Genomic DNA, 72,089 nt, shown 5'->3' with positions numbered 1-72,089 from the left:
TACATTTCTGAAAACTAGACACCCAGGGTAAAACAGGATGGGGTGACTTAACTGCCTCCCACCAGGTTCTGTTACCCAGAATCCCTTGCACACATAAAAAATTGGCAAAAAAAACACATTTTCCCCACATTTCTGTGGTGGAAAGTTCTAGAATCTGCGTGGATCCATAAATTTCCACTCACCCCGCGTCCCCCAAAGTCTTCCCAGAAAAATGGTACCTCACTTGTGTGGGTCGGCCTAGTGCCCGCGACAGGAAATGGCGCAAAACGCAACGTGGTCACACCTTAATTTCACTGTGAAAAATGACCCTTTTTTGTCAAGGTGCCTAGCTGTAGTTTTTTAACCCTAGCTCTTCTGACACCTAGGGAAACCTAGCAAACCTATACATTTTTAATAAACTAGACACCCAGGGGAATCCAGGATGGGGTGACTTGACTGCCTCCCACCAGGTTCTGTTACCCAGAATCCCTTGCAAACCTAAAAAATTGGCAAAAAAAACACATTTTCCCCACATTTCTGTGGTGGAAAGTTCTGGAATCTGCGTGGATCCACAAATTTCCACCCACCCCGCGTTCCCCAAAGTCTTTCGAGAAAAATGGTACCTCACTTGTGTGGGTCGGCCTAGTGCCCGCGACAGGAAACGGCACAAAATGCAACGTGGACACACCTCAATTTCGCAGTGAAAAATGACCCTTTTTTGGCAAAGTGCCTAGCTGTAGTTTTTGAACCCTAGCTCTGCTGGCACCATAGGAAACCTACCAAACCCACACATTTCTGAAAACTAGACACCCAGGGAATTCTAGGGAGGTATGGCTTGCATGGATCCCCCAACGTTTCTTTACCTAGAATCCCCTGCAAACCTCAATTTTAGCTGAAAAATGCACTTTTTTCACACATTTTTGTGTGGGAAAGTTGTGGCATCCCCGGGCTGACACAAATTTACTACCACCCCGCGTTCCCCTGGGTCTCCCAATAAAAACGGTGCCTCACACGTGTGGGAGGCACAAGTACCCGCGACAGGCAAAGGCCCAAAACATAGTGAGGCGACATCAAAATTGCCTATCACCAAACGACCTGGTTTTACACGGGGGTCACCTGGGTTTTGGCCCCGTACTCTGCGGCCAGCTTGGGAAACCTACCAAACCCACACATTTATGAAAACTAGACACCCGTGGGATTCCAGGGAGGTGTGGCTTGCGTGGATTCCCCAATGTTTTCTTACCCAGAATTTCCTGCAAAACTCAATTTTAGCTGAAAAAAATCACTATTTTCACAAATTTTTGTGTGGGAAAGTTGTGGCATCACCAGGCTGACACAAATTTCCTACCACCCAGCATTCCCCCGGGTCTCCCAATAAAAATGGTGCCTCACACGTGTGGAAGGCACAAGTACCCGCGACAGGCAAGGGCCCAAAACATAGTGAGGCGACATCAAAATTGCCTATCACAAAACGACCTGGTTTTGCAAAGGGCTACCCTGGGTTTTTGGCCCGGTGCTCGGCGGCCACCTAGGGAAACCTACCAAACCCACACATTTTTGAAAACTAGACACCCGGGGAATTCCAGTGAGGTATGGCTTGCGTGGATCCCCCAACTTTTCCTTACCCAGAATCCCCTGCAAACCTCAATTTTAGCTGAAAAAAACACTTTTTTTCACAAATTTTTGTGTGGGAAAGTTGTGGCTTCACTGGGCTGACACAAATTTCCTAACACCCAGCGTTCCCACGGGTCTCCCGATAAAAACGGTGCCTCACACGTGTGGGAGGCACAAGTACCCGCGACAGGCAAGGGCCCAAAACGTAGTGAGGCAACATAAAAATTGCCTATCACAAAACGACATGGTTTTGCAAAGGGGGTACCCTGGGTTTTTGGCCCGGTGCTCGGGGGCCACCTAGGGAAACCTACTAAACCCACCCATTTCTGAAAACTAGACACACGGGGGATTCCAGGAGGTATGGCTTCCGTGGATCCCCCAATGTTTCCTTACCCAAAATCCCTTGCAAACCTCAATTTTAACTGAAAAAATCATTCTTTTTCATATATTTTTGTGTGGGAAAGTTGTGGTATCACCGGGCTGACACAAATTTCCTACCACCCAGCATTCCCACAGGTCTCCCGATAAAAACGGTGCCTCACACGTGTGGGAGGCACAAGTACCCGCGACAGACAAGGGCCCAAAACGTGGTGAGGCAACATCAAAATTGCCTATCACAAAACGACCTGGTTTTGCAAAGGGGGTACCCTGGGTTTTTGGCCCGGTGCTCGGTGGCCTCCTAGGGAAACCTCCCAAACCCACACATTTCTGAAAACTAGAAACCCGGGTGATTCAAGGGAGGTATGGCTTACGTGGATCCCCCAACGTTTCATAATGTTTTCATAAGGGATTCTGGGTAACAGAACCTGGTGAGAGCCCGTCAAGTCACCCTATCCTGGATTCCCCTGGGTGTCTAGTTTTCAAAAATGTGTACGTTTTACTAGGTTTCCCTAGGTGCCGGCAGAGCTAGGGTTAAAAATCTACAGGTAGGCACATTGCTAAAAAAAAAGTCAGAGCCTAGTGGGCTTTCTGCCGCTCTGGGGGGAATCGGGGAGGGGGTTTCATCCTGATATGACCCCAAAGGGGGCAGAAAGATTGTGGCTATTTTTTGTGGGGGTGGGGGCATTGGTATGACCATTTTGGGCAGCCCCCACCCCCACGCATAAAGAATCCTGCGTACTCGCCGGCGCCTAGTGGGATTTCTGCCCCCCCAGGGGCAGATCTGGGGCCACCTCCACCATCTGCCCTCCCGGAGGGCAGAAAGACTGGAATTTCTTTGGGGGTGGGGTGGGGGTATTGTCATGCCCATTTTGGGCAGCCCCTACCCCTACACTAATAAAACAAAAAAATCCATGGTTTCTAGTGGGCTTTCTGTGCCTCCCGGGGGGGCCAGATTGGGGGCTACAGCTCCCATCTGCCTCCTGGGGGCAGAAAGACTGTCATTTTTGTGGGGGGGTGGGGGGGCATTGGCGTGCCCGTTTCGGGCAGCCCACACCCTAAAAACAGTTGCGCAAAAGGAAATCCCTGGTGTATAGTGGACTTTCTGCCCCTCTTTGGGGGGCAGAAAGGCTGTAATGGTGGCGGGGGTGGGGGCATTGGGGTGCCCATTTCAGGCAGCCCCAACCCTAAAAACAAATGCGCAAAAAAAATCCCTGGTGTCAAGTGGGCTTTCTCCCCTCCCCCGGGAGCAGATTTGGGGCTACTGTCCTCATCTAAGGCTGAAATGTGGCGGAAGGTGGGGGGCATAGGCATGCCCATTTTGGGCAGCCCCCACCCTAAAACAAATTATGCAAAATAAAATCCCTGGCATTGTGTGGGTTTTCTGCTCCCTCGGGGGGGGCAGATTGGGGGCTACTGTCCCATCTGCCCCCCAGGGGGGCAGAAAGGCTGTAATGGTGGTGGGGGTGGGGGAATTGGTGTGCCCATTTTGGGCAGCCACCACCCTAAATAAAATTGCATGAAACAAATCCCCGTCGTCAAGTGGGCTTTCCGCCCCCCTGAAGGGGCAGATTAGGGGCCAATGCCCCATCTGCCCCCGGGGGGGCAGAAAGACTGTAATAATTGCGAGGGGTGGGGGCATGGGCATGCCTGTTTTGGGCTGCCCCCACCCTTATTTTTAGCTTCTAAAAAAATCCCTGGTGTCTAGTGTGCTTTTTGCCCCCCTGGGGGGGCAGATGGGGGCTACTCCTCCCATCTGCCCCCCAGGGGGGGCAAAAAGACTAAATTGTGCCAAAATAAATTGGTGGGAGCAAAGGCCCTTGCCCAAGGGGCCACTCCCCCCTCCCTGGTGTCTAGTGGGTGGATCCCTGCTTGGGGATCGCCACAGGAGGACCATGGGGTACCATTGAAAAGGGGAGATTCTCCCGTTTCCAACGATATCTCTCCCGTCTTTCTACATGCTCAGGGGGCTGAGATAGCCCCCTGAGCACGTAGAAAGGGAACCTGAAATGAGCCTCTTGGCTCATTTCAGTTTTGGTTCCCCTGAATTACGTCAGCGCGACGTGCGCGCCGATCGTCATTTCAGGGAAACCTGGGGGGGGGGGGGGGCTCGGGAGCTGGGGAAGCTCTTCCCCAGCTCCCGAGGCTCTTTTGGCATAATGGGAATTTCAAGGGCGATGTTTCATGACGAGCTGGACTCTAGCTCATCATGAGCATGCAAGGGGTTAAACCAGGCTACCCTCCTAGGTGATAGTGAGCTCTACAAATCTGCATAACAGACCACTAAACCCAAATTAGGCAAACACCTTAAAAATCACGTCCCTGCTCTGCACACAACAGGCAGAGTTGGCCCATGTGCACTGGAAGCAGAACGCACTTCAGACTGCCACTGGAGAGAGCTACCGCTTCCAGACAAAGCCCCGGCCGACTCTGTGAAGAGGTGCCCCCGCCCCACCTGCTCCCACCGCTGCTTCCACAATAGGTGGCATCAGAATCCACACAAGGCTGATGCCCATTTGAAAGGGAACTTTCCATCTCTTGCCCTTGCATTGAATTGCTTGTCACCAAAAGAAATATGTCTCACCAGGGAAGCAAGAGTGTCCCACACCTCACGGTAAGAAGCAGGCTTGTGCAGCTGGGATAGATAGGATTGGCACCTGCCGCTGGGCACAAGGGTTGATAACGAAACTGACACGATGGCAGATAAAACCAGTGACACACGTTTAAACGGATCTGTTAACCACTACTACATATAAAGTATAGAATCCGCTCCCCACTCATCTGTCCCAAAAAACGCAACTCACAACTGAAGGCTTCAAAGACCTATCCAGGTAATACCAAATACATGCTTAGAGTATAAACCGTGTCAAAGTCTAGAGATGAAATCCAGATGGCAAATCTTACCCCCATACCAAACTTAGCAAAATTGGAGGCCTCACACCATGTACCACATCAGGGTATGCTAGGTATGTATGTGCTCTCTTACTCATGATGGCAGGCTCTAGATCTGCTAAGAAACAGGTGGTTGCTTCAGAACCTTTCAATTTTTCCCCTTTTAAAATCATCCATAAATTACACGAAAACAAATAACCAATCGATCAGCCAAGCAGTAAACATGAACACCACCATAATAATTTTGGATTTATTTTTATTTTCAGATCCATGCCGCCTTGGACATAAGTCTCTAAACTACCTTAACAGTTTAGGAGCGAGCCTTTGGTGTGGTGTAACACTTTTGGAGGTTTGGAGGGGGGAGCTGGGAGGTCTCTATTTACAAAGTAAATTTATTTCCACACAGCTGCTCTGATGCCTTGGTACTGTATGGGCCCGATTCACAGAACTAACTTAAGACAAAATCCTAAACTTACTACCATTTTCGTATTCACAGAAGGCACTTACTCATTTTGGTATTCACAGAAGACACTTACTCACTTCGGTATTCACAGAAGTTAGGAGTCCTAACTTTAGGACTCCTAAATGCCTTCTGTGAATACCGAAAGTCTTAAAATTAGGATTTTTCTCAGTTTAGGAGTCCTAAAGTTAGGACTCCTAACTTTACTACTACTAAACTGAGAAACATCCTAATTTTAAGGCTTTTGGTATTCACAGAAGGCATTTGGGAGTCCTAAAGTTAGGAGTCCTAACTTTACTACTACTAAATTGAGAAAAATCCTAATTTTAAAACTTTCGGTATTCACAGAAGGCATTTAGGAGTCCTAAAGTTAGGACTCCTAACTTCTGTGAATACCGAAATGACTAAGTGCCTTCTGTGAATACCAAAATGAGTAAGTGCCTTCTGTGAATATCAAAATGGTAGTAAGTTTAGGATTTTGTCTTAAGTTAGTTCTGTGAATCGGGCCCTATGTGTTTATGCTCCTGTTTAAGTGCAGTCAGCTGGAGCTCTGACCACGTCACATCAGCCCAAAGAGTCTTGACCATCTCTCTAAAACGGAAGGTGCTTTGTGAACAACTGCATTTTGCTTTCTGCCAACTCGACTATTTCGAACAAACGACAATTTATGTTCTTCAGTGACAGGCTTGTAGTAGAAACACTTTACAAAGGGACACGTTTCAACATGTTGACAGATATGCTTAACATTTTTATTTCCCTTCCATCTGTGCTGTAATTTTGTAGTTGGTAGCAATCCTTTACATTTTATGATCTTTGATAATGCTGATAGGATGTTGTACTCACTTTTTTCCGATTCTTTTTACTACAAAAACAAAAACAGTAATCATTTAAGTTTTTTATTTATCCGTGAAGGCAGCCCTTAGCAAGGCCCAAGCTTCTTCTATTTTTCTGGTGCTGCTATGTGTGCCAGAAGTGGAAAGTCCAATCTCATCTTTTTTTTTGTAGTTTTATGTGATGATATTGCTATATAAACAATGCAAATATACCCACCTATTCCCAATCCTAAAATGGCAGGCTTCCAAATAATACAATTCGTGGCTTTAACTGGTAGTAAAAAATGGGTCTGTGATTCAAGGATACCCTCTACGATGCGTTTTCAAAATTATGTGTGCGAATGCAAGCAGCTCGAAGATTAAAGGCAAAAAAAAGAACAGCACCTTTAAACACTGAATGGCTACAAATGATTACCTTTAAAAATAATGGGGGTGGGCGTGGCTGGAAAGATGGCAAGATGGCCGAGCGGACGTAACCCATCTCGGCTCCCGGTCCGCACGCTGTTCCAGAGCTTTTATCAGCGGTGTCCCGGGTCCCCAAGGGCTGAGATCTGCTCCTAAACGAGGCAGAAGTTGTAGCGCGCAGATGAGGTGCCCTTACCTGCTTTGAGACCCACGGGGTCGGTCCTGGTTCATTTCTGCAGATGCCGAGCAGACGGGCGCCAAAATGGTGGACTCCAGGCGGGCCTGACTGAAGAACTCTGGTACCCATGGGGGGTGCTGCTTGGGGGCCCTGGCTTCCAAGCTTCCTATCATTGCCAGAGGCAAGGCTCGGTTCCATCGCGATTGCCAGAGCGCTCCCGCTGGCACCTCCTGAGACCCACTCCACGCCGCTATACACCGCAACCCACCTGCCTGACTTCAAAATGGCAGCTCCTTAGCAATTTCGGCGCCGCAGTTCGCCTGCCTTGATTCACTGCCCCCCGTCTACCTCCTGCTAAGCGCCGCTCAGAGGGGTCATTATTTTGCGTCTCCCTGCCGACCCGGAGGCAGATTTACCAACACCCCACGATCCTCCATGCCGCCAGCTGGACGGCCTCTGTGCACACTGATGGCCACGCAATGGCACCCTTTCCTTACCTCTCGGCTGGTCTCTGCCTGATACTGCCTACATCCGTGGGGGCCCACGATGGCTGGAAGTGAGGTGGCTTTTACCTGGCTGGTTCCTTTTGCTTCCTGAACAAGGCTCCTAGACCCCTGCCTCTCTACGCCACATTCATCACGGGACATCACCTTTGACACGTCCCTCCTCTCTACCCTTTCTGGGGACGCTATCCACCAACCGCCAGCACCAACCTCACAATTACCCAGCTTGCTCAGTAATCGGGAACTCTAGTCCAGACAGTGGGAGTGCCCGCATTTCTAGATCCACAACGGCTTGCACCCCCGCTACACCTGGGCTCCTATGGCCCCCCACGCTGGGGCTCGGAATCCTAGGCAGCCTTCACTGTTGCAACAGGGGTCCCCTAGGGCCAGTCCGCGTGCCGCCAAAGAGGGGGACGAACAGGACTACCGCTAAGGTCTCAGACTTCTTCACCGCAACGGATAAGCGCCTGGTGCTGCACACAGACGACGAGACACCCACCATGGCCCTCATGAAGGCCGATCTCCTGGCCATGCTTAAAGACTTCAAGACAGAGCTGCGCAAAGATCTTGGTCAGGACATCCAGTCCTCCATGGAACAACTAAGGGCAGACCTGACCGAAAGGTTGACCTCCCTTCAACAAGACGTGGATTCTGTGGGCACTAGGGTGTTAGATCTGGAAGCTCATCACCAAGACCAAGAAAAACTCACCGCGGACCTTCGAGACGATGTTCGATCTCTCCGTGACCAGCTACTCCAGACGCAGCTCAAGTCAGAAGACCTTGAGAATAGGGCCTGGAGGGAGAACATACGCATTAAGGACCTGGAGGAGGGCGCGGAGGGGCCTGACCTGGGACCTTCATGGAGGGGCTATTTGCCAAAATCATGAGTCCCCAATCCATCAAAATTAAACTTGAAAGGGTAGACCGAGTGGGAAGCTTGCAGACTGGTGAGAAAAGGAGACCCTGAGACATCCTTGCAAAATTTCATTCTTTCAAAGTCAAAGAGGCAGTCCTCATGGCGGCCCCTGTCGAAAGGCACCATTTAATTTCAAAACCACACATGCGCAATCTACCAGGACCTCGCACCTGCCACTCTGGCATGGAGGCAACTGTTTAGGCCAATCACTGCCAAACTACAAACTAAAATCAGATATAGATGGACCTTTCCATTTGGTCTCAGCTTTGAATTCCACAATAAACGGCGCCATATCACTGACCTACAAGAAGGTATGGATCTTTTGGGTCTACCCACAGAGGAGAATAACTCCACGCAGGACAGGGCTGGCGAACTTTGTAAAAGGGCGTGGAATACGTCTGCATGGTCTGAGGGCTCGCGCAGGGGCCGTAGATGAACTGTTGGTGAGCGCCTCATAGACACTGTTCTGTTTCTGCTCCCCAACTGAACTGAGTCCGGCAATATCACAGTCACCTGTTGCTGATTTGGGCGATTCTTGGGGTCACTGGGGATACTGGCAGTCACTCGCTCCTAACGGCTGCCCCATCTTCCCCGGCCGTACAACACTCTCGGATTCTCAGGGTGCGCGGCACCCTGCATCACCCTTACGATCGAGAGCTGCGATTTTCTCCTCTACTAATGTCAGGTCTGCGGTGTTATCTGCTCCATATCTGTATGTTGACTATTTCCTCTTACTCAGGGAAAAACTTTTTATTGCCAGTTCCGGCGCAGGAGAGCAACCACTCCTACTACATGGGAAGTGTCTCAGCGGCACTTCCTCAGCTGCGCAAAGATGTTTCTCCCTAATTCCTCTGAGCATTGCTCCGGCATGGGCACGGACGGGGTCTTCGGACCCGTCGTCCACCCGTATCCCTGAGGGGTTTCATGGCCTCTAGCGGGGATCTGGTAGCGATTCCTGTTTTGTATTTCTTGTTTAGATTTAGTTCCTTTTTCCTTCCGGGGTTTGAAGGGAGGGAGTGGGTGAGACATGGTGGCGGCTTTTTAACATTTTGTTCAGATAGGTGTACTGCTCGAACTGTACTTCTGGTTTGTGATAGTCAGTGGTGTACTAACACTTGGGGACACGCGTTGACACAGGTCATGCCAGGCTGGGTGGGCTCATCAACGAGATGTTTTTTTTTCCTGACACAATGCCACTCACCTTCGGAACTTGGAACGTCAAGGGCCTTAACTCCCCTCAAAAATGCCAAAAGGTATGGAAGTATATCATTGACCACCATCTTGACGTAGTAGCCCTACAGGAAACACATCTAGCTAGGATTGAGGATACATGTCTCCGACACAAGCACTACCCACTAATTTATAGGTCCTCTGCAAAAACGAAACATAGAGGAGTGGCACTTCTATTCCATTCATCCATAAAATTTCAACCCCTGGAGGTACAACGCGACAAAGATGGCCGCTGGCTTATGGTTAAGGGACGTTTAATGGGGAAACTTTGCACTTTTGTAGCGGTATATGCCCCCAAAACTGGACATACAGTTTTCTTGAAAACTCTTTTGGGGAAACTATTAGACTTTGTGGAAGGGCCGATGGTCCTCACGGGTGATTTCAACTTACCTTGGCAAAAAAGACTTAGATAGCACTCACCCGCAGCGCTCAGAAATGGGCTCCTTCTCCCCTGACACACGACAGCAACTTCAGGACATGTGTCTCTTAGACACCTGGCGCACCCCCTATCTCCACTCCCGAGATTACACCTTTTACTTGCATGTCCACCATACCTATTCCCGTCTTGATTATGTTTTTATCAGCCAATCCCTAATGGGCGGCCTACAAGAGGCCAAAATATTCCCCCTTTCAGTCTCAGATCACAATCTCCTAGCAATCTATATGTGCTGGAGCAGAAATGCCTCTGCTTCTCCCAGGTGGTACTTCCCGGTAGCGCTCACACGGGATAAGGACTCCTGCACTAAATTAAGAGAAACCATCACTGAATTTTTTTACATTAATAAGCCAGAAGACACATCGGAGTTTACCACCTGGGACACGTTTAAGGCGGTGTTCTGACGGAAATGCATCTCCCTAAACTCTGCATTGAATTTGCAGCGCACCAAAGGAAGAGATATGCTGGAGAAGGAACTTGCCTCCACTGAACAAACCCATAAGCTGAATCCCACAAGGCAAACCCTTCGCAATCTGGCAGCGCTTAGGGGGAAACTCCGAGCTTCATATAATAACAGGGTGGAATTCACGCTCCTCAAACTTCGTCAATTTTACTACTCCCAGGGCAACAAGATTGGCAAACACCTCGCTAGACAGCTCAAGGACAAGCGAGAAAGGGAATACATAGGCGGTATTCAGGGGCCCCAAGGGGACCTCACCCACAGAGATGAGGAAAAAGCTGAGATCTTCGGCTCCTTTTATAAAACACTCTACTCCAGAGACCAATTAGACCCCGATGCCCAACGGGATTATCTCCACTCCCTCCAACTCCTGCAGGTTTCCCCAGACTGGAACGATCTACTTTCCGCCCCCATCACCGCCGAATATGTCACTATTGCTATTAAGGCTCTTAAGCCCCATAAAGTCCCAGGACCGGACGGATATACCGCCCTATTTTATAAAACTTTTGCTCCCGATATCACCCCTCACCTTACGCGGCTCTTTAACAAGATGGCTAAAGAGGGAGTGACCTCTGCTTCTATGTCGGAGGCAGTGATTACTGTCATACCCAAACCAGGGAAAGACCCCCAGGTTTGCGCCTCATACCGGCCCATCGCTTTGCTCAATCTCGATACGAAACTATACTCCTCCATTATTGCTAAGCGACTGAATGACCTCATGCCTGAACTCATACACCCAGACCAGTCAGAATTTATTAAGGGTCGGCAAACACACGATAACATCCACCGAATTATACACTTAATCGAGAAGGCCAACAGACGTCAAATCCCCGCAGTCTTGGTGGGGTTGGACGTTGAAAAGGCCCTCGACAGGCTAGACTGGCCATTCCTCTTCCATACCCTCACAGCCTTCAGTTATGCGCCCAAATTCCTCACTATGAGCCGGACTAACTACCTTCTGCCCCATTCTAAAGTAGTGGTCAATGGTGTGCACTCGTCCTCCTTCTTCGACTCCTGAGGCACCAGACAGGGGTGCCCCCTTTCACCTCTGCTCTTCGCACTCAGTATCTGTAACAACCCCCCCCAATTCCCTTACTGTCACCCTGTCTCACTTTGTACTCCCCAAGACGTGACACTGAACGCGCTTTCATTCGCGTTCTAACACAGGGGAAATATGGGAAAAAACTACAGCTCCCATGTGTGACTCATGGGAACAGTCCAGCCCGAACTGCCAAGCCAGGTCCTCCCTGGACTGGAAACAAGCATCCTAGGACCGGTTTCGGGTTTTCACCCCTCTTCAGCCAGGATAGCTTTATTCCAGTGGCATGGAGAGCACGGGACCCACGTCTGGGCATACCCTTCCCACTCAGGGTGACAAATGCAAAAACAACAGTTGATGGACAAAATGCAGAACAATGTTATACATTCACCCCAGTACAGAGATCTAGGCCTAAATCCATCGTTTTTTTGCTCACCATGCCTTTCCAGTTTGAACCCAGGCGTATGCAAATCAGTCTTGACCCTGTGCCTCATGGGAACAGTCAAGCCCAAACTGCCAAGCCAGGCCCTCCCTGGACTGGAAACAAGCATCCCAGGACCGGTTTCGGGGTTTCACCCCTCTTCAGCCAGGATAGCTTGATTCCAGTGGCATAAAGAGCACGGGACCCACGTCTGTGACTGGGGGTGAATGTTTTGCCAATGTGCAACATTCCGTCCATCATCTTGTGTTATTTGCTGTTCGCCCAATGTGGGAAGGGTATGCCCAGACGTGGGTCCCGTGCTCACTACGCCACTGGAGTCAAGCTATCCTGGCTGAAGAGGGGTGAAACCCCGAAACCGGTCCTTGGATGCTTGATTCTGGTCCAGGGAAGACATGGCTTGGCAGTTCAGGCTGGACTGTTCCCATGAGGCACAGGGTCAAGACTAATTTGCATATGGCCATGTCTGAACTGGGGTGGCGTGGTGAGCAAAATAACAATAGATTAAACCCAGATCTGTGACTGGGGGTGAATGTTTTGCCAATGTGCAACATTCCGTCCATCATCTTGTGTGTTTTGCTTTAAATAAATCTAGGCAAGTATTACATCCTCAACCTTACGCTCAAGTGGAACTCCGTAGGCTCCAATCTCTAACGCCCCTCCAATGGACCGCTTCCTCTATACAATACTTGGGAGTTCAGCTTACACCAAGATTAGAAGGTATTCTATTCTGCTAACTTCCCCCCTATTCTTAATCGTATCTAAGCAGAGCTCACCAAATGGAAGCCCCTCTTTTTGACTTGGCTAGGTAGCATACACGCTCTAAAGATGATGCTTCTCCCTAAGCTCCTTTACTTATTTCAAGGTTTACTCATTGAATTGGAGAGATACTTCTTTCGGCGTTTCAAGGCCATGATCTTGCATTTCATCTGGGAAGGGGGACGTGCTCGCTTCTCTTTTTCCCTACTTCGTCGCTCTCGAACGGAGGGTGGGGTTGGACTCCCAGATATTCAACTATACGAGTCCTGAAGGAGTGGTCGAGGCGGGATTCCGATAAACACTGTTTACATATGGACCGCAGTGTGACAGGAAGAACTATAAGGGATCTGATCTGGCGCCCTAAACAAGACAGACCTAGGAATACTTACATCAGCACCCCTACACGCACCACCTTCAAGGCATGGGACTCAGTGGCAGGTGACGATAGGTGGACCTCTTTTCCCTCTCCATTCACACCAATCAATTTTAATCGCGCATCCCCCCCAGGTTTACAGACGGGTCCTTTCGATGCTTGAAGGGAGGGAGGAAGCTTAGCCCTGACACACCTTTTTCACAATTTTGACCCCCTCTCTTTCGACAACTGCAAAAGGGACTATGACTTAGAGAACACAGAAAGATACCGTTAGCACGTAAGCAGGTCACTGCTTTAATAACCAGTGGTTCCCTCCAGGCGGAGGAAGCATGAAAGAAACCCTATGATGATGCTGTCACATTCTTGACCCAGGCGGAGAACCAAGATATATGGCCATTGACCTGCTTACGTGAATGAGGGGTTTTTAAGCAAATGACGGAAAGAACCACATGAACCCTGGTAGCAGGTACAAGTGATCCATTCCCCTTAGATTGTACAAAATAAATAGACCATATTGTAGTTTTACATAGCAAAAACTTCCTATCCAGACCCGTGGTGAGTTGACTTAAAAACACAGTCACTAAATTCCAATCACCTATACAAATCCTCTGCACACGTTTAAAAGTAAATACATAAAGTTTCATAAAATATCACAATGATGCTTGTCTTTGTATTTTCAGATGTCTTTAATTCAAAATCTCAAGCCTTCTTAGCCAACATGTGTTTTGTCGCTGTTACAGGGGATTTCCCCACAACTTCTTCAGGGCTTAGTTCCAGTGATAATTCCAACACATAAGGGGTTCCTATAATTTCTGTGTCTGGAGAGGTAGACTATTTAGTCACGTGTCCGAATATCTTAATGTGCTTCCTGGTATTGGACGCCTTATATTTAAGTGTCTCTGTTCATCTGAGATGTCCCTTTTCAGATTGGACTTAGTAAACCTTTTTGAACTTCACTACTTCCAGGCATTAGTGAGGCCAACCTATTTGCAGTGCGATTGACCTCAAATCATGCCGATGTCCCAGTCTACAGCAACCATTGACTATTACAATTGGTGCTTTGCTTTTTTTGGTGCAACTTTCATTTAAATAAGTAAAACCTCATATCTTTGATCACCTTTTTTTGTGTATTTCCTATAAATCTATATAGGATCTGCGCAATTAGACAACATAAACTATGAGACTGGTGTCTAGAATTTTTCCAGACACCCCCACCAGATATGTTTGACTTTATACCAGTTAGCTCACAGTGCCACTATGAACTCCTCTTACCAAGGAGAACATAGTTTCGGGCAACTCTTGAACATGACAGCCCTGTCCGGAGTAGTTCCTTCCCCCTTGGGGACTACTAAGCTACCCCTTCCTTAGTAGGGAGTAGGGGGCCTTTGCCAAGGTTACCCCAAATTGTCAAGACCCTCAACAAGGCCTCTGCCCCTAAAGTAGGGCTGTGGGGCCAAGAGTCACTCTGGCAGCTGCCCACTACTACTCGGGGCAGCTGCTGCCCTGGCCACGTATGGTGAAGCTGATTCTGCTCCACACCTGCTGTTCCTCCCTTACGGGCGAGGGGGAGCGATGCTTCCCCCAGTGCAGAGCAACCAAAAAGCTCCTGCCCCAAAGTTGCGGCGCGTCCAGGATCCTTCAGGATCTCCCAGTCCGCCGTTGGCCAGACTCCCGAAGTGGAGAAGCCCGGGCCTCTTTAGCCGCATTGAAAGTGCGCTGAACACCTCGCTGTTCTGCTCGATTTTCCCGGCCTTCGTGTGAGGAAAAGTGATGGAATGTGACTTCAGTCTCTTACCATTCAAGTCTAAGGGTTAGAGTAGTGAATGGAGCCTATTTACTAGACACTTCGACATGATCCTGTGCTCTTCCCCATAGATCAGGGCTTGCACACATAGCCTAGGGGATGGATTTGTTAGTATTAGGGATAACCTGTCCTGTAGTGAGGGTATTTCATGGAGCCGTGCTGAATTCAGGCCTGGTAGGCCTCAAACGGGAGAGACTCCATCTTTCTTTCTGCTCCGGCAGCTTGGGATGCTTCTAGGTCAAATGTAATGTTTTAGTTATGAGGTGTTATTCGCTTGGAGAGAACCGGTTCAGGCCGGCCCTTATCGAAGGATTGTATTTTTTCTTCATGCCGAAGACACTACATCAGGCCGGCCGGCTGGGAACGTGTCCTTGGTACGGGGAGGTACAAGAATTTGGTGGGCGGCAGGTTACGGGCCGGAATTTTCCATGAGGAAACGCACCTCTATATTAGTGAAAGTCTGAGGCAGTTACATGTTCAGTCCGTAGGCGGCATCTAGCCGTTAGCAGTAAAGCTACTACTTATTCCAGGGAGGACAGACGCCATCTTGAAGGCGGAGAAGAACCGAGAGACAGATACTCTCCTAGCAGAATAGCCAGAGAGGAGAGAGTAGCCGATAAGGAAGAGGTCCCAGTGACTCGTAGAAGGGTGAAGAGAGCAGCACATAGTGGTGCAGACATGTATCCGTGACTGCGGAGGTGTGACTTCCAGGCGAGCCGAGGCACAGACGAGAAGGGAACCTAGATGACCACTGAGTGCAGGCTACACACTACTAAGGTGATGTCGACCCTTTCTTATTAGAGTGTACAACTTAATCTTTCACTTTTCTTTGCAGGTTATGTGTTATATTGCAATGTTATGTGATTGCGTATGTAATGAGTAATAAAGTACCCAGTTTGTAGTGAACCAACATGTGCTGCGTGTTCTTGTATGAGAGGGTAGCCTATTCTTCTAGTCAGCTGCGGCTACATGAACAGATGTTAACCCTGTTCAGGTAAGTGGTAACTGGATAAGGGAAAGAGGAGCCCCTCGAACCAGAGAACAGGCTATGCTTGAACTGGCAGTCCTTGTGTGATCTGATGAATAGTGAGACTGATTCCCTTTTTGTATGTTATGGTGATCATAGGATGAACTGTTGTATGAGACTGCCGTCGGGGTAGAGAGGTCTGGATTCGTATGGGATCGCGAGGCCGCCACTTGTGATACTGTCGTATGGGCAGAGAGGTCTGGATTCGTATGGGATCGCGAGGCCGCCGATTGTGCTGAGACTGCCGTCTGGGTAGAGAGGTCTGGATTCGTATGGGATCGCGAGGCCGCCACTTGTGATACTGTCGTATGGGCAGAGAGGTCTGGATTCGTATGGGATCGCGAGGCCGCCACTTGTGATACTGTCGTATGGGCAGAGAGGTCTGGATCCGTATGGGATCGCGAGGCCGCCGATTATAAGAGGTCTTGGTATGTATAGTAGGAATTCCCTGTCCTTAGGTGGTAGATATATGTGGTTGCACTATTGTAAACAGGCCCTAGGGAGGGGGTAACGTTCTGGCTGGGTTAGTGAGGCTCTGATGAGCGGGTTCTATCTGATCCGAAAACCCAAGCAGAACACTCGCCCACAGCCAGACAACTGCCTCCTGAGTACCTGTTACAGGCACGTCCTAACCCTCAATGTCCACTTCTTCTGCAACGGGCCCCTCCCACAGTCAGGCTGAGCCTCTGCCTGACTTCTGGCCCTCTGGTAACTATTTATTTATTTTTATTTATTTAATGCATTTTTATATAGCGCGGACTTTACCCAAAGGTGTCAGAGCGTTGTACAACCGAACCAGTTAATTTACATGAGAGAAATGTTACAAAATAGAAAGTTACAAAAATAAACAAGAGAGGTAGGGTAAAACAATAGAAGGCAATAGCACAATACCAAACACAGCAAGCAAGGGTGAAGAATGTACAAGAACATATTACAAATTTACAATGATGAACAGCCTTCCTAGAGGCGTCTGAGAATGAAGGTATTAGTTCTGAAAGTGTCTTTGGAAGAGAAGAGATTTGAGGTCAGCTTTGAAGATCCGGTTAGAGGTGGTGGCACGGAGCAATGGCGAAAGCGAGTTCCAGATTCTCACCGCATTATCTGAGAATGATTGAGCCGTCGATCTTTTTCTTTTGAAGGAGGGAGGCTCAAGCAGAAACTTTTCCGCATTCCGATAAGGTCTCGAGCCTCGAGACATTTTCAGTTTATTCGCCAGGTAACGAGGGGAGGAAGTGTGCAAGACTTTGTGGGTGATGCCGGCAGTTTTGTAAATAGATCTTGCCTCGATGGGATAGAAGTGATGTGATCACTTCGTTTGGACCCTGTAATAAAGCGAGCTGCTGAATGGAGGACGGATTTGAGGGGAGAGAGGTGAGATTTAGGTAGGCCAGTCAGAAGAGAATTGCAGTAATCCAGTCTAGAGAGAACTAGCGTTTGAACCAATGTTTTTAGGTCTTTCTCCGGGAAGAACCAGTGAATCCCCCACAGAAGGATCAGAAGGCACAGCTGGTAACGTGCATTCTTAGCAATGGAGTTGATGTGGGAGATTAGGTTGAGTCTTTTGTCAAGTATGACACCTAGGGATTTAGCGCTGTCGACAATGATGGGTTTATTGTTGAGTAAATTCAGCTGAGGGAGAGAGAGGTTGATAGGAGGAGGAATTCAGTTTGCGGAACCTTTTAGGTTGGCCGAGAGTTATAACGTGAGATAGGTGAAAATGGAAGGGAGTGAGGAAGTGGTCTGACCAGTTTACATGGATAGGGGGAGCAATAGTAATCAGGTCTGCTTTAGATATAACAAGGTCCAAAATTGAGCCATTATAATGTGTAATTTCTGAGCAGTGTTGGAAGAGATCATTGGCTGAGAGAAAGGTGGCAAGCTTGTTGGCAGCCGAGTCTTCCAAAGAGCTACTACAACAAAACAAACCTGGTAACAACAAGGCACACCTTTAAATTGATTTCATGGGATCATTAAAAGGGTAATGTAGACATCTATTACTCCTCTATTGGTAGTTCTAAATATGAACTATCATTATATCCCTGGTGCCTATACAACTTAATATTTAATAATCCCAATTGGTGAAAATATGTCACTCAACCAATATCTATAGTGCATAAACAAAAAAGGGATGAAAAAAGTGAGAAAAAATGAGAAAGTATCTCACGTGCGCAACACCAAGAGAGCTGCTGGTAGGTTCTCACCAGTTTGCTCACTGTTTCATCATCAATATCTTTCTCATTGAAAATAATAATATCCCAAACAAAGGAAAAAGTGAATTTTTTTTTTAAAACATAAATAGTTTTTGTGCAGACCAAGACCCGTGTAGTCTTAAATAAAATTAGGTATGGCTCACATATACAGTTCCATTTTCTTTATTCCATTGTGTGAGTCATCCCAAAATTAAAAGCACGGTCATGTCAAATAACCACCTTTAGGACTGGGCAACATGTTTCATTGCCTTATCAAGTTTACGGCAAATTCGTCAGGGCATGAAAGGTCTGCGTTCACTTTCCCTGGACCTTTTTCTTTTTCTTTTTTCAAAAGAAGAGTGACTGCAAATATGCAAAGATAAAAAGCACACGCATATGGCTGGTAAATTCATGAGAGACACCATCCCTCCCACTTCATGACTATTAAAGAATGCACTTATAACACCGGCGAATAGCCCATGGTGTCAATTACCTAATGAGAGCCACGGGCCCGCATACCGGCTCTCAATTGGTTCAGGGAGTTGGAGTTGATTATTCTTCTTCCTCTCCTTAGTGCAAGCACATTCGTTGCTTACACCCCCTCTCTAGAGAGACAGATAGCTCCGGTTAGTGAATTCGTACATTGTATAGAGGTCATGTACTCATGTCTATCGTGATCCAAATGGAGTGTCTGCCGCTAGTTCTCACAAGTAACACCCACAATGTTATTAACTCCGTTTTTGATATTACATAGTATTTACAATGCCCCGATGTCAGCCGCACAGCATATACCCCCAAATCACAATTTCCTTGTGCTTCAGTTACACAAACGGGCTTGTTCTAATAATTTATCCACTATCTTCCAAAGAGCCCCATTGGAGATTGAAGTCACCAAGAAAGATCTGTCTGTCACTTTTGGAATATTGGTCACTGATGAAGTCGGTAAGTTCCTCTAAAAAGGAGGAGCAGTTACCGGGTGGGTGGTAGATGGCATGGAAGCTGAAGGGTGAGCCGTGATGAACTTGAAGTTCTAGGGATAGGCATTCGAATGTCCGGAAGAAAATGGTAGAAAAGGTTTTAATTTGAAGGGAGTATCTGCAGATGATAGCGACACCTCCCTCAATTTTGTCTGTTCTGTCGTTTCTGAGGATAGAGTAGTCGGTAGGTATCAGAAGATTAAACAAAGTATGAGAGGAGTCATTAAACCAGGTCTCAGTGAGGAAGAGCATGTCAAGATTGTAGTGGGTGATAGTATCAGAGATTTCCAGTTTGTGTTTGATTGCAGATCTTCAGTTGTGGATCAAACAATGCAGCTCTGACGCAACTGTTTTGGTGATGGGGGTGTTCGGGCTGTTAAGGGAGATAGGGATAAGATTCTTGTATGAGGGTGCCAAGGAAGAAGAAGAAGGCTTGTTAGTTCTGACAGAAGAGATGGTCTGAATAGTGAATTGAGTAGAATTATTAGGAGAGGAAAGTGGAGGGGGATTGACGTTGGTAGTCTTGTAGCTAGCCAGTAAGTTGGTGATGTCTGCGGAGGACAGACTGTGGTTGGCTTTATTGGGGCGCGGGAGCAAGAAACTCCTCGGAAGGTTGTTAGGGAAGGTGGATATCTTAGCACTTAAAAGTGAGATGGACGCTTCAAGCTGGGAAATGGAAGAGATGAGAGAATCACATTTATTTTCCAGGGAGAGGAGGGCAGAGCACGGAGTGTAGGGTGGCTCGATGGTTAAGGGAGGGAGTGCAGTGGGCGAGGGAGGACAGGGAGAGGTGGGGGATGGAGGGGGTAAAGGGGTGCAGGGGTAGAAGGTGGGGAAAGAAGATGGTAGAAAGGAGTGGATGGTGTTACAGTAATATTTTTACTGGTGTTGAACAGAGGGGAAGAGTAGAGATCATAAGTAGGAGGAGACAATTGAGGAGTAGAGAAGGAGGGCGTGGGTTGGAGGGGGGAAGAAGGAGGGTCAAAGGAAGGCCAGAGATACGGGAAGATGAGAGGAGGCCGTACAGGGAGGGGAAGGAGGGGTGTAAAAGGAAAGCCAGAGGTATGGGGAGATGATAAGAGAAGGGGCTGTATAGGGAGGGGGTCAAACAAAGGCCAGAGGTATGGGGAGAAGAGAGGAGAAGGTGCTGTACAGGTACCGTAGGCTATGAAAGGTGTATGTGGGGGGACAGGCACCAGGCAGAGTGGGTGTGATTGGGCTAAATGGTAGTTGGGGGAGGAGTATGGGACTGTAAGGTCAGAGGGAGGGAAGAGGACAGAGCGAGGTCTCCGTCTGCTTCTTGGTCACAGCGCAACTTCTCTATCTGCGCCTGCCGGGCAATCATGCCATACGAGCCCATGCCAGGGCTCCAAACCCCAAGGTCACAGAAGTCCTGGAGCGCTCCCCACACTGCTACAGGCACAATGCCCCTCCCAGGCACTTCAGGTCATGGGAACTGAAGCACTCACCACGCGCTGGTTTTAGACGGCAAATCAAGAGAAAAATAAAGCTCAGCCTGTCTCCTACCCGGAGTCACCAACAGGGAGCAGGCAGCGCCTCTTTGCCATACCTCCACAAGGGCATAGCTGGGCACAGGCAGGCCTGCACACAGGGCCTCCTAGCAGAGGGGAGCCCCTCCAACCCTTCAGGCAGCAACTGGGTCCCATGGCGGTTCGTCCTAGCAGTCCAGCAGCCTGCGGGCCACAAGTCCCAAGTAAGCACAGCGCAATACATGGAGTCACAGCACCAATATTTATCTCCCTCTAGTCTTTGTTCTGCCCTGGCACAGGGCCTTGTACCCAGTCCACACCAGTTCTGGGGGGTACTGAACAAGTGCACAACACTCCCCATTGTCAGTGTAGGCTTTGGCCCCAGACACACCACAGTGGGGTGGAGACAGCATTGTGGAAGGCAGGCACAGTCCTATTCAGGTTCAGATGCTACTCCTCCCACTACTCCAAAGGCAGATCAGGCCTATTTAGCCTAGCGCTGACTTACCCAGGCCGTCTGGAGCCACTGTACCTCCCCAGCCACAGACACAGACATGCAATACACACAACAGGCAAGGACAAAGACACATAGCACACAGAATTGCCCACCTCAAAGTGGCATTTCTAAAATAGTGATAATAAATCTGTGAACACCACTATGCAGCATTTATCACCACTATTCCAAACATTCCAAACTTGATCACGCCACCCCTCGCAGATCAGAAATTACCACTTAAGCACATATCAGGGAATCCCCAATGCATTTATATGAGAGGGCAGCCTCACAGCAGTGAGAAACCAAAAAGGCCATTTGTCGTTACCATGACATGCCACACAGTAAAGGCGCATGTCCTACCTTTTACCTACACTGCACCCTGCCCATAGGTCTAGCTAGGGCCTACCTTAGGGGTAACTGAAATGTATTAAAAGGGGAGTCACGGATGTGTCCCCCACTTTATGTGCTATGTCACAGCGACACTAAAACTGCAAGTGCAGGCCCTGCAATGGCAGAGACCTGAGATAGGTTTGAAAGGCTACATTGGTGGGTGGCGCAAGCAGTGCTGCAAGTCCACCAGTAGCATTTAATTTACTGGCCCTGGGTATATGAGATACAACTTTACAAGGGACTGATAGGTAAATTAAATATGCCAAACAGGTGTAAACTAATCTTACCATAGAGAGCACATGCAGTTTAGCACTGAACAGCAGTGATAAAGTGCCCAGAGTCCTGAAACCACCAACAACAGGTTAGAAATAATACAGGAGGAAGGCAAAATGTTCCTGGCTGACCCTGCAAAAAGGGCCAAGTCCAACAAACCTTATACATGGTTACTATGCAGAAGATGGTAATCCTGCTGTGATTCTGAGAATCCTCATGCACAATCAATGAGGCTAGTTTTCGTGGAAAATCACAAAACATTTATGCAGCACCTAAACAGTTATGTAGTACAATGGCAGGGGAAAAGTAGGTTAAACGTTGGGTGACTACCCATGCCTATATTGGGGTACATTATGATTCATAACACTTTATTGGATTTCAATATTTTTATTGTAATTTTTCTTTTCACATTTTTCTATCTCTTTATGAATTAGGGTGTGATTTTCATTGTATATGTTTTTGGCTTTTTAAGTGTTTAGGTACTTATAAATGTTTTTACAGATTTTCTCTAAGCTAAGCTTGTCTCACTGTGTCATTGCTACCAGTAGTTGCACTCACTTGTAAATCACTGAAATCTTTGAGTAGAAGTTGTAAAAGTATTACCAATTAAAGTCAATAGTAAACAAGCAAAATTAATAAGTATCCTGCTAGGAAAATAATAACAGCCACATTATATTTTAAAAACATTGGGGAAAAAAATGTAGAAAAGTAGTAAACATTAACACTGATCAAAACAAAAAAAAGTCTCTAAATAATCAATGTCAAATATAGGAATTAAACATAAGCCCAGGAAAAAAGTTTTTTTAAAAATACATTAAAATTTCAATGGAAAAAGAAAAAATGAAATTGGTAATGCTAGGATTTTAACATAGCTGACTGAAACCTCAGGATCCCACTTTCCAAAACTGACTTCTGAACACTCACAGTCTATCAAGGGGGAGTGGCTTGTCCCACTGAAGAACTTACTGGGGGAACAACCTTTACAACGCAACTTTTACAACGCACTACACTTACAACGCATTTTTTACAACGCAAAATCCATTACAACACACTACACTTACAACGCATGACACTACAACACATTTTTAAAAACTACCTTTACAACGCATTCCATTACAACGCCTACCATTACAACGCATAATATTACACTACACTATCCAACACTTACCCTACTGTTGCACCCCCTGGAGTTAGAATAGTAATTTTTACCCCTATACTATCCAACACTTACCCTACTGTTGCACCCCCTGGAGTTAGAATAGTAATTTTTACCCCTATACTATCCAACACTAACCCTACTGTTGCACCCCCTGGAGTTAGAATAGTAATTTTTACCCCTATACTATCCAACACTTACCCTACTGTTGCACCCCTTGGAGTTAGAATAGTAATTTTTACCCCTATACTATCCAACACTTACCCTACTGTTGCACCCCCTTGAGTTAGAATAGTAATTTTTACCCCTATACTATCCAACACTTACCCTACTGTTGCACCCCCTGGAGTTAGAATAGTAATTTTTACCCCTATACTATCCAACACTTACCCTACTGTTGCACCCCCTGGAGTTAGAATAGCACTTTTTACCCCTATACTATCCAACACTTACTCTACTGTTGCACCCCCTGGAGTTAGAATAGCAATTTTTACCCCTATACTATCCAACACTTACCCTACTGTTACCCCCTGGAGTTAGAATAGTAATTTTTACCCCTATACTATCCAACACTTACCCTACTGTTGCACCCCCTGGAGTTAGAATAGTAATTTTTACCCCTATACTATCCAACACTTACCCTACTGTTTGCACACCCTGGAGTTAGAATAGTAATTTTTACCCCTATACTATCCAACACTTACCCTACTGTTGCACCCCCTGGAGTTAGAAAAGTAATTTTTACCCCTATACTATCTAATACTTACCTTAAATGCAATTTACTATTATGCGTTGTAATGGTATGCGTTGTAAAGGTAGTTTTTAAAAATGCGTTGTAGTGTCATGCGTTGTAAGTGTAGTGCGTTGTAATGGATTTTGCGTTGTAAAAAATGCGTTGTAAGTGCATGCGTTGTAAAAGTGTGCGTTGTAACGACATACATCCACTTACTGACTTCAGAATTGGATTTCACGTGCACATAGCACCTGTGCTGTATTGGGAACCCAAAGCAGCCGTGGCAATTTTATTGTACTGCCTCTCCCACAGGGGGAAGGAGGAGGTTGAAAGTGTGAAGTGCTGCTGCTTTTGTTACTATTTCTTTTTAGTTTTTCAAACATATTTTTATTGGAATTTAGATTATCAGCAGCGTTACATATGCATTCAGAGCAATTTGAATTTTTGATACATAACCTATGTCTGCACTTTGAAGTTTATAACACATCACATTGTCTCTTGGTGTCGACTTTCTGTATCTTCTGTGTAACAGACATGCATTCTACAACTTATGTTTTGTGTAGGATTGCCTTCAGATATTTCAATCATCTCAATATAACTTAAGGGGGTTTGCAAGGAGTCGTCACTGCTACTATTATGACTTTCAGTCAGCAAAAGGGGGACGTGGGGGATCAGGGTTCTATGCTTCCCTGTTACATTAATGTTTAGTTCCCCACACCTGTACTTGCCTTTTAATACATGTGGGTGGAGGGGATTTGCCAATAGTAATAGGTTTTACTCTGCTTTCTTTCATCCTTGCCCTACTTGCCTCCCATATTTCAAGAAGTTCTTAGCTTCGTGCCTACTGCCCACCTAAAGGGAGATCCTATACACTATTTATTCATTGAGTCGCGTCTGCGTCCCCCACCTTGATGATCATTCTGACTTGTTATCCAATCACCCTCTTCCCGGGTCTGTGAGGGGCGCTCCCAGTTGTACAACACTTCCCTCCATTGCTCTGCTAGGGGGTGGGACCTTAGAGTTTTTGACTCCTCCCAGATCAAAACTCTTCCCTCTACCCCTGCCCAATGAGTGACATCCCATGTCCAGAGTCCCACCGAAGGCCCAGTGAAGGACTTCCAGGACATGGTTATCCTCCTTTTAGCTAATATCAAGACAAGGTCTATGAATCTGATGCCCACTTTCTTTTAGGTGCAATCAAACGTCTATTGAAGCCTCAAGTGGATGCCCCACAGCCGTGGTTATCAATAGTAAGACCTCATCCCAAAGTGGGCGCGGTCTGGCACAGACCCAGGTCATATGTATAAAATCTGCATCATTATGATTACATCTTGGACATGCCCGTGGTTCCAAATCCAATTGGTTGCACACTGCTCGTCCTATCAGCGTGTTACCCCAAAGCATTATGGTCCATGAAGTCAGCATCAGCGAGTGCGCCTCTGCCAGAGTTTTAAGCAAATTAAAGTCACGTTGGCCATCCCTGGACACGTGTTTCGAGGTTATTACCTCTCGTCAGCAGGGAATAGGGATGTGTGTAGGGTTGCTGCGTAGGCTGCCAAAAATTGTTCTCAGGTCCAGTACCGCTCGTGGCACTCAGGTGCGTAATCATGAGCTCGTCAGCCCCACCAGCTCAAGGGAGCCTGAATATTAACACAAATCCAATTGGTCTGGCACAGACCCAGGTCATATGTATAAAATCTGCATCATTATGATTACATCTTGGACATGCCTGTGGTTCCCCCCATATGTCACCTGGATCCGATGTGGGGTCATGTAAGTTATGTGCCCATAATTGAACTGATCGTATTTCAGCCTGGTAATGCGGGAGATCCCTTACAGTGCCATTCTGAGTCAGTTAGTTCCCTACTCAGGACCGTCTCCCAAAATCTCTACAGTTTCTGTAGGGGAGTGAGGGATGCTAAAATGTCCACAATAGAAAGGGGGGGAGAGGATATCTCCCTAATCCAGCCTCCCCGTTTAATCACTGAATATCACACATAGGAGTAGGGAAAAGAGGAAGTGTACAACAATGTGTATACATAGAAAACAGTGTCACATGTGTGGTATGGAAAAAACTGCTCTCACTCACAAAATTGTGCAATGGATCATCATAGGGCGTGCTACAGACCCCCCCCCCCCCCCCCCACCACTCGTGCAGACCAAAGCCTGGGGTGGAGCAACAGGGAGGGGAACACAAAACAAACAATGAGATATTTTGGAATCACCGAAGAAAAAGTGCAGATAGTGAAGTTAAAACTAGTTCAGAGGTGTACCCACTGCCAATTTTATTACAGGGCCATCCGGCTAGATTAAAAAATTTGAAGGATGGAGGTGAAGGGAGGAAATTAAGGATTTGCTCACCTCTCCTTTACTGCCAAAGTGTCGACATGTTTCTGCCGTGGAAGGTGTGCCCATACAGAAAGGGTCACTCGGCATTCATCAGGACCCCTTGGGACCCAAAAAGGGGAGGTCCTCTCTGATCCTACCTCCAGTATCTGTAGAGAGTATTCCTAGTTATGCAGAGATACCTGTACCACACACAAATTGCGTTTGAGTTTCATAGATAAATTCTCTAGAACTGAGGAACGCTCCCAGCAGTGATGCATGAAACCATTTCACCTGATGTCCGGCTGTACCTAGTATGAGTAATGAGTGTAATACTATATGTGTCTCCGGTTCTTCCCGACCCCTTACCCACAACACCCGAAGGTGCAGACCAGGGCTTCATATTGTAAAAACTGCCCCGGTGGAAGGCCATGACCTTCAACTAGATCCTCAAATGGAGTTCAGACATTCTCCTGGAAGCAGTCCGCCATTGTCTCCACCTGTACCTCTAGCAATGGCGCTAATTGAACTGTGGTAAATACTGTCTGGGGTTACCATGAAGTAGGCCGATCAATGGTAGTGTCGGTGTATAGAGTGGCATCTTAGCTGTTTTAGCCATGCATTGTTTCCAATTCTGCAAGGCAGCGGTTTGTAATTCTGATCTATGTAGGACAGTAACGGTTGGAGCAAGTATTTTAGCCAACAATAGGTAGGGGTGTGTTGAGGCTGCCATTGTGTAAGTCCTGTCCGGGTTCACCCCTTCCAAACATTGTGCTAGCCATTGTATCTGGGTAGCCAGGAAGTAGAATTCAAAATATGGCACCCACAATCCGCCCTCTATTATGGGGCACTGCAACGTTGTTAGTGACACCCTCCATTGTCCCTCCCCCAGATTAAATCTTGCAGACGGGAATCCAGCTGTCTAAATTACCCTGTTGGTAAAGAAATTGGGAGGTTGATAAAAAAGTATAATAGGCATGGTAGCATGACCATTTGGTCAGGAAAATCCTGGCCATAAGGGGCACACGTAGTGAGCATCAAAAGGGAACACACTCCTTAACCCGTTCGCTGCTTCTGTCGGCCAACGGCCGTCGCGAGCACTACCTCCGTAGTGCTGCGCATGTCTGTTAGTCGACGCGGCCCCTCCCACTCTTCAAAGGCGCTGCACCGCGGCAGATTTTCGGCCGTGGTAAACGGGTTAAGGAATGGAGAGCTCTATCTAAATTTCCTTCCTTGAGATCCTCCAGGGAATGCGAAATATGTATCCCTAAGTATTTAGACGTATTAGGTGTCCAGTTAAGATCTGCTGGGAGATCATGGGGGTGTGGCAGGACTCCAGCCACGGGAAACAGATAGGTCTTGTCTTTGTTGACCCGTAGGCCCGACAGATGCTCAAATTGCCTTAGGAGGGCCAGCGCTGTGTGGGAGCCCCCCCTGCATCTTCCAGATATATCAGTAGATCATCCGCATATGGAGATATTATGTGGTTTTACCCATCTACCCTTAATCTTAGCCCTTCACCCCCCTGTCTGAACAATGGTTCAATAGCCAGAGCAAATAAAAGAGGGGATAGGGGTTAGCCCTGCCTTGCAACCCGAAAAATCTTATATTGGGCAGATACTGTTTTTTCCAGTCCTAACCCGCACAGTGGGGCAGTCATACAGCATTTTTACCCATTCAAGCCAGCCTTCTCCAAAGCCCATGCGCACCATCAGAGCGAATAAAAACTCCCATCCAATAGAGTCGATGGCTTTTACTAGGTCAATAGACAAGATAGGCGCATGTGGAAAGGCTTGCAATGAAATGAGGTGTTCTGGGACCGGACAAATCTGTTTTGGTCTATGTAAAATACAGCGGTCATACATGGCAATAAGAGCAGTGCCTGGACTTTGCTAAGAATCTTAAAATTCACGTTAAGCATGGAAAGCTGTCTATAGTCCCTGACTCGGGCACCCAAAGTTGTGGTCTTAGGGAGCAGGATCACAAGTGCATCCTGCATGGATGAAGGGAGGTGGCCGAGCTTCAGGGATTAAGCATATATAGGTCACCAGACGGGGTGCCAATCAAGAGTCATACATGGCATAGAATTCCACAGGGAGTCTATCCGGTCCCGGTGTTTTGCCTGTGGCCATGTTTTTGAGGCCCCCGTAGCTCCTGAAATGTCAGAGGGCCTCCCAGTACCTCTCGTGCTTGTCCATCCAATACCTGAAGCTGTAAGGAGGACCACTACCTCTGGCTCAGCTGGTAACGGAGCAGTATATAGAACTCATAATATGGCAGAAATAAGGAATTTATCTCCCCGGCATCATGAACAGAAGCCCCAGTCCAATCCGGATGTGAGTAATCGGGTCCTCACGAATTTTGGGTCTGATCAGCCAGGCTAACAAGCACCCTGGTTTACTCTCCTCTTCCAGCTTTTTAGTAAGATATGCCCTATAACCATGGCATCTCAACCGTTCCGGCGTCTCGTTATATAGAGCTTGCACTTCTCGTAAGATTGTCAGGGAGACAGCATCTGCCCCATAGGTGTTATCTAGTCTGTGCAATTTGCTCTCCAAATCCTCCAGTTTCTTATGTAACTCTCTATATACTCCTATTGAGTGCCCCTAGCAATATCCCCGAACTACTACCTTAAACGCCTTCCACTTTACCAGCCCTGTTGACGCTGTGTTTGCATTTGTATGAAAGTATGTGTCAATAAATGTGCCAAGGAATTTCTGGAAAGTGGCATCCTCTAGCATGGAGGGGCTGAGTTTCCACAAAGAGATGGGGGGCGGGTCCCCAGTGGTTGGTGGAGCATTAGTAATGGACTATGATCCAAGAGTGTACTCAGTATGCGTGATTGAACTACTAAGCCAGTAGAGCATAGGAAAACATCAAGCCGTGTATGTAGATGATGCATTTGGGAGTAAAAGGAGTAGTCCCTATCATCTGCGTGCTGCGTTCTCCAAATATCGGATACTCCCAAATGGTTATTCCAATCCTGGAATCCCGCCACAGTGCAGTGGGCCTGGGCTCCAAGCAAGGGTGGGAATGAGCGATCTAAAAAGGTGTCCGATACACAATTAAAGTCCCCTCCTGGTATTATAGACTCAAGGGTCAAAGTGGCCATATGTGGCAAAAGGTTCTGGAGCAAAGTCATCTCATCTTGATTGGGGGCATAGATACTACCGAGAGATACATCCCTGCCATATAGTTTCTCACTAACCAACACGTCTACCCTCCTGATCTATCATTGTGTGTGCTGGCTCAAAGGGTACCCCAGCCCGCACCAAGATTAACACCCCCCAGGAATATGATAGGAGTAAGAGGTCACGAAAAGCTGCTCCTCCGCCTTCTGCGAAGACTCTCTACTTTCCCTCACCGGAGATGTGTCTCTTTCATCAAAGCAATCTGTATGCCTTGGTGTCTCAAAAATCTATGTATGTTGTGCCTCTTCACCATCGAACCCATCTCCCTTATGTTCCATGTCAAAAGTTTCAATGTACTACGTGCGGATGCAATGGAAATCACAATTAGTTAGGTCATGTCCCCCTCCCCCGCTTTACACCTTTCCCCAGTAGTACTTGCATTGCCACCCTTGCTAAAATGATAAACCCACCCATGATAAAAACACCCGCTAACAACAACTCACCGATCCCAGAGCAGTCTGACAACTGCCATCCACCAAAACTGTGGGTAAAACTTCAATTTCTGTGAAAAGAACAACACCCTGCCGGGGGTTGATCCTAGTGAGGGGAAGCTGGGCTCTGGAAGCAGCAATCTCTCCTTCAGCCCATGCTGCACAAAGTTCTCTAGGCACCTCTTAGCACGGGAAGAGAGACTAACATGTGATTGTGCATTATGTGTTGTCATTTGATGTTGACCGCTGTCCCTGGGGTCACTGTTGCTGCAGGAGGAGTCTGAGTCTGAACCCCCCGTCCCCTTCCTCGAGTTAGAGCCGGCTTCTGATGCAGCTCCAGCCAACTGCATAATCTCGGCCACAGCCTGAAGCGCCGTCGCCCTCTCTTTCTCAGTTTGGGCTCGGCTTCTTGATCTCTTCTGTGGTCTCGGGGATCCCCCGAGAACTCTGCTTTAGGGAGCGGTTTCCCAGACTTATAGGCCTCCTGCCATTCCCATGCCATCTTGGGGTCCTCACAAAAATACGTCTTCCCATCCAACACTGTAGGCAGGCAGGCAGGGAACATCAGGGCGTACTGTAGGCCTGCTTCCCGTGGGGCCTTTTTGAGCTCGAGATAGTAGGTTCACTGCTGCTGCGTTTCAATAGTGTAATCAGGGAATATAGAAACATTACAATTGTCTACGACAAACTGGCCCTCAGTCCTGGCCTTTTGCAGCATCACAACCCTGTCCCTGTAGTGCAGAAGCCAGGCCACAACCGGCCGCGTGGTGCGCCCTGGAGAGGGTGGGCATGCCGACATGCGATGAACCCTCTCAAGGGAGTAGGAGGAAGACAGCCCCTCCAGTGCGACGACCGAGCTTAGCCATGGTTCAATGAAGGCTACCATATCTCTGCCTTCTGTCCCATTGGGCAGGCCCAGCACTCTGATGTTATTTCTCTGGTTGCAGCTTTCTGCATCTTCAGCCTTATGTTACAAAGTGCGAACCAATGTCAGTGAGCTCAGCAACCTGTAGAGTTAGTGTCTGCTGCACAGGGTGATGGTGTGCAATTGAGGACTCTGCTGTTTTCACCCTCTCCGTCTAGTTCTGGTGCTCCGCCCATAGCAGGCCCAACCCCACTGACACTGTGCTAATGTCTTGATGGAGTGTTGCTTTAGTGTCCACGATAGCTTCTTGTATTTTAGTTATCTGCAGTTATACTGGGTCTACCCCAGGCGGTTGATCAGTTTTCCCATGGCTTGGATCCGCTGTGCCATTGTCTTGGTGTGGTGTCGACTCTCCACCTTTGCTTTGACTTTGCCCATCTTGACAACAGGGACAGGCTAGTTGGGGCAGGCAAGGTGCTGCCCCCGTGTTGCTTCTCGGTGGAAGGTGAACAAGTAGTGCTAGAGTTACTCCTGCAGGTCTGAATCTCAACAATACTTTGGGGCAAGCAATCCCCCGGCCCTCGACCCGGGTCAAGGTCTTTGCCTTCTCAGGAAGAGGCGGCACCAGGAGGCGACCCCTACAGAGCCCTTGGACTGGGCAAGAAAAATTCTCCCAGGTCTCAACACTGGTGATATCTCTGTCGCAGGTGTGCCAGTTTTCTGCTAATGTCTATTGCTGGGGGGGCACTCTCCATTTAATATGTGGCTCCAAATGTTTACCAAGTAATGGACACAGGTGTGGGGGGTTACAGAAAGTGGTCAGACCAGGGTACTCCAAAGGGGGAAAAGGCACCACCCTTTTCCACTCTTCCCACTGGGCCATAAACTGGGCACAGAGTATATCCTGCAGCACAGGCCCCCCAACTCAAAGTACTGCCCTCGCCACTGGGGAAGACCAGGCACACATGTGTAGGATGTTTCCCTCAAAAAGCTCCCCAGGTTTATCTTCAGATCATCTGAGATCAGGCATACCAGCTGCCCTTAGGCCTCTCACAGTTAGGGCCTTCTGCTGGGCCTCAAGATAGGCTCCGATAGCTTTCAGGGTGTGGGCTGCCTCCACTCACCCCTCTCAGAGTTCTCAGATCAGGCTTGCAGGGTTGGGGCAGCTTCTTCATATTGCCCTGGGTCCTTCCTCTTTTCCTTCCTGGCCAACCACTTGCCCCAGGCCTGCTCACAAACCGGCCGATGTACTGCGCCTCCCACCGGGCCTTGAATTAGACCCTGAGGGCCTTCGCCCTGCCGGCTGCCCCCATACATTGTTTGTTGCTTACCTTCAATTATAGCCGGCATTGGTGCAGGACACCACCCCCAGGTTACATCAAAGCGATGGCCCGGTCTTGTGTGGCACACACACTCTGTCGCAAGGTCCTCCCTTTATGATGGGTCTGCAGTGCACAGCCCTGACTGTGACATCTACCAATTCAAGGCTGCCAGCTAAATCTCCCTCTGGTCCCTGTCACCATGTATTATTCTGGCCTCAATCCATCTTCAGGGTTCCTTTCAGCTCCGCAGTTTGTGCGCCCACGGCCACCATGTTAGCGTAGCTCTGGTCCGGGTCACGAGTTGTCGTTTCTCAGGGCTTGGGCCCTCTCCCCAAACCTTCACAGACCCCCCCACATGGCCCCCTCCAGTGGAAGGGCAGATTCAATTGCGGGTTGGAAACTTGATCACTCGAATGTTTAACAGGATTATGGTCGGGCCGGCACAAAGCAGCTCGCTAATGCATCCTCCATAGCGTGCGGCCAAGGTACACCCCTGCTCCTTTTGTTACTAGGGGGCAATATAGCAGCACTGCTGCAGAAACTGACCCCCAGTAACAAAACCAGCCCCCAACACTGCTGGTTTTGTTAATGGGGGCCAATATTGCAGTACTGCTGCAAAACCATCCCCCAATAACAAAACCAGCCCCTACAACTCCAAAACTGGCCACCACCCTTTCAGCATCCCAGGAAAGCATTGGATGTCTGCTACGACCAGTTCGCCCCTGCATAGAGCTCCAGTGCAAGATATTTATCAACATGAAAATGTTTATTTGAAAAAGCCCTGCCTAGAACAAATATGAAAGCTGCCACTTGGTTTGGCCTTCAAGGCAGTAGGGGATGGTAGGGAGTGGTGGTGGAGAGACAGGGGTGGTTAGAAAAATAGAAAATAAAAAAATGAGCAATTACCTGTTCGTTGCTGGTCACCAGCCGCCGCCTCTCCTCCATCCTTGCTGTTCTGATTGCTCCTGTCAGCACCCATGCTCAAAGACTCCCCTAGCCAATTATGACGCTAATGTCACCAGCATGACAGCATCGTCGTGATTGGTTTGAGCACTGTGGTTCAGTGCTCAAATGGGGACTGGGAGCCTGTGCATGTTCTCCACCCCGGCTGTGAAATTTAGCCGGGTGGAGAACATGCTAAATGCACATGACGGTTTGGCCAGTACAAGACCCCCAGCCAAACCATCATGCTCACTTACGGTGCACATTATACCACTCCTCCTCCCTCTGATGCAGCAAGCCCATCCCTGCCCAGCCCTAACCTGGCTCCAAGCTCCACTAAAAATAAAATAATGATAGCGTTGTGTAATTATCTTTTTATTTCTCCTTTGCACTGCTCCGAGAGCAGTGGGGCGATGCTCCTCTGCCTTAGCGTAGGAGCCACCACTGCTTCAAGGGCTTCTTTTTGATGGAGCTCAAGGTCATAAAACAACATCTAGGATAAAGACTTGCAATCCCAAGTCAAAAGTCATGCCATGATTCACAGCAAAGTCCAGCATTGATATGCACATGAAGATTTCTAGTTCTGAGGTTTAAATTGCTGTTCACCTCTATCATTTTTTCCCAAATCTACAAAGCAGGTCCGCTATGAAAATGTCCACTTAGAAGGACTATTGGAAGATGCTTCCATACCAAAACCCACTCAATACAGGTCCACCATCCACAAATGAGTAATCCCCTTCCAGGACTCTAACACTCAAATATGTCTAGACATCAAGCACAGGCCATTAGCTTATTCTGGGTACATTGACAGTTGATAAGCTAAAAACATCCATGAGCCAAAAGTGTTATGTTAGTCCAATTAACTTTCCCAGGTTCAATATGCCTATAGTCTAGTTCAAGAGATTGGCATAATACAATTGTGGGGCAACTGACCTGTGTCAAAACCTGAACTTTGAACAAGTGGTAAGCCAGATCTTTTATGTCAAAATACTTGCAATCTAATAGATAAGGAAACTTGTTTATGTAAAATAATTTCTTAGCAAAAAGAATACGCCCTTATAAACATTTGTGAGATTTGCTTTCCAGCATTCTTATTCTGACAACAGCAAGCAGAAGAATAATTCCTAATCAGAAATACTCTAGAAAAATAAACTCAACAGGCACTACTAACATATCTCCACAAAGAACAAAGGCATTCTTCAACTGCTAGTAAACTGAACACCATACAGATCTTTATGAACGAAATATTTTTTCAGGAGACACCGACACCCATCTGCCAATAGCATTGTTTTTAATGGTCTTTCTTTTATTTAGTCTAAAGGAATGCTTTGACGGCCACTGTTGGCAGACTAAGCCCAATAGGTCTAAGGTACTTCTGGCCAGCTCAGGCAGGTAATAATTATTTTGATTTTACTCATGGCTGGAATTATATTTTACTATTGAATGTATCATGTCTTCAGCACCATCGGTTGAAGTCCTAGAGCCTGATCAATAGTTTGTTGGACAGGGTACTCCTTGCAAATGTGACAGAGTACCCTGTCTGCTAAGCTGATGGTCCTCCTGCCCTATTTATGGTAGGAAGGACTGCCAGCTTTCCACCAATGGAGCCTCCGTTGGCTCAGTGGATTGAAAGTTTCTTCCAACAGTCCTACAGAGTAGGGTCAGCATGAGAAGGGCATTAAACTCCCAGTCCTAATTTGGGTGGACAGCGTGATGTCCTTTTATCTGTCCATCGTAACAAGGTAAAATCTGGTGGTCAGGGACAAAAAAACAAATAATTAGCCCATCGCCCAGGGAAAGAACTCCATGGGCACGGGGGTCACTAGTTTATTGTTTTTCAAAAATAAAATCTTCTACTTTGGGGAACTTCCAAAGTTTGTTTTTGAAAAACCAAAAGTTTGTTAAAGTTTGGTGGACTGCCATCAAAACTGGAGGCAGCCGGGTCAGCAATGATCCCAACATTTGGTGGATGGTTGTCTGTCAGAGGGATAAAAGTAGAATACTCTGTTTACCTGATAGATGGAGTAGTGTCCACCAACCCATAGATCAGCCCCTAAATCTGAAGATATGTGCTCTTTGGAAATAAAACTGAACCTTCAATCAAAAGATGAAACTACTATGCCAGCATTAAAATATGTTGATGTAAGACTTTAATGAACTATTGGAGATATGCATAATACTTCCACAAGACTACAGATTACCTCTGTGATTTATCACATCACAGAAACATCATTCCATACTATGGGAATAACATATTTTACTACCTAACCTCATAATGGGACTTATATCTAACTGAGCAAACGTTATGCATTCCGGACAATATTTAGAATTTAGACATTTTAAAATATATTAGTTCTGAATTTATAGACACTTTTCAGTGTAAGCCTTGTAAACTGGCCTACTATTTACGATTATTGCTGCACGTTAAAAGTGAATTGGAAATGTATTTAACAAACAGCATGTTGTGGCAGAGTGTGTTTAGCTCGGTTCACAGCAGATGTTCAAAGTTAGGGGCCTAAGAAGTGAAAAACGTTGAGATTTATACCAGAGCAGATGGAATTTATCACAAAGGGGATGCCAAGAACTGAGCTTCTTGAAAAAACAGCCAAAGCCAAAAATAGTTACAATGGAGTTATGACGTTTCCCCAATATATTAATGTGCGACAATTTGAAAGATTTCATAGTAGTTGTATATGCTTTGTGCTTGAATTCTATTTCATTGACTTCTTCGTAACATATACGCCCACCTTCATCCAGTGGCTGACTGGACAGACGATATAATTGACCATTTAAAACATACCCTTCCTACCATTGCTTGTACAGTTAGTGTCGCTGGTGCAGTTCTGAACACAAAATCTCCTCCTGCTTCCACGGACGGAATGATTCCACAGTCATACACACATACACACATCACACGCTGGTGGGGCCCATAACACCAACATTCATTCTCATCAATCTATCCGTGCCTACAGAGGGATCCTCAAATATCCCGAACTACAGTTCTATTTCCTTGGATGGAGGAAATCACACATCTCTTATATTACCCTAACAATTCCTCCATCCGGAGGTCGATTTAGATTATTTAGTTGTTCTAGAAATTTGATGAAAAACACTTCAATTCTTATATTAATCAAATAAACATTACAAAATAAATAACCACCCGACACAGTTCTTCAAACAATAATTTTTCTTTATCTAATTAAATTGCAGGTTAAAATCCTAACAAATGCAATAGTATCTTTTGTCATAATTACCTATTCTGGCTAATTGTCTTTCTCTAAGTCAGAACTGGTCCTCAGAAATTCATCACAGATTCTACCGTCCCGTCCTCTGCTATCAGCGTGGAGTGCCGCATGGAGTCGCATCGATCAGGGTGCGTCTCGAGCTCATTGGGTGGTAACCTAATTTCCCTCTCTAGACTACTAATATTTATACCAAAATTTACATATACATGTTGCATTTTCTCTATTTCCAGGCTGCTTATTGGTTGAATTCAGCCCCGTCCCAAATTTTAAGAAACAATTTCAAAAGTTCTCATACGGATGATGTATAAACTAGGCGCACGGGAAAGTCGTTCCCAGGTCAGGAAAGTATCAGTCTATTGTGAATAGGTGGCTTTTTGGTTCCCAAATGGCAACATTTCTTCCATGTTCAGGGACATTGGCATCTCGCCCAGAGTAGTCTTCATGGACCTGGCTTGGAAGTTCAAGGAGAGGGCACTACGTAGTCAGTGCAGACGCCTTCCTCCATTGTCAATTGCATGAAGTCATGTACTTTAGTGAGGATTCAGTCGGCAGCCATCTTTTAGTAGGCCGATATAGTCAACTTAAGGTAAAGGAAACACAAAATCACAATTAACACATAGACATGACTAAAACAGTGTTATTCCCTTACTAATACCCTTATGTGTATGCATTTATCTAGCCATATGCGACATTTAAAGCCATTAATGCTGGTTTATTTAAGCGCAAATCACATAAACACTACTTAAGCTAAACATATAAATTTAATATGCGTACAAACTTAGTTCACTTATTATTTTAGTCATGCTAATGCATTCCCACGTGTATTCACTTGATTAATAAGGTTGGTTATTTCATCACAGCATATTGTTTAATCATTAAAATTAATTCTTTTAGTCGTTTTAATATAAACTTATATAAATGGATTGGGTATACCAAAAAAAATGTATTTTACCCACTCCATCAATCCTCCCTTTGGTGATTTTATCACCAAACAACCCACCAAAATTTCAATTTATTTCCCCTTTTGCAGAAATTTGAAATGTCTTTTTGCTTAATTAAAATTCTGTTTCCCTTTCATCTTCTCTCTGGGTTTTATCATACATACTCTCCTTCCACGCTTCCATTTCTATTTCATTGAGATCTTTCTCTGGTTTCTTTTCCCTCTTTTTGTAAATTTCTCTTTTAACCTTCTTTTTATTTCTTCTATATCTACAACATATACATCCTAATCTAAGTAGTAATAACACGAAAATCACACAGGTTAATGGAAATAATATTTTCCCTATTATAGTACTACCTAATTTACCTAAGAAAGCCTTTATAGTAGCCATCTAATTCTAGTCCAGATACTTTCAACCTCCAGTGGTTTTATTTCATCATGCAATTTTGTAATATTTTTGATATAGACTTTTAAATCTCTGCTTTCGTCAGGAATGTAAGTGCAACAATGTTGAACTTTCAGCATTCCACAGACTCCACCCTCTTTTGCCAATAAAATGTCAAGGGCAAGTCGATTTTGCATAATCATAGCACGCATGGCAACCAATTCAGTGTTTACCAATAGAAATCCTCCAGCTGTGCTTGTGGACAAACGATCCACAATGGTGGACAGCTTCAGAATATTATTTGGATTCAAAGATATTCCCACTGCTGGTATCAAGGCTCCAAAAATATCACCTACAATTTCTAACCAAGTTTCTCTTCTGCTACGCATTAGTAGGTTATTTGATCCACTATTTTCTACTCTATCCATGTGAAAGATCTTTGGAAAGACCAGGCCTACATAACATGTGCCATACCAATGGTCAGGCAACCTGTAATAAGCCTTGTTCCCACAAATATAATACAATCCAGGAAAAACTGGGTCTTCTCCACCTCTAAATCCCCATCTAGATGCAATGAAGTATGTATCATGACACTCACTTGTCCCTATGAATATATACCATGCCACTGGCAATCAAGCAAGCCTGGCTGAAGACGGCTGAAATGCCAGAAACCGGTCCTAGGATGCTTGTTTCCAGTCCAGGGAGGACCTGGCTTGGCAGTTCGGGCTGGACTGTTCCCATGAGGCACAGGGTCAAGACTGATTTGCATATGGCTGGGTTCAAACTGGAACGGCATGGTGAGCAAAAAAACGATGGATTTAGGCCCAGATCTCTGTACTGGGGTGAATGTATGACATTGTTCTGCATTCTGTCCATCAATTGTTGTTTTGGCATTTGTCACCCCGAGTGGGAAGGGTATGCCCAGACGTGGGTCCCTTGCTCTCCATGCCACTGGCAATCAAGCAAGCCTGGCTGAAGACGGCTGAAATGCCAGAAACCGGTCCTAGGATGCTTGTTTCCAGTCCAGGGAGGACCTGGCTTGGCAGTTCGGGCTGGACTGTTCCCATGAGGCACAGGGTCAAGACTGATTTGCATATGGCTGGGTTCAAACTGGAACGGCATGGTGAGCAAAAAAACGATGGATTTAGGCCCAGATCTCTGTACTGGGGTGAATGTATGACATTGTTCTGCATTCTGTCCATCAATTGTTGTTTTTGCATTTGTCACCCCGAGTGGGAAGGGTATGCCCAGACGTGGGTCCCTTGCTCTCCATGCCACTGGCAATCAAGCAAGCCTGGCTGAAGACGGCTGAAATGCCAGAAACCGGTCCTAGGATGCTTGTTTCCAGTCCAGGGAGGACCTGGCTTGGCAGTTCGGGCTGGACTGTTCCCATGAGGCACAGGGTCAAGACTAATTTGCATATGGCTGGGTTCAAACTGGAACGGCATGGTGAGCAAAAAAACGATGGATTTAGGCCCAGATCTCTGTACTGGGGTGAATGTATGACATTGTTCTGCATTCTGTCCATCAATTGTTGTTTTTGCATTTGTCACCCCGAGTGGGAAGGGTATGCCCAGACGTGGGTCCCTTGCTCTCCATGCCACTGGCAATCAAGCAAGCCTGGCTGAAGACGGCTGAAATGCCAGAAACCGGTCCTAGGATGCTTGTTTCCAGTCCAGGGAGGACCTGGCTTGGCAGTTCGGGCTGGACTGTTCCCATGAGGCACAGGGTCAAGACTGATTTGCATATGGCTGGGTTCAAACTGGAACGGCATGGTGAGCAAAAAAACGATGGATTTAGGCCCAGACCTCTGTACTGGGGTGAATGTATGACATTGTTCTGCATTCTGTCCATCAATTGTTGTTTTTGCCTATGAATATATAATCATATTGAGATCTTTCTCTCATGATGCATGATTTGCCTTTCTGTGGTGAATCTATAGCTATGGTTGGTCTAACATCACCTTTCGTTTCCTGGTTCCCATCTATTGCCCAAATGTTTTCCCCTTCTTTATGTCCTTCTGCATTCTTGTGTATTTTCAATCTTCTCTCCTCAACCATATCAAGAATGTTTTCTCTTCTGGTTTCAAACTACAAGTTAAATTGTTCTTAAAAATATACTCTAGGGTTAGTCCTTTAGTTTCTATAAAAATTTCTCCTAATGTATTAGCTTCTTTAGCTGGATTTAATTCTTTATTCATGGGCAATCATCCAAGAATATTATCTATGTTAGACAAATTGTACTCTAATTTTCCTACTTGATAAATTATACTAGTTAAGACGCTACATGTTATTCCATAAGTTGCTGGGAGGTGATGATAAGTCACCCCTTCTGAAACAGATGCAGGTAATTGCATGCAGACGTAGCAATCCCTTACTTCCATTGTTTTAACATATTCATACAACAATTTTGAAAACACATTACTAGAGAAATCATTTATTGACCTATCTTGATGCACATGCTCTGTGCTTGTTCTAACCGGTATTACTTTTTGTGAGTTCTTCACTATATTAGTCATATTCTCAGTATGTCCTGCTAATGTATCTAAAGTTACTTTGAAAGAGATCAAAAGAGCGAGTACGCTCCAAAGAAGCATTAATAGTCCTGTACAACAGCAACATGTCTTGCACCATCTTCTCATGAAGGTACATCTACTCTTATTATCATCTATGCTAGCCATCTTGCTAGATCTAACCGTGTCTTTTGACTTAGCCTCTTCTACTCCGCCTCTTATAGCTTTTAAAGCTAAAACTTATCAGGTTGTCCAAATATTACAATTTTCTTATTCAATCCTGTGTATTCCTACAAGGATCGCCTGAAATTACTCAGCTTGGCCTTTCGTCGTTTTTCACTTCTTTCTCGTCATCCACATGCAGGATTTCCTGATCTTCCGCTTCTTCTCCAATGTCGGAGAAGATAACTCTCAGGATTTCCCCAGTTTCTTCTTCTTTTATCAGTTTCAGCCAAGTCTCCTCTGGATTTCCTTGACTATCTGCCTCTTCTCCTTGTTCAGGCAGCGCCACGTATGTCCATTCAGGTGACTTATATTTCTGATTTGGCTTTCTTGCTCGTTTGTTTGCTTCTGACACTTCCGCTTCTCCCTCTTTCTCTGGATGCTGACTGGTTACTTCATTCACTTGTTCAGCCTCTGAGGGTTTAGCTCGAGTCAATCTGTATCTTAGTTTCTTAATTTTATTTGGCCAAATATCTCCTTTGGCGTTCCTTCTTGTTTTGCCGTCTTTGCCGTTTCTTTCCTCGATCCAAGTTCTCTTTCTCAGAACCCGACCTTCTGGTATCTCTGTTTCACTGTCTTCAGATTCTGTTTCATTTGATTTTTTTTTTCAGAAGTCTCCTTTTCCACCTCTTGGGTTGGCCCTACTTCTGTCCCTCCTCGGGTCTCCGGCACGCAATCTTCTTGCTGACTAATTGTCCCTTCACCTATCTGGGTGTTGCAGTTCCCTACAGCTCCTCGGGGATTTTCCGTAATCTGTCCCTCTCTTTCTGCAACTGTCCCTTCTTCTTCTTCCAGTATTTTCTCAGGTGGAATGTCTTCTACTCTTTCATCTGGTGTAAAAGTTACTTCTGACTGGATGTTCTTTTCTTTTCTTTTCTTCTTTCTGTGTTCACCACTAGCGTTTTGCTCATCTCCAGAATCTGAAGTATCTGAAATCTGCAATCTTTTTCTCAGAATTTCTTCTCTGGGGGTCTGAACTAGTTTTGGCTCATTCTCCCCCCTTTCAGGATTTTCTTTTGTTTTTATGTTCTCATTGCTTGACTCATCACTTGATTGTGATTCGTCAAAGTATTCTTTCCCAATGCCGTCTGCCGGATTTGGAACTCTCAGTGTGTGACTAGCATGTATCCAGTTTTTCAGTCCTGCACACTTTACAGCAGTTGTTGTGGTCAAGATGACCTGTCTTGGCCTTCCCCACCTTGGAACCAGGCAATTTCTTCTTCTGTGTACTTTTATCCTTACCCAGTCCCCTGGGCTCAAATCATGGGCTGGTTTCTTTTCAAGTTAAATTGTTATGTTAAATTGATTTATTATGCGCACAGCTACTCCAGCGAAGGAGCGTCCCGGCGCACAGACAAGGAGGAACACAACACAACAGAAACGGGGACGCCTAAAATAGACAACTAAAACAGAAAGGTCTTAATGGCTCTTCGGAAGGAAAGCAGATCGTCTAACTGACGGATTTCGACTGGGAGGGTGTTCCAAATTAGTGCAGCTTTCACGCTGAAGGAACGACCCCCCATCCGACAGAGTCTAAATCTAGAGACCAAAGCAAGGGCCTGGCCCTGAGAACGGAGGCTACGAGTGGGGACATAGAAAGAAACAAGATTGGACAAGATTTCAGGGCCTATACCTCTTAATATCTTAAAGGTCAAGCAAAGGACCTTGAAAAGAATACGCTTCCTAACAGGGAGCCAATGCAAAGAGCGAAGGACATTCGCCACTGGGCAAAATCTGGGTAGGCCAACAATGGCCCTAGCCGCAGCATTTTGAACCCGCTGTAGGCGCGTTAACTCAGCCTGATTGGCCCCGACCAGAAGAGAGCTAGCGTAGTCCAGGCGAGAGATGATAGTAGCCTGGACTACAAGCTGTCTGGTAGGGGCATCAAAGTATTTAAGGACTGGTCTAAGACCTCTTAATAGACCAAAACAACAGGCTGCCGTTTTTTTAGTATGTCCTATGAAGGTAAGGCCAGCGTCCAACCAGACCCCAAGGTTTTTCACCTCCGACACAGGGGTCGGAGTGGGGCCCAGCTCCGAAGGCCACCACTGATCGCCCCAGAGCTCCACTTTCTTCCCAACAACCATTACCTCTGTTTTTGAGGCGTTGAGCTGGAGACAGTTTTCTGTCAGCCAGCAAGCCACCGCCTTCAGACCGGACTGAAACCTGGGGGCGTCTTGGTGGACATCTCCGCTAAGAGTAACCGCCAGCTGAGTGTCATCGGCATATGAGACCAAAGTAAGGCCCCACTGCCTCGCGACATCAGCCAGCGGTCTCACGTAAAGATTAAACAACGTGGGACTTAGCGAAGACCCTTGCGGAACCCCCATGGCCAGAGGCTGGAAACTGGACGAAAAGGGAGGAATGGCCACACAGAAGGAACGATTGTCCAGGAAGGAGCGGAACCACTGCAACGCCAGACCACTGACACCGATCTCCTCAAGCCGATGCAGGAGGATGCCATGAGATACAGTGTCGAAGGCGGCGCTGAGATCCAACAATATCAGCGCCGCCGTCTGACCCGCATCCAACCTAGCACGCAGATATTCCACCATTGCGAGGAGAGCGGTCTCCGTGCTGTGACCAGCACGGAAACCGTTCTGTGTGGGATCCAGGGCGTTGGTCCGGGCTAGATGTTCCGACAGAGCCAGATTGACATGGGCCTCTGTCAACTTTGCCGGCCAAGGTAGCAGCGAGATGGGGCGAAAACTTTCAGGCTTAGACGGGTCTAGAGAGGGTTTTTTGATGATCGGAGACACTACCGCCTGCTTCCATTTGGCTGGAACTACCCCCGACTCTAGGGAGAGGTTGACAAGGGAGCGCACCACAGGGCGCCCCAGAAAAGTCTGGTCTCGGAAGAGAGCAGGCTTTACCGGATCAGATGGAGATCCTGATTTAACTTGCAAAGCAAGTTTGTCAAACCCGTCAGAGGTAAGAGGGGGAAATGAGGGCAGGGCGATCTGACGTAGTGCCTCATTGGAACTTCCCAGCGGAACCCCAATGCTAGGGAAGGTCCGATAGATAGCTTGGACCTTTCCCAAGAAATAGGAAGCCAGGGATTCACAATGTGAAACAGAACTCTCGGCTAAAGAGATAGTCCGTTTGGCCATAAGATCTTTAACCGCCTTGAAGATGGCCTTCGACGGGTTGGTGCTGTTCCGAAATTCTTCGGCATAGAAGGCCGCACGAGCACGACATATGGCTCGGTGGTAGAGCTTAACCGAAGCGGCATATGCAGCTTTTAAATCAGCCCCATATGTCTTCCGCCAGGCCCTCTACGCCCGTCTACAGGCTCCCTTCAAGGCACGTAAGGCTCCGTCATACCAGGGACTAGACTCGCGAGGGTTGATCTTAACCGATACAATGGGTATCAAAGCATCCAGAGCCCTAGTAAGCCAGGAGCAAAAGAGATCGTACCCTTCATCCACATTGTTCAATGGGCCCAAGGGCTCCACAGACAAAAGATGATGAAGGTCTTCCAACCTGAGTTTGTTCCAGGATCTCCTCAATACCCGTCTAGCTGAAGAAATGGAAAGAGTCACTGATACAGGACACTGAATAGACACCAGGAGATGGTCAGACCATTCTACTGGGGTAACTGCAGTGACTTTGGCCTCAATTAAGTTGGTAAAGAAAGGATCCAAGGTAAGTCCCCCGATGTGCGTAGGCTGTGTAACCAGCTGGAACAGTTGAAAAGCCTCTAGGTCCAAAGCGATAGTACGAGCTGTCAAACTGGACAGTGTGTCGAAATACAGATTTAAATCGCCCAGTATAGAAAAGTTGGCGCAGTCAGTGATCAAAGTACCGACCGTATCAGAGAAAGCATTTCTAAACAACACATCACTGCCTGGCGGACGATAAACCACCATCCCAGACAGTGTAAACTCAGGATTGACAGAGACTTTGAAGGAGGCACTTTCACAGCCAGCGATCTTAAGGCTGTTCCACACACAGGGAAAACAAGACCTAACTATCAGTGCTATTCCCCCCCCTCTAGATGCTCTGTTCAAGGTGTACGTCGAGTAGCCAGAGGGGCATGCCAGATTGAGAATGGCAGTGTCAGCTTCCTGAAGCCATGTTTCAGTTATAGCCAGGATGTCCGGGGCTTCATCCTCAATGAGATCATACAGATTTTGCTGATGTTTTAAAATCGACCTCACATTCAGGTTCATTATCCGCAAAGAGGAAGAAGAGACCCTGCTATGATGAAAAGCAGAAACAGATTTCCGAGATAGAGGCATAGGGGGGTCGAGTGTCAGGCCATTGCATAGACAACGGTACGGACCACAGAGAGGATGGACAGGCGGGCGTGCACAGTAGCGACTCACCTGATTGATGGACATCAAGCTCTCCCTAGAATATGTCAGCATGGCAACAGACACGTTGTTACACTCTCGTGCACCCGAGCCAGAGCCCGCCACGTCCCGCACGGCCTTAGCGCGGACGGGCGCAGACGGGCAGGACTCTGGCACGACTCCGGCCACGCGAGGACACGCCCGCTGCGCGATCCCGCTGCGCTAGGGGAGGAGCATTAAATGCGCGTTCCCCCACTGGCGCATGCGCAATGAGCGCTGTCAGCCCAATCCTCACCACCCCAACCCAAGATGTCCGCCTCCCCGGAACCAGCCCGCCAAACGGCGGTGAGGGGCACGATTACAGTGCGAGTGAGGGGAGCAGTGAAGCGCGAGTCCAATACCTAAAAAGAAAATAAACAGGTGAGATTTTAAAATAGCTCAGCAGCGCCGTAACGCTCCTGCAGCAGAACGCTCCTTGTCAGGGGGAGGGAAAGGCGGGGACTCGCTTTAAATGCGCGTTCCCCCGCTGGCGCATGCGCAATGAGCGCTGTCAGCCCAATCCTCACCACCCCAACCCAAGATGTCCGCCTCCCCGGAACCAGCCTGCCAAACGGCGGTGAGGGGCACGATTACAGTGCGAGTGAGGGGAGCAGTGAAGCGCGAGTCCAATACCTAAAAAGAAAATAAACAGGTGAGATTTTAAAATAGCTCAGCAGCGCCGTAACGCTCCTGCAGCAGAACGCTCCTTGTCAGGGGGAGGGAAAGGCGGGGACTCGCTTTAAATGCGCGTTCCCCCGCTGGCGCATGCGCAATGAGCGCTGTCAGCCCAATCCTCACCACCCCAACCCAAGATGTCCGCCTCCCCGGAACCAGCCCGCCAAACGGCGGTGAGGGGCACGATTACAGTGCGAGTGAGGGGAGCAGTGAAGCGCGAGTCCAATACCTAAAAAGAAAATAAACAGGTGAAATTTTAAAATAGCTCAGCAGCGCCGTAACGCTCCTGCAGCAGAACGCTCCTTGTCAGGGGGAGGGAAAGGCGGGGACTCGCTTTAAATGCGCGTTCCCCCGCTGGCGCATGCGAAATGAGCGCTGTCAGCCCAATCCTCACCACCCCAACCCAAGATGTCCGCCTCCCCGGAACCAGCCCGCCAAACGGCGGTGAGGGGCACGATTACAGTGCGAGTGAGGGGAGCAGTGAAGCGCGAGTCCAATACCTAAAAAGAAAATAAACAGGTGAGATTTTAAAATAGCTCAGCAGCGCCGTAACGCTCCTGCAGCAGAACGCTCCTTGTCAGGGGGAGGGAAAGGCGGGGACTCGCTTTAAATGTGCGTTCCCCCGCTGGCGCATGCGCAATGAGCGCTGTCAGCCCAATCCTCACCACCCCAACCCAAGATGTCCGCCTCCCCGGAACCAGCCCGCCAAACGGCGGTGAGGGGCACGATTACAGTGCGAGTGAGGGGAGCAGTGAAGCGCGAGTCCAATACCTAAAAAGAAAATAAACAGGTGAGATTTTAAAATAGCTCAGCAGCGCCGTAACGCTCCTGCAGCAGAACGCTCCTTGTCAGGGGGAGGGAAAGGCGGGGACTCACTTTAAATGCGCGTTCCCCCGCTGGCGCATGCGCAATGAGCGCTGTCAGCCCAATCCTCACCACCCCAACCCAAGATGTCCGCCTCCCCGGAACCAGCCCGCCAAACGGCGGTGAGGGGCACGATTACAGTGTGAGTGAGGGGAGCAGTGAAGCGCGAGTCCAATACCTAAAAAGAAAATAAACAGGTGAGATTTTAAAATAGCTCAGCAGCGCCGTAACGCTCCTGCAGCAGAACGCTCCTTGTCAGGGGGAGGGAAAGGCGGGGACTCGCTTTAAATGCGCGTTCCCCCGCTGGCGCATGCGCAATGAGCGCTGTCAGCCCAATCCTCACCACCCCAACCCAAGATGTCCGCCTCCCCGGAACCAGCCCGCCAAACGGCGGTGAGGGGCACGATTACAGTGCGAGTGAGGGGAGCAGTGAAGCGCGAGTCCAATACCTAAAAAGAAAATAAACAGGTGAGATTTTAAAATAGCTCAGCAGCGCCGTAACGCTCCTGCAGCAGAACGCAAGTGTGGTGGCATCCGCTCCAACCTGGTGAAACACAGAATGAACTGCATCAGCCAGGCCTTTACAGTAATCCAAAATCATGTCATCAGTTATAGTCATCAGCTTGTTGACTGGCACAAACACGTGTCTCATGGCACGTCCCATGATGATCTTGTGTGGACTCAAACCTGTGGTTCTATCTGGAGTAGACCTAATGGTCATCAAATCCAGAGGCAAGACATCAGGCCATTTCAAACCTGTGGCCAAACACATTTTTCCAATTCTATTTTTGATGGTACCATTCATTTGCTCAACCACACCAGAAGCCTCTGGTCGGTAGGCAAAATGCAGTTTCTGTTGTACACCCATTGCTTCACAAATCAATTTCATGATCTTGTTGTAGAAATGTCCACCTCTGTCTGATTCTATGGTTATTGGGAACCCGTACCTCGGGATGAATTCCCTCAACAATAGCTTAGCCACTGTGATTCCATCATTTCTTCTGGTCGGGTATGCCTCCACCCACCTAGAGAACAGACAAACTACCACCAAAACATACCTCAGTTTGTCATAAGGGGGCATTTCAATGAAATCTACTTGCATTCTGGTGAAAGGTCCTCGCTCCCGACCTATGGTACCCAGACTCACCACTGTTTTTCTTCCAGGATTGTACTGCTGACATGTCAAACATCTCTGACAGAGACTCTCTGCAATCAGCCTGAATTTTGGATTATACCAGGTCTGTTTAAAGGCCCTTATCATGGCATCCTTTCCCAGATGTCCTTGGCCATGATACATCCGTGCCATGGTTGACATCATGCTATCAGGCATTACTGGTCTTCCATCCCGATAGACCCACACATGATCCTTTTCTCTGGGTGCACATCCTGCTTTTACCCACTGCCTCATTTCTTCATCTACTGCCTCATCCTGCAATTGCCTCACTTCATCCCATGTTCCCACAACGTTAGTAAACATTATGGAGCAAAAAGACATTTCCTTTTCCTTTGACCGATTAATAGAATATTTGTTTCGGGCACAATACTGAGCCATGTCATTGGCGAACCGGTTTCCGGTAGTGATGTAATCAGTACCTTGTCCATGAGCAGCACATTTTACCACAGCCAACTCTTTGGGCATTTGTATTGCCTCAAGCAATTTTCCAACCACTTCTGCATTCCTTATGGGAGTTCCACTTGAGGTCAGGAAGCCTCTTTGCAGCCATAGTTGGCCGAAATCGTGGACAACTCCGAAGCCATACTGGCTATCAGTCATCACAGTTACTCTCGCATTCCTCCCAATCTTGCATGCCTTGGTTAATGCCACTATTTCTGCTACTTGAGCGGATCTAACTCCTTTCAAGGGTGATGCCTCTATAACTGCTGAAACTGTGCATAGGCTGCGCTCAACACTCCTTCCTCCGTTCTTAAACAGGATCCATCTACAAAAAATACATGATCACTCTCTGGCAGTGGTAGATCTCTTATATCAGGACGAGGTTTCGTGCAGTAATCAAGCACATCCAGACAATCATGATCAACTTCTTCTCTTATCTCGACTCTCTCTGCATCAGGCAAAAGTGTAGCTGGATTCACATTCACACATCTTTCCAGACTCACATTGTTTGCACCTAGAATGACTTTTTCATACTTAGTCAGCCGACTATGTGACATGAATTGTGTTCGACTCCTGGTTAAAAGGATCACCACACTATGGGGTACAAACACTTTTACTGGATACCCCATCACAATTCCGTCACTCTGCTCTAGACTTCGGCATGTAGCCGCTACGGCTTTCAGACATCCTGGCAGACCTATCGCCACTGGATCTAGCATTGACGAGAAATAGGCTATTGGTCTCCTTTGTCTTCCATGTTTCTGTATCAACACTGAAAGTGCACACCCATTTCGCTCACTACAGTATAGCTCAAACTCCTTTTCATAGTCTGGCATACCCAGTGCAGGGGCTTCACAGAGACTGTTCTTCAACTGTTTAAATGCTGCCAATTCTTCTTTGTTCCGTTCAAGGGGGTCCTTTACCTCCCTTTTTGTCAATTTCACCAATGGTTTGGCAATCAGGGAAAAATTACTTATCCACTGACGACAATAACCAACCATTCCTAGGAACATTCTCACTTCTCTTTGGGTCATTGGAGCTCTCATTCCTCTAATGATTCGAATTCTGTCTATGGTTACTTTTCTCACGCCTTTCTCAATATTATGACCCAAGTATGTCACTTCCTTCTTACAGTATTGCAATTTTGTTGGAGATACCTTAAGCCCTCCATCTGCCAAATGATTTAGCAAAGCTATGGTGTCGGTTTCACAAGCTTCACGTGTCTTTGACCCCACCAGTAGGTCGTCAATATACTGGACTAAAACTGAACTCTCAGGCATAGTAAGACTTTCCAGAGATTTCTTTAACAACTGATTGAAAATGGAGGGGCTCTCTGTGTACCCCTGTGGGATTCGGCACCATGCCAAAATACGGTTTCCAAACCGAAATGCAAAAAGTGGCTGGCTGTCATGATGCAACGGAATGGAAAAGAAAGCATGACACAAATCAATTACCGTGTACCATTCTGCATCGTGTGGGATCTGATACAAAATCACTGAGGGATTTGGAACAATTGGACAACAAGAAACAACGATCTTGTTAATCTTCCTCAAATCTTGCACAATCCTGAATTTCCCACTTGGCTTTTTCAGTCCCATGATAGGCGAATTACATGGACTGCTCATTATCTCCCTCAACACTCCTTGCTGGATCATCTTCTCAATCAAAGGGGTTACCCCTGCTATTATTTCTGGGGTCAGTCTGTATTGTGGAATGTTTGGGTAAACAGCTCCCTCCTTAACAGCGATTCTCACTGGGTCTACATTTCTCATCAGGCCTACATCTTCCCCAGTGAAATCCCAGACCGCTGCTTTCACTGTCTGTTTCAATTCTGGGGGTAATTCATCGGGATTGAATACTGCATAGGTTCCAGCAACCTCACACTCTCAGTTAGCTATTGTCATTTTATACAGAACATCCTCATCTGCTGTTTCAAAAGCTATTCCGTCTGGTGTACAGAATATGGTGCAATTCATCTTGCACAATAAATCCCTTCCTAGTAAATTCACAGGACTGGTGTCACACACCACGAATCTATGCATGTCTGAAAATTTCCCTATTCTGACCTTTACAGGATCAGTAAGATACATTTTAATCTGGGTGTTGGACACACCAACTACTTGGATTGTTTCATCCGAAAGAGGAAGATTTTTCACATCTGCTGATCTGACAGTAGATCGTGTAGCTCCAGTGTCTACTAGAAAAGTAATGTTTTCATCATTAACTTTCCCATCTACAAATGGTCCTGTCTGATCTATTTCTAGAGATGCGCCAAGTACGCACCCTGCTTCCTCTTTTCGGCACCGTCAATAAATTTGTTCTGGCTCCCTTTCGTCATTTTGCATCCAATATTGTGACACAGCGCTTGCGCGTTGCGGTTTGTTTACCTGTTCTTCATTGTAGAATCCCGTTCCCTTGCTATATCTCTGTGTACTCCGGCTCTGTGGTAAGGGCGGTTTTGGCACCTGATTCTGTAGATTAACAGCCTTCTGCTGTTGCGGCGATGGGCCACTTCCCTCACACTGCACCTGTGGATTTAATGACGGATTTTCATCATTAGCAAGAGGTGGATTTTTACACTAGGATTTCCAATGCCCTAATCTGCCACAGTTGTGACAGTGAAACTTTTTCTTGGCTTCTTCTATGTTACCCTTTCCCGGACCAAACTTTGATTTTATACCTGGATTATTTGCTTGATCTATTAGCTGAGCTTCCTGTCTCTCTGCAACCTTCACTTGAGCCCACATTGCCTTTTCTTTTAGTTTCCGCTGCTTTGCCTCAATTTCATCACTAAAGTATTTAGCATGCTTCAGGATCTCATCTATTTTCTTGCTCTGCCAGTCCACGGTGTGCTGCTTGATCATGTCCCCAATCTCGGGACGCAGACCATACACAAATCTGTACACAAAAGGACTCAGGTCCTTTTCTCCCAGACTGTCATCCCCACTAAACTGTTTGAAAGCCAGAATTAGCCTCTCATAGTATGCGTGGACTGACTCTTTCGCTTCCTGATGTGTTCGATCTATTTTGACCCAATCTGTTTCTTTTGGAGGCACTTTGTTCTTCAGGAAGGCCATAACCTGTTCATATTTCTTCATGACCTCCGGGTCTGGGGCTCCTGTTTTGGGATCTCTCGGGTATTCTTGAGTGGGCCAGTCTATGACTATCTTACATTCTGCCCACAAATCTGCTGGCACTATTATATCAAACAGACTATTCAAATCAATCCACAGCACTTTTGACAATTTCACAAATCTGTCTACCTGTCTGTACCATTCGACCGGCTTTTACCGTAATCTAGGTAAGTCATTTGTAAATGACAGAATGTCCTGTCTGGTCCATGGGACATGCACATATCCCCCTCCTGGGATCTCTCTCATAGGGAACTCCATTACCTCCTTCTCCTTTTCTCTTACAGGAAATGCTGAAAATGTTCTGTCCGAAGTGTCATTCCGCTTCCTATACCACCTGCTCTTCCATTTGTCCACATCTCCCCATTTCCCCAATACTGTGATTATGTCCCTAATCTGCCCTATCCGCCCTGCAGCGTTCAGATTCTCTATGTCTTTTTCTGTAAAATCCACTCGGTAGGGCTTTTGTAAAGCCTTTACTCTGTCCATGTCAATTCCCATTTCACTTGCTATCTCTGCTAATCTCTCATGTAAATTTTTGGCTCTCCAATGATGCTTTTACACAGGAATAATAACTCCTCATCCTGGTAATTTTTCAATTTTTCTGTGGGGATTGTCCCTACTATCAATTCTTCTAACACCATCCTCAATTTTGCCACATCAATGGTACGAGATTCTTTTTCTTTATCCTGCAAACCTTTTAGCCAGTCATTCAATTTTCAGTAGTTATGCTCACTGACTTCTCTGCATTCCCTGGTTCTGTCAGTCTCTGTGGTTCTAACATTGATCCTTCTACCCTTCTGCTTCTCTCAGCAGTATCGGAACAATAAAATGGATTCTTTGACACATGTAGTTCACCTTTACCCATAGCATGTCCCCAGGAACTTTCTTTCGTTTTCATCAGGGGCTGTTCTGCCTGTCTTTGGTTCACATACGGAACTGTTAGTCCATGCTCACTGTTTTTCTGCTTCTCAAATATAGGCATAACAGGACCTATGGTCACAGGGACTGTAACTGCTTCTAGATTTTTCGTTAATTCTCTTATTTTCTCTGTCAATTCTAATGTGATTTCTGCTAGTTCTCTAGAATTTTCGTTTTCGACCCTATTTCCCTTTTCTTTAAGTGAATTTCTTCTTTTCACTTCTGGGATCATAACTTCTGTTTTAATGATTCTCAGAGTCTCCCTTACTGGTGTGCCTGTGGTTGGTGTTTCTGGTTCCTGTCTGTACGGAGGCGGGCTCTTGTAAAACATATCATCTAGGACATCATCATCAGTTTCATTAGCCCCATACCTCCGGGTTTCTACATGATTTCTCTTTTCTAGGCATTTTCTTCCTCCACTTTCTCCTTCCGTTCTAACAGGAAATAATCCTTCGGTCATACTAGCATCTCGACACCTTCTCATTCGATCACTATGAGTTTCCCGATCATTTGGCCGTCCAAACATGTACCTATATCAAGTTCCATTTCTCTGCTTTTCTCGCTCATGCATCTCATCTTCCCACTCTGTCAATGCCTCGAACTGTGTAGGCCTAGGTCGCGGATCTAAGCTCATCATCCTCTCCCGTAAGTTCCTTAATATTGCCAAATTAAAAGACCCATCCTCTGGAAACGCTAGAACTCCGTCTTCCTTTGTATACTTTGCCCAATTGTCTAAACAGATACAGGTATGATACCCATATTTGGCAACCATGAAGGATGCGGGGGTCTTTGCCGGAGGGAGTAACTGTCCTTTCCTAGTCACAATCTTCTTGTCCTTCACAAACAAATTCTTCAATTTACTGAACACAGACTTTTTCTTTCTCTCGGGTGAATGATAATAAATTTTCCTGTCTTTTGTGAACTCTTTAGTCTTTTCTACCACTGTACGATATCTAATCCAATAGTAGCGCGACTCTTACTCACGCACCAATCCTGGCGCGTCTACGTCACTGTCACAACCTCCAATCCTTGCGCGTCTCACACTAACGCACCAATCCTGGAGCGTCTCCGTCGTTGTCGCAACTTCCAATCCCTGCACGGTCCTTCTGACGTCTACAGTCGCTGCAGCAGCTTCTGCTCCTGACTCCTGTCCTCAGTCTACCCCTCCTTTACAAAACTACTTGGTAGACTTTGTTTCGATTTTACAATACTTGTTAGTTACAACATACAAACATCTCCATTGTCTGCTCTGCTAACCACAGAATAGTAAAAGATCTTTCCCACGAGAATTCTGCTTCCCGAGAGCAGCGCTTACCTCTGCCCTACTACAGAATCATTACATTCGTTGGCAAAGTAGCACATCCCTCTACTTTACCCGTCTTCCAAACATCAATTAACTGTCTTCTCCGGTATTAAAACACATAAGTGGAAACGCAATGCTCCTGAGAAATAAAACCAGAGTTCCGCAATTAATTCAAATGCTATATTATTCACGCACTTTCACACAAAGAAGTACCGTTCATTCACACAGAATCCTGCTTTCTCGAGAACAGCGAACAGTCTGTCCTACTACAGAATTATGACATACGTTAACAAAGCAGCGCTTACCTCTACTTTGTCCTTCTAACAAGCTCAGAGAACACCTGCTACCTTTTCAGTAAAAAGCGTTATCGGCATACCTATTGGTTTCCTGGTACTTTAGACCAAAATTTCACAAATAACGCTTTGCTATCATATGCACTTCTTTCACACAGAAATTGTCTCTAATGGCAACACACAACGATGTCACCAAATCGAACCCAGACAATGCGACGCGCAACTTCAAATGTACGCGTTTTCCCGTGCACCTACGGGCAACGACAATCCCGTCTTTCCCGAGAACAGCGCTTACCTCTGTCCTACTACGGAACTGTCACCGGCTTCTTACATCCCAGAAGCCGTACAGACTACATAGAACTCAATACGACTTCAACATATAGTGTTAATACATACATCAATACCAATCAATAATCAATAAGCTATATATACATGCCAAATCATCAAATCAAAACAATAAGAACCATCTCTAGCTACCAAGAATACTGGTGCAGTTCTGAACACAAAATCTCCTCCTGCTTCCACGGACGGAATGATTCCACAGTCATACACACATACACACATCACACGCTGGCGGGGCCCATAACACCAACATTCATTCTCATCAATCTATTCGTGCCTACAGAGGGATCCTCAAATATCCCGAAATACAGTTCTATTTCCTTGGATGGAGGAAATCACACATCTCTTATATTACCCTAACAATTCCTCCATCCGGAGGTCGATTTAGATCATCAGGGGGCATATGTATGAAAGGAAAAATCAGTCGCAAACGCTGCGAATCGCTAAAAACAGCGTTTGCGACTGATTATTCGCTATTCCAGATGTATGACACACTTCCACATAGAAAATTAAGAAATCGCTAAATTAGCGATTTCTTAGGCTGCGACACAGCAAAACTGCGAAATATCGTGCGAATACCTAAGTTACGATTTCTTAGCCTAGCGAAAATCGCAAAATAAGAAATCACAAACTAAGAAATCGCAAGCGCATGTATGAAAAAGTCGCAAATTGCGAATTCCCAGAATTCGCAATTTAAGAAATCGCTATTAACACCAATTGCTTGCAGGTGGTAAACTGGTGCAAGGTACATAAACCACCTCACAATGCAATAGACCCACCCACAATGGCAGCAATGTACGTGATAGCCAGGAGGCTGCGTATTCGGGCCCTTGCTCACAGGAAAATGAGACAGGAACGTATATTCAGGCTGCGCATCACCCTGTTCCAGCACACTGAAGAGGACATCTATGACAAGTACAGACTGCACCCACAGACCATAATGGACCTGATTGAGGAGCTGAAACCCTACTTGGAGCACCCTGCACGCAGGACACAAACAATTCCCACACATGTGCAGGTACTGTGCTCCCTGCACCTCCTGGCATCAGGGAGTTTTCAACGGGTCATAGCGGAGGTTGGTGGGGTGTCACAGAGTGCACTTTCGCGCTTCTTCCATGCCTTCCTAGATGCAATGCTACAGAGGCTCTCACATCACATTTACTTCCCCACCACCCAACAGGTATTACAGCAAACAATACTGGACTTCTACCAGATTGCACGTTTCCCCCACGTCATTGGCTGCATTGACGGGACCCATGTGGCCATCACACCCCCAGCAGCAACTGAATATGTCTACAGGAATCAGAAATGCTACCATTCTCTCAACATACAGATTGTGTGCAACGCTAAGTAACTCATCACAGACATCGAACCCAAATACCCCGGCAGTACACATGACTCTTTCATCTTCCGACACAGTGGAATACACAGACGTCTGAGTGCTGGAGAAATTTGGGGAGGGGTACCTGCTTGGTAAATACATTGCACACATCAATACATCCACTACATCACTTGAGGGGGGGGACATTGACTTACCTATTGTGTTTTTTCCATGCAGGTGACAGTGCCTATGCAGTGTGCGACTTCATCCTGACCCCATACCTGGATCCTGCAAATGCAAGTGAGAGGAGCTACAACAGGGCACACAGATCTACACGCTGCCTCATTGAGCGAACCTTTGGAATCCTGAAGAGCTGCTTCAGGTGCCTGCATAAATGTGGAGGCGCACTGCAATACAGCCCTGAGACCTGCTGTAAAATCGTGGCAAGCTGTGCAATGCTTCATAACATGGCAATGAGGAAAGGCATCACAATTGATGTGACCGATACAGACACATCGGATGACGAGCGCCCTGCTCCCCCTGCCAGACCAGCAGCAGGAGTTGGGGCAGCTGCTGGATGCCAGAGACGGACTGAGATCACACAAATCTACTTCTAGGTGAGTAATGATGAAATGAGACAACAAAGCTTGATGATGTGTCAAGTGTTTAATCACACTTCACATGCAAGAAATAGTAGCTGTCCCCAGCACATGTTGTGCACACAGTGCAGATAAGGCACAAGTAATTGTGCAAACAGCATTTTCGGGTTAATGCACCCGTGTTGCAGTCAGTGTCCCCGCAGATGATCACCTCCTTCGGTGCCGTCCAGGCTGAGTGCCCCCCATGTTGTCCCCTTGGCCTGCACCCTGTCTGGCACTGCGGCGTCTTTCCCCAGGCAAGGTGGGAGTGATGCTGCTGCGACTTGATGTGTCCTCACTCTCAGCAGAGGCCATTAGTGCGCTGCCACCAGCATTGGCTGTCTGCAGCTGCTCCACAGCAGTGGTTACCTGCACAAGCCCTCGGGCAATGTCCTGGCAGCAATGTGCCATGTCTACCTGCATTGTTACGCTTCTGCGTGTGAGGACGCTGGTGGTGGTGCAGAGGCGGTTCACTGCCTTAGTATAATTGTGTAGGCGTGCATTGGCACGTCGTCCAGCCCTGTCATTGGCAGCCTGAGTGTCCCTCAAAGTGGCACAGAGCTCATGGATTGCCGCTGCCATGTTCCTCTGGTCCTTATGTATGCGGCATAGCTGGCGATTCATTGACCACAGTGCCTTACTTTGCAGGCGCTGTTCCTGCAGCATGCTCTCTTCCAGGCCGGAGAACACGGACCCTTCTGCTTCTGTCGCAGTGCTGCTCCTGGGCCTTGATCTGGATGTCTCCTGTGCCCTTCGCCTTGGTGTTTGTGCGTCATGACAGGGCATTTGTGTCACACCCTGACTCCCCTCTCTCCTGTTGGTGTCATCCCCTGTTGCTGGGAATTCGTCCTCAAATGGGGGCAGTGGGGGCACATGTGCGCGCTTCCTGCGCTGAATTGGCTGCTGCTCTGTGTCATCGCTGGAGTCTGCAGGGTCTGCAGGCTCCTCTCCCTCTGCGCTGTCTTCTTGTGGCATGCCATGTGCTGTGGATGTAAAGGGGACTACATGAGTTTGTGTTACTGTCTGCATGTGGCAATCAATAAAGTTACTTTTTGTTTAAGGCTAACCTCTGACACAGTTTCATTCACTTATCCCCAAAACACACATGTTGCATTTAAGTTTGATAGTGTCATGGACACACAGTCAGACACAGTACTACCAGTCCCATGATGCATTGCTGGGTGTGCTGTAAGGCCTGGCCTGGATTGACATTTTGGGAGTTTATTATGCACAATTGGGGAAGTGTGCAAGGGATGGGATGATTTTGCATGCATCTTACCTTGGCTGCTGGATGCAGGGTCGGAGCTGTCTATGTCAGCCACACCACCAACGCTCTCAGGCAGGAGAGTAGACTCCACGAGCTCCTCATGGGGGGTTGGCTGCTCTGCAGTGGATGGTCCTCCTCCAGTCTGATTGGCATCCTTCAGTCTGGCTGCCACCCTTTCTTTGGACCTCTGGCGCATGTCGTACCACTGCTTGCGCAGCTCCTCGATGGTACGTGTGGTGACTCCACAAGCATTCACCTTGCTCTGTATGTCTAGCCAGATTTTCCTCTTCCTGGACTCTGGGACACGCAGTGCCTTCTTTCCGAAGAGGAGCTCATGGCTGCAGACCATCTCCTCAATGAGGACCTCCTGCTCCTTTTCAGAAAACTTATGTTTTCGCTTTCTTTTCTCTGCTTCCTTGCCCTGCTGTTTTTGGGTGGGATCCATTGCTGGTTGCACTCTCCAGGGATGCCTCCTCACACTCCACAAGCAGCCTCTGGGTGTGGCTCGGGTGAGCAGGTGCAGGAAATCACTCCAGTTTCCTGTTTGTGATGTCATCAGGCTGCACCTGGCTTGCAGATTCCCGTTTTTGCGATTTCTTAATTTGCGAATTTCGCTATTAAGAAATCGCAAAACGGGAGTCTGCGAATCATTAGCGATTTTTAAGGAATCGCAAATGATTAGCGATTTATTTTTTACATCCCGTTTACCGAATATGAATTTGCGAATCGCAAAATATCGCAAATTGAGATTCGCTAACAAGGAGTTTGATACATATGCCCCTTAGTTGTTCTAGAAATTTGATGAAAAACACTTGAATTCTTATATTAATCAAATAAACATTACAAAAAAAATAACCACCCGACACAGTTCTTCAAACAATAATTTTTCTTTATCTAATTAAATTGCAGGTTAAAATCCTAACAAATGCAATAGTATCTTTTGTCATAATTACCTATTCTGGCTAATTGTCTTTCTCTAAGTCAGAACTGGTCCTCAGATATTCATCACAGATTCTACCGTCCCGTCCTCTGCTGTCAGCATGGAGTGCCGCTTAGAGTAGCATCGATCAGGGTGCGTCTCGACCTCATTGGGTGGTAACCTAATTTCCCTCTCTAGACTACTAATATTTATACCAAAATTTACATATACATGTTGCATTTTCTCTATTTCCAGGCTGCTTATTGGTTGAATTCAGCCCGTTCCAAATTTTAAGAAACAATTTCAAAAGTTCTCATACGGATGATGTATAAACTAGGCGCATGGGAAAGTCGTTCCCAGGTCAGGAAAGTATCAGTCTATTGTGAATAGGTGGCTTTTTGGTTCCCAAATGGCAACATTTCTTCCATGTTCGGGGACATTGGCATCTCGCCCAGAGTAGTCTTCATGGACCTGGCTTGGAAGTTCAAGGAGATGGCACTACGTAGTCAGTGCAGACGCCTTCCTCCATTGTCAATTGCATGAAGTCATGTACTTTACTGAAGATTCAGTCGGCAGCCATCTTTTAGTAGGCCGATATAGTCAACTTAAGGTAAAGGAAACACAAAATCACAATTAATACATAGAAATGACTAAAAAAGTGTTATTCCCTTACTAATACCCTTATGTGTATGCATTTATCTAGCCATATGCGACATTTAAAGCCATTAATGCTGGTTTATTTAAGCGCAAATCACATAAACACTACTTAAGCTAAACATATAAATTTAATATGCGTACAAACTTAGTTCACTTATTATTTTAGCCATGCTAATGCATTCCCACGTGTATTCACTTGATTAATAAGGTTGCTTAGTTCATCACAGCATACTGTTTAATCATTAAAATTAATTATTTTAGTCGTTTTAATATAAACTTATATAAATGGATTGGGTATACCAAATTTTTTTTATTTTACCCGCTCCATCATCGCTTTGTTATGTTTTGGCCCTTCAACTAGTGTGCCAGTGGCCTCCACATTTCTAGTGTCGTTGTGGTTAGAGCCTTTTCCTCAATTTAAATATGTTCTCCTAGCGGGTTGGTTTGTTATGTTTTGATTCTCCAACTTGTGTATCAGCGGCCTCCACATTTCTAGTGTCCATGTGGTTATAGCCTTCTCCCTTCAATTTATATTTTTTCTCACAGCCCCTTGTGGGTTGGTCATTGACAGTCCTCTTAGGAACTCAAGACATTTTAATTTTCAAAATTCCCAAAACGAAATGCATGGGCCCATATTTTCTCAAACTGATCATTTCTTTGAGACTTGTGTTAATGCCCAGTAGTTACCACATGGAATATATCCCCCAAAAAGCTGTGATATTTTTGCTTCATGTAGGACTGATGAGATTGTTTTTCCAATGACATCTGCTTATTCAATAGAGGTGGATATTTTGTATCAGCATTTCTCTGCCAGAAGCTCTAGCAACAGTAACCCAGGTTCTCTAGAGTATAGCACTCCATTCCTTACTTTTGAGGGTCCAACCTACTTTTGCATGCCATCCTTTCTGATACAGTGATTGATTGACCTATGGGGTGCATGTGAGGACTTTATTTATTTATGACATCAAGTGCTTGTCATCTTCTCAAACATTGTTAGCGGTCTGATGGTGTGTGGGCTTATTTTTGTGTGTTACCCAATGCCTTATCTGGAGATATCTCATTCTCTCTCCATCTGAAATCCCATATTTTAATATAAATTTTTGAAGGTCTCAAGACTCGTTTACAGCCTGCTTTTTTGCCACTCAATGTTGGAATCTCGTTCTAGCACTGGGGATACGTTTGGGTTGCTTCTTATAGGTGTTAGTAGAGAAGGAGCTACTTTGTTCCAGGCTGTAAATAGGCCCCTTGTGATCGGTAATGAGCAGAGACCCACAATCTATATTTCCTAGCTAAGATGCTACTTTTCAAATATGTATGTCTGCTATTAAATGGTCGAGGAAATCCTATTGGGTGCTATTTCTTCTCTATTCCATTCTATGAGATACCTGATCTGGGCATTAGGTAGTAATTGATAAGAGTAAGGGGCTCCCAGTCCATCCTCTTTAGGTAAATGGTAACTGAGCTTTCTTGCCATTCTTGGTTTCTTCCCAGCCTATGCAAAGCACTCTTAGTTCTGATAGCCTACTGAGCATAATTTTCACTGGTTGTACAGGGAAGGTTTGCATCACGTGGTATTCTTGGGAGGATGATCATCATCGGCAGCTAATATACTTAGCCAAGAAAAGCACCCCATGTGCCAGGACTGTATATCCCTCTGTGTGGAGCTTGGGATATCTACGTAATGTGTGTGGATGCTGTATCTAATGATACCAATATTTAGCAACCAAATATTGAATATTGTTTTCTGACCATTTTATTGAGATTTTGCACTGCACTGCTTTCTGGTGATATTTGGGGTTGGAGATATTTAGTATTTTTGAAACTTTTGTACATTGAACTCGAAGCCTGTGTCTGTCCCAGAGGCGTTCCGTTTGTGTAGTAGGGCAGGAACTGACCAGAAGGGCTCTGTGAGTATCACTAGGACATTGTCTGCACTATGTGCTATTTTCATCTATTAATTACACACTGGACGTATTGGTTGCTTTATATTCTATCAGACTTGAGCTCTCTGAAAAGAGCAAAATGGAGTGGTGAAGGGGGAAATCCTGTCTTATGCCCCTTCTTATGGTGAAGGTTTCTGATACTGTCTCATTCACTCTGACTTTGGCATTATCTCCTTTAGAAGCCCACGTTCCTAATTTGGGACCTATTTATACTTTCACATTGGTCCTTTCAAACAAAGTCTAATGCACTTGTTCAAATGCATTTTCTGCATTGATAGAGGGTAGTATGGCTGTTTTACTGGTTCTCTTAATATTGTCTGTCACACGGAGTATTTTCTTAGTGTTTTTCCTATAACCTCTTTCGGGTAAACCCAGTGTGGGCAGGGCTTTTTAATTCCAGGCAGTTGTGAGACTATTCTTGACACAAAAATTCCTGTGAATAGTTTGCTGTCAGCATTTAATAAGTATATAGGTGAAAGGAGGCACATTTTGATACATCCTTCCCTGGTTTGGGGATGACAGTTGTCGAAGCCTCTCATTGCATGGGTTAATCCATTGTCATTCCATTGTTTAAATGAGAATTAAAGAGTTGTGCTGATAATGGGAGTTTGGGCTGGCATATGATCTTTTAAGATATGGCTTAAAGCCATTTGGTCAAGGCATTTTGCTAATCTGCAACCTGGCAATGCCCAATATAACCTTGTCTATGGTTTTAGGTAATGTATCTACTGGATGCTCCAGGAGTCTTGGAGATAGACCTAGATCAACTATTCAACCATATTCTCATGTGTGTAGAGTTTGCTGTAATATTCCCTGGACCTTTGTGCTATATGTTTGTCAGTCTGTACCATTGCCCCACTTTCGTTACTGAGTGTGAGGTCCCTATCATTATTTATCTCTGCTCAAAGTTTACAGGATAATATTTTACCCTCCCTTATTGCCCCCTTTTCAGTATTTCTTGTGCTCGAATACATGTGTATTCAGCTCTACGTCTAATAACTTAAGCTGTGCACTGACCGCTGGTATTTTATGTCATATTCATTGGGCTCGTGTTCGTTTAGAGGCAGTTTCTAAACCTTTGACAAGTTCACCAAGTGCCTGCTTCTCTCTCCAATCTTTGTTAGACATGGCTTCCATTGCAATAAATGATCCTATTACTATTGCCATAAGCATGTGATACATTGTGGATACATTAGTTTTGTCCTGGTCATTCACCTGGACAAAGTTTTGGATCACTCCCTGTATTTTTCTCTTATTTTGTTTGCATTTCATAACGTTATTTCTGAGTCTCCATCTGCTCTCTGTAGTGTTATTTAAAATGTGCAGTAAGTTAGCTCAGTATTTCCAATCTCTGCAATAGCCATTTTCCTAAAAAGTTGTTCAGTGTGTGGCTGAAAAATATGTATAGGCTTTTGTTCCTGGGTTTTGTGATCACAGTCCATTAGTCAGGCCTATTTTCCGCATCCATGTGATCCCTTCCTTCAACATTGCACCTGTTGGGTTGCCCATTGTTTCAATTTATCCTGAACTGGATCCACAACAATGTTTAGGTCATCTCCTATCACTAAGGACCTGGGGGTTCATTTATGAGCCCCTGCGTCACTTTTGCGCCACCAGTGGCGTAAAACATGCGCCATGTTGTGCCATATTTACGAAGTGACGCATCTAGGTAGATGCTTCACTTCGTAAACCCCTGTGCTACATTATACCTGCGCCAGGTATAATGTATGCAGGGTGGGCGTACCCCCGCAAGAAAGGGTCGTTGGAGTGGCGAAGCGAAATCTATGAGATTTCGCTGCGCCACTTCTAGGTCACCAATGCATCAAAACCTTACAACTGCCCCATGTGAAAGGAACATTGCTGGAGTTGCGTCAGGCTTCCGACACAACTCCTGCAATGCACCACTTTTTGCACTGACAGATACGTCAGGTATACTGACGTATCTGTCCTTCCTTGCAACATGATGCGTCATATTTTAAATATGACGCATCATTGGTGTCGCAAGGAGGATGCACTAAGAAGTGGCGTATCACTGCTTTCACGCAGCGATGCACCACTTCTCGTAAATGAGGCCCCTGATTTATATGTTAACGGTAAGGAAACTCCATCGGAATGGCAACAGAGTATCTTTACAACCAACATAATGGTCAGCCTGCTCGGTTTTAATGTGAATGGGCTATAGATTTGGCTACGGCAGTGAGTACTCCGTTACCTTCATAGCCAAACTTCTCCGATGGGTCAATGAAGTAAGGACCTTTGGAGAAATGTCTATATGTCTATCCACCCAATCAGAATATTTGGACATGAAACAACTTGTTTACTGTTCATCACCACCAGGCATACCCTGGTGGTGAAGGACATTAAAATACATATAATGCTCCCCTCCTGCCTTGGGAGGTGACTTCCATGGTGAGGGGAGCATTACTCTTTTATTTTCAAAAAGAAAATCCCATTTCAGGATGTTCTTTTTGGAAATTAAAAGAAGAAAACTGTTGGTGCAGGGCTGTATCATGTGGAGCAGACCTGCACCAAACACCAAAATCCATTGGCAGGAACTGACATGACTGAGGTTCCTGTCAATGCATTATAAATGACTGTCTGCTTGGCGGTCATTCATAAATTTGTCAGGCGGTCCCTCCATTATAGAAATGGAATAATTGATCTCGTCGCCCTGGCGAAATGATGGACCATCCACCAAATTATAAAGTAGGCCCTACTTCTCTATCTGGAGTTTCCATTGTGTTGGAGATGGCTTCTTTCAGAAGTCTTTCTTGTCCTTCATTCGGGGTATAAATCGTGGGTAAAATACAAGTATACCCACTTAGTGCTATTAGACCTACGAATAGCCTCCCTTCTCTTTATGATATTGTTCCTAGTTCTTCCTCTCTGAATGAATTGGCCAGGATGATTGCTACTCTCCCTTTTTTATTAGGCTCAGAAGTTAAGTGTTGTTTGCAGAATTAATTTGTATTTAAAACAGATATGTTCCTTGGAGTAGGCAAATATTGCTGCGTCTGTCTCTCTGTGTGTTCAATACTGTCAACCTCTAAGCTGGCATTTTGAGTCCTAGAACATTTAGACTTACTACTTTAACCATGTTCTTTAATAGGTATGTAAGGGAGTGGAAGGTTGTTGCGCTGCTTAGTATGAGGAGGCATTGCATATCGTTGTTTTGATTGGGTCATATCTGACGGTTGAAATAACTTCTCTCTGGGGATTTCTTTCTCCATTAAACAATTAATTGCCAACTTCCTTGAACTTCCACCTATATGGGAAAAACTTGATTAAGCAACCTTGCTCCCAACATTTTGGCAGGCTGTTGATTGCCTCCATCCATCCCCCCACTCCATGGTCTTTCACATTGATAATCTCTTTCCTTCAATCAAAGAGCCTGCACTTCTCATTTTGCCTTCTTATTGGAATTCTAGAGTGAACGGATAGCTCCAATGTTAGGGTATTTTTTTCTTTCCTGTGATGATTTTTTAGGGGCTTAGATCCTGTCTCTCCTGGACATGTTTATTTTTACCAATAGTCTAGGTTTTTGTAATTGCAACAATATTTCGGCTTGGGTTAGTTTGGAGTTGTTTTCATTTTCAAATGGAATCGTAAGGGTAGTGATTGATGTTTTTCACAATGTTTCATAGTACCTAAAACAGAACTTTAATATGGACTTTTCAAAGCAGAAAAATCAAATATCAACATTCGTCTCATTGATATCACTTCCAGTGTACGTGTTCATTTTTTTAGTAAAGTGGGGGCAATGAAGAAGAAATTAGTCAAAGTACATTCACATATTTACACTGTTGTGCTTGTGTAGAGTTAATTCTTTCTTGAATTCACGCGCCGTCCCAGGAATATGCACGTGATCTTATTTCCATTATAGGGAGATCTCCATATTGTAGAATTCCATACAGGGGGAAAGAGAGAAAATATTGTTCCATATGGTGAAACCCTTTACCATATACCAACAGCAATTCTGGGGATTGTCCATTCTCCTTTGCATTGTGGAAGGGGATTTACATCTAGCCTTGACTGTTTTTACTTTAGGCATAATGTATACATGTACCATAAATTAATGATGTAGTGACTCATTGGGGAGGGGGAAACTGTTTACGTTCTGGTGGAATTTAAACTCCCTGTGGCTTACTGGTTTGTGATATTTTGAAAAGAAACGTCGATTTTGAATTTTCATTTAGCACTATATCTCATGGTTCAAATACTCCAAAGGGCAGGTTCAGACATTTGGTCTGCTTGGCTGAGGAGCCAATGGGGCGAAGCTACTATCTATGGGATTATGAGTGAACACCTCTAAGTCAGAATCCCCCTTAAACCGTAACGATACCGCAGTGCCATGGAGCTTCGATTGGCCTAGGATAGCCGGCCTCTTGGACCGGTGCGTAGAGCCGCTCATTTGGACACCAGAGCGTGGATGGTAGGAAGAGTCTCCATCGCCCTTAGTGCACAACATGTTCGTGGGCCACCCGGTGCAAAGACATTTGTAGATGACCCGATTCTGGGTTAGGGTTGTTGTTAGTAGCAGAGCAGATACTAAAAGCGATCTATTGAAAGTCATTCTCTGAGTCAAGCTTTTGTCTCCATCCATAGCGACCCACAGACCCTCCTCCACCACACTCAGGGTGGGTCTCTCTGCCACCAGGCCGGCGAGAGGTACGCAGAGGGGGGGATGCAGGCCAGTGGGAGCCTGCCTCCACCACGTGCCGACCAGCATGGGGGCCTCCCGCTCTCGCCCTGCACCACTGGGGTGCAGGGACAGGGGAAACAATCCCTTATGGGTTACCAAGGTGATCAGATGGCCAGGCCAGGATCATTCCCCCTCCCACTGCTCCTGCACAAGTGGCAAGGAGGCAAGCTGCCCCCGGGAAGGAGCCTCCCGAGCACCGGCCTCGGAGCGCCTGGCCACTCTTGCCTTTGCCAGACTGACTATCCTGCGACTGGGTCTGGTCGTCCCGTGCCATTTGGTTGCCTGGCTGGGCAGCCAGATGGTGCCGGTGGGCTGCATGACCAGATGGCTTGCCGGCCGAGCTAACTCCAACTTTTGTTCTCCCCCGGGGTTTTATAAGCCCCCACCATGAGGGGGCTCAATAGTCAAGGAAAATGGGCTTCCCAGGCAGGCCGATGGAGAGAGGACATGGCCTGGGCATAGCCCTCCTTGGCGCCCCCCACCCGGGCTCCGGAAAGGCACCCACTCAAGTCAGCACCCTTAGCCCAAGGTATGACAGTGACAGTCATTAGCCAGGGCAGGGCGACTGCAGTTCCGCTCCCTGACCTGATGGCTCCGGGGCAAGGAGCGGAGATCAGCTCTGCATGAAGGCCCAGCCCCTGGGGCACTGAACAGGAGCCCGGGAGAGCTCAGAGAAGCCCTCAGCAGATGCCTGGGCCGGATCTGGAATGGCAACGACTGTCGATGTCCCGCGTCGCCGAGGAAGTGCGGTTGGCAAGCCCGGTGCAGGGCTTACAAGGGCAAGCGGGGCCTGGCAAGGGGGAAGCTGCAAGCCCAGGATGCCCTCTTCCCCTCTCTTCCAGCAGGGAGGGGAGCTGTGGCTGGGGCCCTTCGGCCAGAGCTCTGGCAGGGCCCAGGCTCCGTGTCGCCAAGCGCATGGTAGGCAGGGGGAAATGGCTCTGTGGCCACGGACAGGGTGGCCGTGCCCCAGGACAGTCCAGGCCGGACTCTGTCGAACAGGCAAGGTCCAGACCAGATTCTGATCGATCAGGAAGGTTGGGCCCATGTGGGAACAACTGCCGTTGCCCCGGTGAGGGTTTCCAAGACTTAGAGCGGACAGGACAGGACAGGGCTGGGCAATGTCAGGGAGCCAGCAGCCCTGGGCCTACCAGCCTACCAGGGCTTCAGGCCCCTTCCCCGGCCCCTGGAATCAGGGAGGGGATGCTGCCCCTGCAAGGTCAGTTTCAGAGGGTGTGAAGGGTTCCCTGGTCCGTGGCACCCTCTGGGCCCACAGAAGCTTCACCAGCGTGGCTGGCTTCAGAAGCATGGGCCAGGCCTGGGCACCGGTGGGCCCAGGGGTGCGTCCATCTGGCCTGGGGAGGCTCCCCCTGCTTGGCTGGGGTCAGAAGCACAAACCAGGACCTGGGCTTTTGCTCCGGGGTGCAGCCTGCCACGGGTCCGGGTGTCCGGTACTGGGATCTATCGGGCAGGGAGGCTCCCCTGGCTTAGCTGGGTTCAGGGTCCCCTCCCCATCCTGGGCTCTGTCCTTCGGCCACAAGTTGGAAAATCTGCTGTTAGATAAACTATCCACCAGGAACTGAGTTGTCAGAGGTAGGTAACTTGTTTTTTTTAATTAATCAAAATTCCTAATTTTCTAGCAATCCTGTGCACTCCATGGTTAGTGCAATACAAGCCAACAATGTACTCATTGCCACAAATCATAACACTAACATCCAGAGTTTGCAAAAAAACATCTTGTTATGAGCAAATAACTTGTCATGAGCAGTACCAAACCTATTCAGTGCTCGATTTATTAATCGGATAACAGTGTAGCCAGACTCATCCTCGGCATCCCTGGACACAAACATATCACCCAGCACCTGCGTAACCTCCACTGGCTCCTGGTCGAGAAAAGAGTATCGTTCAAGATACTCACCCATGCCTACAAATGCCTCCACAACACTGGACCCCAATACCTCAATTATTTTGTAAACTAATTTTATTAATTCGCAAAAAGACATAGAAAACAGCCCGAAGGCTGTTGTGGAAAGACATGAGGTCCATCACCAAATTCAACACAGTTGAACACAATAATTGCAGAATAATCCTTCAGTATCTATTGTCCAGTCCATCTGTTGGGGAAATAAGGGAATGCACATTTGAGCCCTCATCTCCATATCCTACAGTGTGTGTCAGTGCACTTTATCAGCCCGAAATCCCACCTGGTGTCCCTGTGCAATTAACACCCAACAAACTCCTTCCCGCCCTCCCAACCCCTTCCAAACCCCCTCCCTCCCCACCCTCCAGGCATGTCGCTGATTCGTCAAAGCATCTGTACTTGGGCATTGGTCAGTCCAACAATGCATTGTGGGCGCTATGCCCCTGATCTCAGGTTAGTGGTGCAATTGGATGTTTTGTTTACCGTGCCGGCCTTTCCCAGCAAGTGGACGCACTCAGGGCAACAGGGTAATCCCGGGATAACTCTCCTGCTAGAGGGTCCACCCCCACAGGGTTGTCAGCAGCATCGTCAGTCGGGGGTTTCAACAGGTCCACCAATGCCACCGATGCCCTTGCCATCTCCAGCGTTTTTTCGTTCCCAGTTCGGTGGCCATCAGCAGTCGGAAGGTCCCCTTGCAATCCGCCCACTTCACTAGCGCCCTTGTCTATCATGGCACACTTGGCCCGTTTTCCGCTTTCCAATGACTAGTGAGTTCGCTTTTAGCCAACACCATCCCCAGATCTATGAACTTACTAGTGCCTTTATTCCTGGCATTGTGGGGAAACAAGGGCAACAAACAACAACCTGGCGTCAACGCTATCTCTCTCTCCATCGTGGCCGCCAACCCAGTTGTCACCCTTCTCCAGAACTCTTCCATATGTGGATAATCCAGAACATGTTGAGAAACCCCGCACCCTCTAAGTTGCATCTCGGGCACACAGTCCGGGCTCCGAAGTATTTATTAATATTCCCCGGGGTAAGGTATGCCCTGTGCAAAACATAGAAGTGAATCAACTGGAAGCGCGCATTCCTTGAGCTCTTCCAGGCCCTTTCCACAAGTTCTCCCCAGGGTTTCTCATCAATGACCTCACTCAGGTTCTCCTCCCATTTGAGACGTAGTGTGGTTAGGGGTCGACGCATTCCCTGTTTGATACGCTTGTAGAGGCAAGTGACCACTTTGAAAGTACCAGCTGCCATCACTACATATTGACAGGCCAGGGAGGTCTAAGGTTCCACCATCCCCTCCAGCCAATGCTTTCGGATAGCTGCCGTCAGAGCGGCATGTAGAAGGAAATCACCTCTTGGCAGCCCTATCAGCTGCTCTGGTGCCAATAGTCTGCTGCCACCCCATGGCAGCCTCTCCAACATTCAGCTCCCACCGTCACGACAGCCGCTTCTCATACATCTTGGCGTGTGATCCTCAGACTATGCTGTCCGCAGTTTGGGGTGTGACGTCCGGTAGTTCAATCTCAGAGTCTCCGTTCGTGCTACGGGGACACGAGCTTTCAGATCTGTCCATGCCATGGTCGCTGTTAGTCGAGTTCGGACTAGCCTCTCCGTGGCTAATCTCCGCAAAGGCCTGCATGGCCCTGTCTCTCTCCAATTGGCGCCCCGTTGGTGTAGGAGCCCTCGGAGATTGCGGGGGAGTGGTCGATGTCCGCCATGTGCTGCTCGGTGGCGAAGCACCTGCCACATGTGTCTGCCATGTCTTCAGCCAGTGCCAAGCGTCCTGCGGAGCAGTAAAGAAGTGAGTCTCTGTGTTATCAATCACCCAGAGGCGTGCCGGGAACAACATGGCACAGAGAATTTGCAACTGGACAACTTCCGCTTGAGAGTCAGGAAGGAAGCACGTTGTCTTTGTACCTCCCTAGTGAAGTCCGGAAAGATCATCACCCTGGCATTCCCAATCCGCAAGTTCTGTTTCTCTGAGGCTTGTTGCAATAGGTGATATCTGTCCCGGTAGTGAAGCGGCTGCACCACCATCGGCCGAGAAGGGGCCCCAGGTTTGGGTGGTCTAGTCCGGGCCCTGTGGGCTCGCTCGAGTGCATAGAAGGAGGAGAGCCCCTCCGGGGCCACTTTAGTTTTAAGCCAGTTCTCCATTAAATGCACTGCATCGTCCCCTTCCTCTTGTTCTGGGACCCCCACAATACACAGGTTGTTCCTGCGGGAGCGCCCTTCGCTGCTCTCATTTCTAGCACCTTGACCTTGGCTTCCACTATTTTCAGAGAACGCTGTAGTGTGGTAACAGCCTATGGGACCCCCTCCAAGGCCTTCTCATTAAATTTCACTCGTTCCTCGAGCTTGCGATGGTCGTCCTTCAACAGGTTGAGATCCGCCCCTATGGAATCCATCTTTGTCTCCAGAGCTTCTCTCGAAGAAGTGAAGGCCTGCATGATATCCACCAGAGTAGGGACCTCCGAGACGCCATCCTTCTGCCTCACCGCCACCTCGTCTTCTTCATCGGTGTGCGGCTCCGTTTCCTCCACGTGCAATACTGCGAACCATTTCTTTCTGGACACCCTCCCCATTGTTAGTGACTGCGTAGGTTCGCAGGGGTCTCCGGAGCTGCGACAGTAATAATCTCCAAGTGCCGGTGTCGAGCTCAGCAGCAGGGCGGGCCAGTCCGCACCTCCAGACCACAGGACCTATCTTCAGAGCCCTCTTCCGTGCACACAGGCTGTCAGCGTAGACCGCCGGCGTGAGGAATACCTCTTTGCAGTAACCGCCACCCACACAGGGCAGCCTCAAAGGAACTCCCAAGTGAAGCAGCACCTTCGCGCTGAGTTGATGCCCTCTGCACACCGCTTAATCAGCTCTCAAGCGGATCCCATGAGATCTCACCTCTCGCTATCAGCCGATCTTCATCCTGCAGTGCCCCCGTTCAGGGTCCCTCACGCCACATGCCCAGCACAGCGCCGCCCTCCACCGCTCCAGAACCGCAGCACAGTACTCAAGGTGCTCACCCCAGCTCTCTTAAGGTTGGCAGTTGAAAGCGGATCAATCCACAGCTGACACCCCCACGCTGTACATCCGCAAGCTGCCTCTCACTGCCACAAACGTCAGGGCCCAGCATCACCGTCGGCTTCTGCCATTTTGTGGGTATAATGCGTCTCCAAGCTCAGAGGATCGCGCTCTGTCTTTCGCGTATAATGGGCCTCCACTCTTACAGATGTCAGCCCCCAGCTAGTAGGTTTCGTTGCCACCGAGTGGTACTCACAGTGAGCCTCAGTACTCCTCGTCGGTGAGCGGGGAAGGTCGCCTCGTTAATGCCCGGCCGCCATTTTGAACGCTCTGCACCCGGCGCCTTCAGGAGTATAATCGGCATTTTTGCCGGCGTCAAGGCACCATCACCTCTCTGCAGCCGCTCACTGCCGGGACCAAGGTTTCCGCCGCTAGTTTCGCGGTAAAGGGCCCCTTTAATATATCAGGGTCATTGCGGGCAGAAGGAAGCCAAGGACGGAGCTCGTAGTCCGCTTCCCCTCACATCGGTGTCTAGCCACGCCCCCCCTGGACCCCAATACCTCAATGACAGACTCTCCTTCCATGTACCCAAGAGGAACCTCCGATCCATGGCGCTGTCCCTCGCCGAGCTCCGACGCATCTGCAGAGCAAGAACGGGTAGAAAAACCTTCTCCTACATCGCGGCCAAGTTCTGGAACGAACTGCTGATCAATATCAGACGCGCCCCCACCCTGCACATCTTCAAGAAGACCCTCAAGACCTGGCTCTTCGACTGACTGGAGCTGCTCTCCCCCCAGCGCCTTGAGACCCTCATGGGTGAATAGCGTGCTTAAAACTTCCCTGATTGATTGAAAACGATTTCAAACTTACCATACACTAAGCTGATTTTTAGGATGTGTTTTATATGGCAAAGGCAATCATTTTGATCCCACTTACAGAGTCTGATTGTAGAACTGTTCTGCAACAAGATGCTCAGGTTCCTGGTATTAACAGAATAGGAAAATGGGTATTTGAGAAGATACCTTTCTTAACTCTTGACGATAGGCTTAAATCATCACTTTCAGTCCCCAACATCGCTACTGCATTTTTGTTCCCAAGAAGGGATTGGATTTGAGGACATGCATCAATACTCAAGCCATAAACAAAATAACAGTTAAGAACAGATATCTTTTACCTTTAATACTGTTTTTATTGGATTAACTAAAAGACACAACAAGCTATATGAAATTAGATATTTATGGAGTCCAAGAGATTGACAAGTGGAAGACTGCATTTAGGATCAAATAATGGCTACATTAATCTCAAAAGGAAGGACAGGGGCTTGGTAGGTCCAGCATACAGGCCCCAGGCAGCTATGAAAAAAGCCAGGGTTTGCAGTTTCTAAGGATTATGGGGGAAGAGGTGGAAGGGGAATTTATTTGTTAATACCAGGTGTTCATAAGGAGAAGAAAAGGTGAAGATAGAATAGCTCCAATTAAGAGCAAGAGCCCTCACACACCCCAAATGATGTCATGCTTCATCATCAGTAGAAAGGAAATGGTCCCAGAACAAAAATGCTTTAGAAGCCTGAACAGAATCAGCAGTAATGAATATTACAACAATGAAGTAGCATCCAAGTGTTATTTAATCACACCTAGATGGGAACACATTTATGTTGAAAAAGATTCACAATAATCAATCAGTACGGGGTGCCACGGGATAGGGGAAGGGGGTGATGGATTGGGTAAGGTCATGGGATAAGTGACATGTAAGTACTTATACAAATCAATTGTTAGGCACGCAATATTGTGCCAAATAATCAGGATGAAATTCATTCACAGAAGAATAGATGATTTGACAAAAACCATATACAATCAAAAGAACACAGTGCACATTGCACTATTGTGGGTACTGGCAAAGTCTTATGTCGACGTTTCGACCCCTAAGCATAGGTAGGTTGCTGAAGTCCTTACTGGCGGAGCACGACAGGTCATGGCAGCCGCCTAAGAGGCCGATTTCCTCCGTGATTAATTTCACGTGTCACACCGATGTCTGTCACGGCGTGTGATGTTGGAGTAAATAGTACCTCCTCTGTGATTTGATCATTATTAGTGTACTCCACCCCTAACAGTCCTTGGAGCCCACCAGGCCCTGCGCCCTCTGACGCCAACGTTCCAAGTGACTAGATGTCCTGTTTCTAATATGGTGCCGTCCCTTTCTGTTCCACCGTTCTGTTTGTCCTGAGGAAGACCCCGCCAGTAAGGACTTCAGCAACCTACCTATGCTTAGGGGTCGAAACGTCGATATAAGACTTTGCCAGTACCCACAATAGTGCAATGTGCAATGTGTTCTTGTATATGGTTTTTGTCAAATCATCTATTCTTCTGTGAATGAATTTCATCCTGATTATTTGGCACAATATTGCGTGCCTATCAAT

The sequence above is a fragment of the Triturus cristatus genome, chromosome 3_1 (assembly GCF_964204655.1).
Source record: "Triturus cristatus chromosome 3_1, aTriCri1.1, whole genome shotgun sequence".
Taxonomy (NCBI): Eukaryota; Metazoa; Chordata; class Amphibia; order Caudata; family Salamandridae; genus Triturus; species Triturus cristatus.
The sequence above is the reverse complement of the archived record's forward strand: the minus strand, read 5'-3'. Positions refer to the sequence as shown.